The sequence below is a fragment of the Oryx dammah genome, unplaced genomic scaffold (genome assembly GCF_014754425.2).
Source record: "Oryx dammah isolate SB20612 unplaced genomic scaffold, SCBI_Odam_1.1 HiC_scaffold_27, whole genome shotgun sequence".
In the NCBI taxonomy this organism is placed as follows: Eukaryota; Metazoa; Chordata; class Mammalia; order Artiodactyla; family Bovidae; genus Oryx; species Oryx dammah.
In genome coordinates this window covers 74,351,490-74,412,437 of record NW_024070211.1, presented here as the reverse complement: position 1 = coordinate 74,412,437, position 60,948 = coordinate 74,351,490, and the positions used below count along the sequence as shown (strand labels likewise).

Below are 60,948 nucleotides of genomic sequence, written 5' to 3'. Positions count from 1 at the left end.
ACCCCACCCCCGAACAAAGACCTTATTTTTTAACCTCCAGCAGCCAAATTTCCCTGGACACGACCAACTGCGCAGGCGCAGAGGCAGACCACCCAGCTTTCTCAGGTCTTTGCATTTGGCGCGAAATCTCCGCTCCGTGGGCGGGGCTGAGAGAGAAACCGCGCTCATTGGACAGGTTTGGCGCGAACACCGGGGCTCCTGAGCTTCGATTGGCTCCGGCCTTCCAGCGAAGGGGCGGGGACGGAGGCGGCGCGCGCAGAGTGGCAGCGTCGGAGGAGAAGCAACTGTAGTGTGGCGCCAGCTGCCCTTCAGCGTTAAGCAGATATGGACCTCGCTGCTGCGGCGGAGCCGGGCGCCGGCAGCCAGCATCTGGAAGTCCGCGACGAGGTGGCCGAGAAGTGCCAGAAACTGTTCCTGGACTTCTTGGAGGAGTAAGTCGGCGGTCGCCCTACAATCGCGGAACTTCCCCTCCTGGCTTCCGGAGTCTGGGGCCGCCTAGGGCCTCGCGCGTGTTTGGGTACTGAGGGGTCGCGCGCCTCGGAGAGCGGGCCGCGGCGGGGAGCCTGGGCCGGGCTGGGCTGGTCTCCAGGGTTGGTGAAATTCATCTGGAGCCCTTCCTCGGGCTCCTGCCGTGTGCGGTGTCCTGGGCCGAACGCTTAGGCCTGTTGTTCAGTCCTCACTGCCCGAAAGGCTGGTGGTCGCGTAGCCCCCGGTTCCCTGTGCGGACGCCGAAGCTGGGTGGGAATGAGTAACTCGTCCAGTTAGGCCGCACGTCTGACTCGTGCGGGGAGGCCGAACTGGCGTGGGAATCCTGGCGGGGGCCTCATGGGGTCCACCGAGGGCCAGGCAGCCCTGGAGCCTGTGGAGGTGAATGTGCGGGAATGAACCCGGTGCTTGACAGATGCTCGGGCTAGGGACCGCCTGCGTTGCTTACGGCATTGGACCCACTCCCTCCATCTCTTCCTTCCTTCCCTTCCAGCGCCCCAAATCCTTCTTTTCTTTCTTTTTTTTTTTTCCTGTTGCTTTTTTTTAAGGCTGCAGGCATCTCAACCCCCCCACCCCCACCCCGCCTCTGGCTTGCAGCCACTGCCACCAGTTACTTTTCTTAGATCGCGCAGAATATCGCTGCTCTCCCTGAGTCCATACTCTACTGCTTCCAGGAAGAAGTGGAAGCATTTTGGAATGAGTTAGGAAAAAAATTTTTTATAAGAGCTCAGCTTTTTATTTTGATCATTTCTTGCATTTGAAGTACTCTTCGATGACATCCTTGACCTGAGACTGCAAGAGTCCTAAAAAAATTATATACGATTTTACTAATATGTAGAAACTCTTAAGTTGTTAGCATTAGTTATACTGAAGCTTTAAAAAAATTAGCACGTGTCTTATGAAAATACTTCCATCATTAAAGTTTCTTGTGGCTATCTTTAGGGACCTTAATGACTTAAGTATCTTTAAGCATAACATGACAGGAAATTCTTTTGTTGTTGTTGTTGTGGTAAAAACTCGTTTTAACCTTTTTTAAACGTAGAGTTCACTGATGTTAAGTACATTTGCCTTGTAATATAACCATCACTAACATCCATCTCCAGAAGCTTTTCTTCTTTCCAAACTGAAACTCTGCACTCACTAAACAATAGTTCACTATTCCCCCCACCCTCCAGCACCTGGCAGCCACCATTCTGTCTGTGAATTGGGCTACTCTAGGTACCTCAGATTTGGTATTATACAATATTTGTCCTTTTGTGACCAGCTTACTTCACTTAGCATAGTCTTTGAGGTTTATCCATGTTGTAGCATGTGCCAGAAATTTCTTTTTAAGGGTGAATGGTACTCATTACGTCTGTTCTACGTTTCATTTGTTTATTCATCCATCCATGGACATATGGGATGTTTCCTCACTTTTACTGTTGATAGTTCTGCTGTCTAAATGAAATTCTGATATACTTAATACCACAGTTTATATTTCCCTACTTTTCATAATGTTATTCTCTGCCTGATAACTATTCATCCTTCGAAGCCTAGCTAAAGATTCATGTTTGTTAAACCCTATGAACCTTTCAGGCAGCCCCAATCCTTTCTTCCCCTATGTTCCCAGGCTGCCATTTTCCATTACCAGTAGTGTATCTACTGCCAGCTATTTCATCTGAATGTGAATCCTATGCTTAACCCCACCTAGCCACCATACCACTTTACAAAGGTTCTCAACTATGTTTGATATTAACAAATAATATAGTTACCTTCACTTCCTTGTAGTTTGCCTTGCAGCTAACTGCTGGGCACAATGATGAACAAGACAAATAATCCTTGTTGTTGAGAAAAAAATGTTAACTCCCTCTCAAAATACCAACTTTGATTTGCCATTGCTTATGAAATAAAGTCCAAATTCTTCACAGCTGCCCTTTCTAGTTTCATCTTTCACAACCATACTGTCATCACCCACAGTCCTCCCATGCCTTTCCTGACTGTCACATACTTGGAAACATCTGTAGCCAGTCTATCTATCACTCATTTTTCCTTTCAGATTTTGTCTTCCAGGCCAAATTCCAGTGCCACCTGTATTATATGCATAAAGCCTTTCTAGGTGTTCCTGTTAGGCAAAATTAGTTTATATTCACCTGTCACATTTCTTTCACCTTCTTTTTTTTTTTTTTATTGCGGAAAGAACACTTAACATGAGATCTACCCTCTTAACAAAATTTTAACTGTACAGTGTATTGTTGTTCAGTAGATTCTGTTAGAACTTATCCATCTTGCTTCACTGAAACTTTTTTAACTTTCATAATTTTTGTTTTATCTTTAATATTGTGTTAATTTCTGCTATACATCAACATGAATCAGCCATAAGTACACATATGTCCCCTCTCTCTTGAACCTCCCTCTTACCTCCTACCCCATCCCACCCCTCCAGGTTGTCACAGAGGACCAAGTTTGAGCTCCCTGCATCATACAGTAAATTCCCACTGTTATCTATTTTACATATGGTAATATATATGTTTCAGTGTTAACTCTTTCAGTTTGTCCCTCCCTCTCCTTCCCACACTGTGTCCACAAGTTGTTGTCTTTGTGTCTCCATCGCTGCCCTGCCAATAGATTCATCAGTACCATCTTTCTAGATTCTGTATATATGCGTTAATAAACAATTTGTTTTTCTGATTTAACTTTGTTTAATAGGCTGTAGGTTCATCCATCTCATTAGTATCGACTCAGATGCATTTCTTTTTATTGACTGAATAATTTTTATTTTTTATTGCCTATAATACCTCCACATTTTCCTTTTCCTCCAACCAACATTCCACTCTTTGATTCTATGAATTTTACCTTTTTTGGGGGGGCTTCACCCCATGACTTGTGTGATATTAATTTCCTGACCAGGAATTAAACCCCAGGCCCACAGCAGTGAAAGCACAGAGTCCTAACCACTGAACTGCCAGGAAATTCCCAAATTTGACTCTCTTAGATACCTCATATAAGTAGAATCATGCAGTATTTGTCTTTGTGTAATTGGATATTCATTGGAAGGACTGATGCTGAAGCTGAAACTCCAGTACTTTGGCCAACTAATGCGAACAGCTGTCTCATTTGAAAGGACCCTGATGCTGGGAAAGATTGAAGACAGGAAGAGAAGGGGATGACAGAGGATGAGATGGTTGGATGGCATCACTGACTCAATGGGCATGGGTTTGAGTAAACTCTGGGAGTTGGTGATGGACAGGAAGGCCTGGCGTGCTGCAGTCCATGGGGTCGCAAAGAGACACGACTGAGCGACTGAACTGGACTGGACTGAATTGGTTCATTTCACATAGCACCATGTCCTCAAGATTCATCCACATTGAGACACTGCAGAATATCCTGTTTTAAGATTGAGTAAACATACAAAGAGAGTAACATGGAAACTTACATTACCATGTATAAAATAGATAGCCAATGGGAATTTGCTGTATGATTCAGGAAACTCATACTGGGACTCTGTAACAACCTAGAGGGGCAGGATGGAGAGGGAGATAAAAGGGAGGAGACACATGTATACCTATGGCTGATTTCAAGTAGATGTTTGGCAGAAACCAACAAAATTCTCTAAAGCAATTATCCTTCAATTTAAAAATAAATTTTAAAAAAAGATCGAATAAACATTTTGTTTATTCCTTTGTCTTAGACATTTAGATGTCTTATCCCTCTCTTTAATAGAAATGTCTCCTATGAGAGTGTCAACCCTAGGAGAAGAGCAACACTGTTATTTCCAACTTACGGTACCCCTGGCATAGTGCTTTCCAGAGAGATGTTCATAATGTATTAAACAGAACATGCTGTATTTGAAGGAGGAATTTAGTTTTCCTCAAAACTATCTGCATGGTTATGTTAAAAGAATAAAAAGTAAATATGTTAGTATGATACTTGTTAGGAAAAAACACCCCAGCTTTACTTTGTGTGTATGTACATTTTCATTTCCCTGAGGTCTTGACCCTGAAGCACCTCGTCCGTGTATTTATTTATATTCTTGTTCTTAAATCAGCAATTAATCTGTCAGTTTTCCCTTTAGAAATTAAATCTTTGGATTATAACCTGAGTTTTTTTATTTAATATTTTCTAATCAACAAATGCTATCTGTTCTTTTATTGTTGTTATGTACAATTAAGATTGGGAAATGTTAGATCAAGAAATTCAGATTTGGGACTTCCCTGGTGGTCCAGTGGTTAAGAATCCACCTTGCAATGCAAGGGATGTGGGTTTGATCCCTGGTCAGGGAACTAAGATCCCACATACCATGGAACTAAGCCTGCGAGCCTCAACTACTGAGCCAGCTGGCACACCACAACTAGAGAGTATGCACTGCAATGAAAGGTCCCAAACACAGTGAAGATCCCACATGCTACAACTAAGCCCCGATGCAGCTAAATCAATAAATATTGGGGGGTGTTCAGATTTAAATCTGAAGACCTAGTTTTTCTTTGTTCCCAACTTTGTACAAAAGATTTCATAGGCATTCTCTCATTTAATCTTCACAGTTAACCTTACAGGATCATATTCTAATCTTTTTCATTATTATTATATTCAAAAAGAAGACGGATATGTTTAGAGAAGACAGGTAACTAGCCTTAAGGTATACAACTACTAAAATGGGCCTCTCTGGCCCTAAAGCTGATGATCTTTAACCTGTACACCAAATTATCAGGCATTCAGATTCTTCTTTTTACTGCCTAATTTCAGTTTAATCTGATTTGTATGTATCTGCAGGTTCCAGAACAGCGATGGAGAAATTAAGTACTTGCAGTTAGCTGAGGAGTTAATTCGTCCTGAGAGAAACACGTTGGTTGTGAGTTTTGTGGACCTGGAGCAATTTAACCAGCAACTTTCTACCACCATTCAAGAGGAGTTCTATAGGTATGGTATATTAATCTTTAAGTAGACATGGAACCTGGGAAGCCAGCTCTTGTTGGAATGGAATTGTTAATTTGTGAGGATAAAGGGAGGGCAGGTGTCACAGAAGCCCTTTTTTACAGCCAGTGGTTATTTTAGTGCTGCTCTGAACTAATGTAGGCCTTTGTGGGGTTGACTATTTTTCATATGCAGATATTGAAAATCTCTGCTTTCTATTGATAGTTTTTCCAAGTGTTAAGAGAATTGCTTACTTTGTGTCAGGCATTCGGTACTATTGCTCTGTCATTCATTTAATCCATTCCCCATCCTGTATTAAATAAAATCCCTTGAAACATTTTAAAAGCTGAATGATATTTTGGGGGCAGAAGCTAGACATTAGGCTTTTAATTGCTATGTGAAGCAAGAAACCTCTTTCTACACAAAATTCTGTCTGCATTTGGATTAAATAAATGTGACAATCTGTATAAATCAGGTTAAAATAAACCCTGTGGACAGTTATGAAGGAGAAATGAAGACCCAGGAATAAGGAGTCACAGTCCTGTTTTTTCACCTGGTGGACTGGGAGATGGATTTGTCTCAGTGTTTCTAGTCTTATCTGACTATCAAGAATGACTAGAAGGATAAGCAGCAGAGTTTATTGTGAAAGTATGTAGTAGGAAAAGTTGTCCTGACAAGTGAGAGGGAGGTAGAAAATTGGGCTGATGGGAGAAACACCAATGTCCATACTGCATGCACAGACTGTGCCACACAGTTCTGTCTCCTGAGAGTAGCTGATCTTTCAGAGGACTTCCAGATCCTACTGCTTAAACCAAGCCACTGCAGCTGTTTAAAACTTAAATCAAGGGAACGTGCACACACCCACCTAACCAGCCAGGTGAAACATTTCTGCCAACTTGTTCTCACATCAGTACACAGATTCCTTCCCTACCCGTATCCATTTCCTGTCAATCAAGAATTAAAACCTGGAAGAATATACTAGGCCTTGACACCAATGGGAGGCTGCTTTGCTATTAAGAGGTAGTATACTGCCCAGGTTCAGGAAGAGTAATCTTGGACAGAGGAGTGGTCTGTGGTGTGCATGCTAAATGATTACTTAAAAATAATAGATATCAAGGAATAGCACTTTATATTTGGTGTTTGTGTTGTCTTAGATGTGTCTGTGGTATAATAGAACAGGATTGAAGAGGTTCCTAGACCAGATGATAGAAGGGTCCTGCATAGTTAGATTCTAAAGCTTGGTTGTAATCAGGTGAAATCCTTAGTTTCAGCTATTGGGAAGCATGAAAGGGAAAAGAGGGCTTGGTAAGCCTCTTAAAGTTATAAATTGGTTTTCTTTTTGTTTGCTTTTCAGAGTTTATCCTTACCTATGTCGAGCCTTGAAAACCTTTGTCAAAGACCGTAAAGAGATCCCTCTTGCCAAGGATTTTTATGTTGCATTTCAAGACCTACCTACCAGACACAAGTAAGAAACTCTTTGAAAGGAAAAAGAATTCATTGAATAGTACACCTATCACTTGTCAGAAAGCTCAGAAGGTTGTAGTCTTACATCTGTAAAGAGTTATACCCAGTTATTCAGAACATTTAGTTGCAGGAAAATCTATATTTCCAGGGAAATAGAAAGGGAAATAAGTTAGGTGAAGTAATTTCTAGGGATTATAATACTTTAGGACACCTTTTAAGGGATGTTTAGATGAAAGCTTAGTTTAGAGAGAAAATATGAAAATTGAGAGCAGTCACAAATTAATGAATTGTCAAGAGCTTAAATAGCATAACTTTTAAACTGTTTTCCTCTTTAGCAATTATTTAAAGAATAAATTTATTGGAGGAAATTAAAGTGCTATTTTGAAAACTTTAACTACTAAAATTACCTATAAAGTTACCGAGTTATTTAATATAAAGTGAGTTTCTGAAATAAAGTGTTTTCTAAGCCTTCAAGTTCAAACAAACAAGTTTTCCCCCATGACAACTGTACTATGAAAATACTTATTTAGAAATGTAGGTCAGCAGAAAATATTTTTGTGTGTGTGCTCAGTCACACCGTCATGTCCAACTCTTTGCGGTGTCATGGACTATGGCCCACCAGGCTCCTCTGTCCGTGAGCTTTTTCCCAGCAAAAATACTGGAGCCGGTTGCCATTTCCTCCTCCAAAGGATCTTCCCAGTCCAGAGATCAAACACACATCCCCTGCATTGACTGCATACAGTCTTTACCACTGCACCATCTGGGAGGCCCCTGTTTTATAACTGTAATTGCATTTCTTTCATGTCCTTTGCTTAGGTGTTTTGTTTGTTTGTTTTCATTTATGTATTTTGTTGTGGATGCATGTACATTATACTTCAGGAATAGGCATGTTGACTAAATCACTCTTTCAGGAGAGTCTAAAAAATACCTTGTCTCTTATTATTTTAAGCATAAATTATCTTTGAATATCCTCTCATTAAAACTGAAAATTTTTAGTTTAGAAATGAACATTTACTAATGCAGTATCTTTCTTTAAACAGAATTCGAGAGCTCACCTCATCCAGAATTGGTTTGCTTACTCGCATCAGTGGGCAGGTGGTACGGACTCACCCAGTTCACCCAGAGCTTGTGAGCGGAACTTTCCTGTGCCTGGACTGTCAGACAGTGATCAAGGATGTGGAACAGCAGTTCAAATACACACAGCCAAACATCTGTCGAAATCCAGTTTGTGCCAACAGACGGAGATTCCTGCTGGATACAAATAAATCAAGATTTGTTGATTTTCAAAAGGTATTAATTCTGTTTAGATCAGATTCAGCCTGTGCTAATAATTCACTTCTAGGCACTTGTAATTATTATTATAAGCTTAACTTAGGCAATGTTGTAATTGCTTAAAGATCCGTGACTTACATAAAAACTGACTACAAGTTTAACCTAAAAATTTGTCAGGCAAATTTCAATTATCAGTGTATAAAAGTGTTCTAACTTTTAATAACTTGGATTGGAAGCTCCTTCAGACAAATAAAACATTTGTCAAAGAATAAATAGTAATTAGTTATCACTGTAACTTAGAGTTATAGAAACTTTGAAGAAGTAGAAAGATTTGCAGATGGCGGTTAAGAAGGAGGAAGGCATAAGTAAAAGGACAGGTGAAAATGGACACATTTGTCAACAGCTATGGGGATTATCATGATTAAAGTAGAGGAACCAAATTGGAGATCGTCTGAGAGATGATTTGATGTGCGGCATGAAAGTGCTTGGATCCTCAAATTGAGAAGTTTGGACCTGTTTTGAAAAGCAAGAGGAACACATTTTCAGAGGGCATGTATTTTTCTTTGTTTCAGGAAGATTAATGGGACGACAGTGGTAGTATTTAACAAAGAGACTAACAGGCAGTTGTGGTTACCTGGGCAAGAGATAGATGGTAGCAGTTAAGAATGGAGGGGCTAAGTCTCTTTAGGACTGAGTAACTCTGGAATATGCAAGGAGGAAAGAAAAGTTGCAGCAGCTCAAGCACTAGGAGAATGAGAACCAGACTAAAATAAATAATATTAAATTCAACTTTTAGTCTTTACTTAGTTTTCTTGTATTATTTTGATACTTGGTTAGTAAGAAGCCTGTACTCTACCTACAACTTTGGGAAAGAGATGCTTTGTATCTGATAAAGAACTTGATATAAAAACCAAATATCAAAGATGAATTTAGGTTGGCAGGGGGGAAACAGCTGTAATAAAGGATGTGCTTGACAATTGGGGAAATACGAAAGTAGACTGGGTAATAGAAGGCATGGAATTAAATACTTAAATCCTTGATGTGATTGATGGCATTGTGGCTCCATAGGAGATTGTCTTTACTCTTAGTAAATGAGTGCTTTAATATTTAGGGGTAAAATATCTTGATTTTTGCAACTTCTTTCAAATAATTTAGTAAAAATATGTGTATCTTAAGTAATGTTAACAGTTGCATTGAGGTAGAGGGTGTACTAGATGTGAAAATTTTTATAAAATTTCCCTGACAATTGAGAATGGGACCCAAAACACATAATTAAAGTAAATTTCAACAAAGAGAACAAAATATGTATTGTTTAATGAGATAGCATATTCAAAAGCAGAGACATTACTTTGCCAACTAAGGTCCGTCAAGGCTATGGTTTTTCCTGTGGTCATGTATGGATGTGAGAGTAGGACTGTGAAGAAGGCTGAGCACCGAAGAATTGATGCTTTTGAACTGTGGTGTTGGAGAAGACTCTTGAGTGTCCCTTGGACTGCAAGGAGATCCAACCAGTCCATTCTGAAGGAGGTCAGCCCTGGGATTTCTTTGGAAGGAATGATGCTAAGGCTGAAACTGCAGTACTTTGGCCACCTCATGCGAAGAGTTGACTCATTGGAAAAGACTTTGATGCTGGGAGGGATTGAGGGCAGGAGAAGAAGGGGACGACCGAGGATGAGATGGCTGAATGGCATCACTGACTCGATGAACGTGAATCTGAGTGAACTCCGGGAGTTGGTGATGGACAGGGAGGCCTGGCGTGCTGTGATTCATGGGGTTGCAAGGAGTTGGACACGACTGAGCAACTGAACTGAACTGAATGAGAATAAAAGTGAAGTTGCAGTTTTTAAGTAGACATAATCTCTTACCAAATGGAAAAGAGTTTTTTAAGATGAATGTTGGCACATGTCAAAAGTCTGCCAACTGGTAAGATAATTTAGGATATATCAATGTTTGTGCATTTTATTTAGGATCACATGGCACTTGAAAGAGATCTCCTCTCATCCTTGGCCATTTGTTTGTCTCTGTTGTAGGTTCGTATTCAAGAGACTCAAGCTGAGCTTCCTCGAGGGAGTATCCCCCGCAGTTTAGAAGTGATCTTGAGGGCTGAAGCGGTAGAGTCAGCTCAAGCTGGTGACAAATGTGACTTTACAGGGACGCTGATTGTTGTGCCTGACGTGTCTAAGCTTAGCACACCAGGTCAGTAATCTGTGGCTCACGTTTAACAAATTCTCAGTTATTGCAGAACATCTAGCTTCTTGCCTCTTCCTTGTCTTATTTTTGGCTACCAATCAGAGTGAGCAAGGAACTATAATGATAAAAAGACTAACTGGTTTTGCTACAGAAGGTACTGTTCTGAAAATTTCAAAGCCTAAATGAAATTTTAGATTTTTTGGTTTTATTTGTCTGAGCTGTTTTGATTATCAGTACCTACAGTATCTAGCTATGAAACAACCTGTCATTCAATGTTTTAGGAGCACGCGCAGAAACTGATTCCCGAGTCAGTGGTGTTGATGGATATGAGACAGAAGGTGTTCGAGGTCTCCGGGCCCTTGGTGTTAGAGACCTTTCATACAGGCTGGTCTTTCTTGCCTGCTGTGTTGCACCAACCAACCCAAGGGTGAGTGTCTTAGTAGAATGGCAAAGCTTAAGAAAGACATTACCTGAGGCTGCCACAAATTGATAAAGGTTTGGGTTGAGATTTGCTCTTTAGCTCTAAAACCAGACTTTTTCATGCCTTGTTTTCCTGACCTTAAGGAAAAGTCTTATTTTTATGTGTTAAAGTTCAGTGCTTTAAGCGTACTGGTGCTATTATTATTAATGGTGGTTTTTCTGGAGGTGGGGGTGGTCTTGTTTGTTTTTTAGTTGTTACAGTTCCTCTGTCACACTCCTTGAGAAAGTACAAATAGAAAAATTTCGTAATCTGGGCAATAGCTTATAAATTACTCTTTCTGAGAGTGATTGACCCCCTGGTATTGTAGTGGTTGAGAACTTAACTTTGTTTGCAGGATGGGAAAGCAGTGAGAAAAAGTTTGGAAAGTAGTCCAGTGTTGGGAAATGAGGAGTGAACATAATATTCTGTTCATTCTCATCTTCATAACAATGATTACCATTTTATTATGGCTCATCTCTTGAGCATCTGGATTCATTTAGATAGCAATGCAAAACAATGGTGGTAGCTTTTTTTGTTATTTGTAAATCACTGGACAGATGACAAGCTCTTTGGTATTTTGGCTAACTTAGGCCTTTCTGGTTAGAAGATTTTTTTAAAAAAGACCTTTACAGGCAACAGATTTTGATCTCCCAGGATGTATTTTGTTTGTGGTGATGTTTCTTCTTTTCACATTATTTTGACTTACTTCTATACTACTATTTTTTTTCTTTTCTTCTCCCCCTCAGTTTGGAGGAAAAGAGCTCCGAGATGAGGAACAGACAGCTGAGAGCATTAAGAACCAAATGACTGTGAAGGAGTGGGAGAAAGTGTTTGAAATGAGTCAAGATAAAAATCTGTACCACAATCTTTGTACAAGCCTGTTCCCTACTATACATGGTAAGAATCTATCTGTGAAATAAGCTTGAAGTCAAAGTAATGTTTGTAAAACAGCAACATGTGACTTCTTAAAATACACAAATCAGATGTTAAAAGGTTTTTAGTGGGTTTAGAAGGGGTTTTTTAAAGTCATTTATAAAAGGACAGATATTACATTATTCCAGTTGAAATGAGATACTTAAAATAGGTAAATTCATAGAGAAAGTAGAAAAAGATTACCTGCTGAGGAGAGAAATAGGGAATTGTTTATGGATAGAATTTGTGTTTGGTGTTATGAAAAGTCCTAGAAGTGAATGGGTGATGGTTGTAAAAGATAGTGAATGAATGTACTTAAACCCCTTGTGAACCCCTTAAAAATGGTTGCAGTGGTTAATTTTATGTTGTGTGTATTTTGCCAGTTTTCTTTTGAAAAAAGAAAAAAATCATTTAGTCTTTTTCTGGCTTTAGGACAGAACTGCACTTAAGTATATTCTTAATATGCCAGATTAACATCCTGATCTCTTTTTCTTGTTAGTTTTCACAATGGGAAGAGATTTTGTATTGTTTTTTTGATTATATGTACTGTGCCTAATCCTGGCGTGCTGCAGTTCATAGGGTCACAAAGAGTTAGATACGGCTTAGCAACTGAACAACAACTGTGCCTATACCTTGTGGTTTTTGCTTTCACACTTTCTTAGCTCTTGGTTACTAGCTGCTCACTGTCATTAAATCCCTTGCACATTGAAGGATATGACTACTTTTCAGATCTTCATGCTTTGTTTTTTTTCCATCCCTCCATATTCAGTTGAAGTAAAGGCAAGAGTTCATAAGATTATGGTTATTTGTCTTAGGTATATATTTTTAATCATTGAAAATTAACCTTTTTTTCTGCTTAAATATTTGGTCAGTGAAATTGAACTGAAATCCTTAATATTAATAATCCTTTGTGGGTTTTAGAGTATGCTCCCTTAGAATGCTGCTGCTGCTAAGTCACATCAGTCGTGTCCGACTCTGTGCGACCCCATAGATGGCAGCCCACCAGGCTCCCCCGTTCCTGGGATTCTCCAGGCAAGAACACTGGAGTGGGTTGCCATTTCCTTCTCCAGTGCAGGAAAGTGAAAAGTGAAAGTGAAGTTGCTCAGTCGTGTCCAACTCTTCGAGAAGCCATGGACTGTAGCCTACCAGGCTCCTCCATCCATGGGATTTCCCAGGCAAGAGTACTGGAGTGGGTTGCCATTGCCTTCTCCTCCCTTAGAATGAGTAGGTATCAAATTTTTATACTCTTCCATTCCCCCACCATAAATTAATCTATTGCTACATAACAAATTATCCCAAACTTAATGACTTAAAACAACAAGCAATATTTCATACAGTCTGTAGGTCAGGAATTTGAGGGAAACGTAGCTCTGTGGTCTTGGTCAGTCTTTGTAGATTTTGTAGCCAAGGTGTCACCTAGGGCTGTAGTCATCTGAAGGCTTGACTTGAGCTGGAGGATCCACTTAACAAGGATGCACTCACTGCTTATATGTCAGTGCTTGTTGTTAGCTGGAAACCTCAATTCCTTACCATATGAATCTCTTCACTGGACTTTTTCAGTGTCCTCGTAGCACAACAGCTGGCTTCCTTCAGAGCATGCAGCCCAGTAGAGCAGAGCCAGGAGGAAGCAAAATGCTTCTCGAGACCTAGTGCTAGAAGTTATACACCTTCTCTTCCACCATATGCTGTTTGTGAGAACCAAGTTACTAAGCCCAGCCACACTGAAGGAGAGGAGAATTAAGCTGTCATCTAGAAATGAGGATTATCAAAGAATTTGTGGGCTATTTTAAACTATCACACCTCCAACGCATTTGTTTCATACAGGTTATAAGTCAGAGAAATTTTGTTTTTGGAATGGATTTTAAATTTTCTGCCTCTTAAGGAGTGCTTTGTGTACCTGTGCCAGCATTTGGTTGATGGCATTCACAGAAGGTCGTAATAATTAAGACAGAAGAATGTTTCTTCCAATGTCACATTTCTAAAATTTGGTGTTGTCTTTTTTTTTTTTTTTTTCAATTGTTCATTTCCTTCTTGTATTTAAAAACAGTTTTTAGAAGCAGCTGTAGATCACATTCAGCGTCTTGCCTAATCCATATCAGTTCAATTAGCTTGTATTTATATTTAGCTTTGGGTCACTATTCCTGATACAAAAGAGGTACGTTTTGGATCATTTCCTGAAACTCTTGATAGAACTATATAACCTGCAGTTGGAAAGAACTAGCGAATATGGTAGGCTGTATTGGACATAGTTTATTTTTGGGGAGAGATATTTGAGGACCATGACATAGGGAAAGACTTTGTTTAGGAAGCAGGACTTATAGACAAGGAAAGACTCCTAGAATGGTGAGCATCAGCATCTGTTTCAGGTGAAGGTATTAGTACAGTGATTAGGTGACTGTAGATTCATAGTATGAGAACCAAGATCAAGATGAGAAACCAGAAAGGTATTTTAACTTTGGTCTTAGCTTTGCTTCAGCTGCCTCTGCTCTTTTGGTTGGTAAACATGCCTTTGTAGTGTCCTGTGAAATTGTTTAAACTCGTGTTGAAAAACACTTTGGGTTTTTATTTCAGGTAATGATGAAGTAAAACGGGGTGTCTTGCTGATGCTCTTTGGTGGTGTCCCAAAGACAACAGGGGAAGGGACCTCTCTTCGAGGGGATATAAATGTTTGCATTGTTGGTGACCCAAGTACAGCTAAGAGCCAGTTTCTCAAGTAAGTGCCTGAGATAGTACAACAAAGAAAACAATACGCATAGTTGCAGGCTTTCAGAAACTCTTAGGTTAAAGTACACCCTAGTTTGTTAAGGAGAATGTAACAGCATTTTACAGATTTTGGAATAGGTAAAAATTGTAGTTACAATCCCACATAGAATTCTTTTAATCTTTGTATAAAACTCTTTGAATGTATGAATATATGTATATCTCCATGGTTATAAGTCACAGCATTCATATTTTTAATTTTAATTAATACCTTAAATACTTTTCGATGTTTCTCTATTTTCACAATTGTTTTTTGTTGGCATATTGTAGCTTAAAAGATAATTCCTCTACCCTGATATTAGACAGTTTAACAGATCTTATTTTAATGATGAAATACAGTGAACATCACAATGTGTATAAGTTTTTATTTTATTATTTTCCTTTGGGTAAATTCCTAGGCATAGGATTGCTGAGATTAAGAATACAAATGTCTTCACGGTTCTTATACAGGATACAGTTTCCAAAAACAGTGTGATAAAGATGAGGCATTTTGTGCTGAACTTACCAATATGAATTTAGCAGTTTCTGCTTACTTTTAAAAGGTATAAGTACTTGCTTACTTTCAGACTTAAGAAACTTAGAGGTTAAGATAATGGCAACCAGTTTTTGAGCACCTCTTGTGTTCTTGGTGCTGTGTGTGTCTGTATATGTGTATTATGTCATATCCTACCAACATTCAGACAGGCATATAATATTGTCTTTTTTTTTCAGGGAGGCAAACAAAACTCTAAGTCTCAGTAAATTGTCTAATTCCTTAGAGCTGACAGGTGGCTCTAAGCCAAGAATATTAGAATTCAGCCTTTGCAAAGCATGTGTTCTTCATACTGTATCAAGCTGCCTTTCCTTTCTTTGGGAAATTTTTAACATGGCAGTGTTCTAGAACATAAAGTTTTTAGCTGGAGTTTTATAATTAAATATTATTTTCTTCAAGTGTATCATGGACTGAGTTCTCTTAGATTCATTTTTGGATTGTTGCAAGTGTTTAGAAATACAACTATTGAACTTTTATCTTGCAACATGCACAAACTGATTTATTCTAACTGTTTCAGTGAACTTACTAGTTGTGTTTTAGTGGCTCTAACTTGTCTGCAAGATCATGTCAAATGCAAATAGTGATAGTTCTTTCTTCTTTCAAATCTGGGTGCCTTTTTCTTTTTCTTGCCTAATTGCCCTTGCTAAATCTTTCAATGTAATGTTGAATAGAAGTGGCAGGAATAGACCCCTAAGTCTTATTCCTGTTCTTAAGGGAAAAGCATTCAGTCTTTTACTAGTAAGTATGATGTTAGCTGTGGGTTTTCATAGATGCCCTTTAGCAGGTTGAGGGAAAGCCTCTTCTAGTTAGTTGAGTTTTTATCATGAAAGGGTATTAGATTTTTTCACATTTTTTTACATCTATTATAATGCTTCTTATCTTTTTTAATATGGCATATTATTGTTTCTTAGTTATTAAGCCAACCTTCCCTTTTTTGGAATAAATTTCACATCTATTTTTGTTGTTGTTTGTTTTTTGTTTGTTTTCATTTTTTAAATGCAAGGTCTTCTAATAGGTTACTGGTGCCAAACTATTAATTGATGTTTTTGTTGTGTATGAATTTCATCTTCCTTTGACAGGAATGGGTTTAGCCTATTCAGAAGACCAAAGGAGAAAAGACTTTCTATTTGATCTATGGCATATATCTTTATTAACTGCGTTTTCTTAATGCCTTTTCCAAATGTTCTCTTAAATTCTTACTTGATGTAAACTGTATCAAGCTGATAATCCTAAAAAGGATGCTTTATAATCATATATTAATGAATATGATAACCTTGAACAGGCACGTAGAGGAATTCAGTCCCAGAGCTGTCTACACCAGTGGCAAAGCGTCCAGTGCTGCTGGCTTAACAGCTGCTGTTGTGAGAGATGAAGAATCTCATGAGTTTGTCATTGAGGCTGGAGCCTTGATGCTGGCTGATAATGTAAGAACATTTTACCTGGTTAGATAGAAAGAAATCAGAATATCCCCTACCCTATCAATAAAGACCTATAAGTTCCTAGTAAGGTGTTCTTTTTCAAGAAAAAATAAAATACTTTAAGTAAATAATTTATGGTTTTATTAATCTAGAAATTGGGATTATCATCATTAGTCAATACTTTCTAAACTTCTGTAGAATATATTGCCTTCCCTGAGCTTGTTGTTTGCTATGACTAGTATGTCTCAGCACTTTTTCCTTTCTAGATTGTGATACATCTATGAGTATATCTATTGCATTTTGCATGTATTTGTCATAGATCTATTGTTAGACCTGTGAAGGCATGTAAATTGTAGCTGTAGATACAGACATTATGTTCCAACTTCATCCTTCACTTTGAGCCTAAAATCAACACTGAAGTGATCAAGAATGTTTTGACCCTGAGATTTACACGTTTTGATGTTGAATAGAAGTGCAATAAGTAACTGCCTGTTTTTTTGCCCTTAGTTTAAAGGGCAAACTAGAGTTTAAAATGAGTTGAAAGTTGTATGGTTCCCTTGGGGATCATGTACTGTCTTACTCTAGTAGAGGGAATTGGGATTGCTTACTTACCTTAGTTGTTTAAAGTCACTATGGTAGCAAACTTTGAGTTTCTTTGCCATTTTGACATCTGAAAGGAAGTTTCTTATGCCAGGCTTATTTGATTACAGGGTGTATGTTGTATTGATGAATTTGATAAGATGGATGTGCGGGATCAAGTTGCTATTCATGAAGCTATGGAACAGCAAACCATCTCTATCACCAAAGCAGGAGTGAAGGTATGTGTGTCCACTTCTGTTCCACTGCATCTTGCTTTAGCCTTTTAAACTAGTGTAGCTCTGGAGATGATCACTTGGATAAAATGCATTACTTCAACATGAAATGCTGTTTATTGAAATGGAAAACACAGTCCTGAGGCTTATTAATCCAAATTACAGGTGTTGGGGGCAAAGCTCAGGGGTAGAGCACTTGACTACAAATTACAGGTGCTGTTAAAGGTACTATGAAAATTAATTTGTTATGAAACAAAGTAGAGAAAGTACTGGTGAAATTTTTAGCTCTTTCAAAATTTCCACAAAGCTTCTCTGTAGTCTTTGCTAAAATGTGCTTCCAGTTGTAACAGAAATAAAGTTGACAAATCATTTAAATGAAAATAATAAGTACAATATTATGATTAGCATTAGAGAGAAATAAAGCTTTAAAAATAATACATTCAAATAGTTAAGAAAAATGTAACAGGTAAATATAAATTAAGAAGAGAAATCTCCTCCTCCTAGCACCAGTAGATTCTCAGAAGTGTCTGCTGAGTTTATGTCCTTTTAGGAATATTTTATCATAAATAAGCATGATGCACATAAAGTTTTACTCCTTGCTCATTTAACTTTATAATTTTATTTTGGTAATCTTTCTATACCAGTATATATTAGATCCACTTTGGTTTTTTATTACTCCATGATTTTCACTTGTGTATACCCCAGTTTGACTCATTAGGCTCCTATAAAAAAGAATGATGTTTAGGTCATTTCCAGCCTTCTTTATTACAAACAACATTGTAAGCATTGTACGCCTCTTCCTATATCTAGCTGCAAGATGAATTCTTAGTAAGAAATTGCTGGCTTAAAGGGCATACACATCATACTAGCAACATCGTATGAGGATACCTGTTGCTATATCAGACTTTGATTTCAATGATTCAGTAGGTGAAAGATGATATCTTATTATTTTGGTTTTTGTTAATTATGAATGATGTTGAGGTTTGTCCTATGCCATTCCATTTGTCTTTAAACCTGTCACGATTTTTTTCTTTTTGTGGTCAGGCTACTCTGAATGCCAGGACATCCATTTTGGCAGCAGCAAACCCCATCAGTGGACACTATGACAGATCAAAATCGTTGAAACAGAATATAAATTTGTCAGCTCCTATCATGTCCCGATTTGATCTCTTCTTTATACTTGTGGATGAATGTAATGAGGTAACTACATGAGCCGTCCCTTTGAGCTTCCTTTATTATTTCCAGTTTGAGTAATTGATCGAGACAAGCCTGGAAGATGTACTCGTGAAGAATTGGTGCATGTGTTGGCACTGACCTTTCGTATCTCTGAGTGGTACAGGATTAGATGGGTTTATTAAGCAACTCGGAATCACTTTAATTGATGGTTCTGTTTTATTGTGTTAAGGAATATCAAGCTTTTTGTTTTTGTTGTTGCTTTTTAATTCTAAAAAAACCCCACACAGTTCTCAACCATACCGTTTAAGATTTTTATTAGACTTTTGTTTTTTTCATTAAGGTTGAAAAGAATTCGGATACCAAACAACTTTCCTTTTTTTCTGCAAATTATGAGTCATTTGTCTCCCTATATCTTCTTTTCAAATTATTGCGTGTGTCACATTTTTTTCTAATTATGTAGCAGTTTTAAGACTGAATGTAAAATTGTGGGTTTACTTACATTCTAACATGTTAGTATTAGAGTTGAAAGAAAGTGAAAGTCACTCAGTCGTGTCCAGCTCTTTGCGACCCATGGACTATACAGTCCATGGAATTCTCTAGGCCAGAATACTGGAGTGAGTAGCTTTTCCCTTCTCCAGGGGATCTTCCCAACCCAGGAATTGAACTAAGGTCTCCTTCATTGCAGGCCAATTCTTTACCAGCTGAGCCACAAGGGAAGCCCAGTATTAGAGTTACTTAGACTTAAATATTTAACAACGTTGCATATCTCAGATGTATGCAGAACTGCAAAATGACCTTAGAAGGTAATATTGTACTGTACTTGTAATTACAGAGCATGGTGAGCCTACATTACATTAGGCAGAATACATAACTCTTGCTTACAGTAAAGTTTTAAATTTGTCTAAATAAAATTTGCCTTCCATTAATGTGACTATTAGAGGGTTTTCATGTTTTATCTTTGGGTTTGGTTCTTTTCCTTCACAAATCTATATAAAACGTTTAACGCAGTCCCCACTCCCCATTGTTGGGCATTGACTGATTTTCATATATTTATGTCTCTACATAATTTATTTATTTTTAACTTTTTAATTAGAAATAATTTCAAACTTACAGAAAAGTTGCGGGAAATACAATAATGCATATAGTACCCATATACCCTTTATTCAGTTCACATAAGTTTTTGCCCTATTTGCTTTACCATTTGCTCTGTGTATCTCTACATTTTTTTCTATACCATTTGAGAGTAAATTGCATATTTTTAGTATGATTTTATTCAATGTTAGTAACAGTTTTATGATGATTATCCTCATTTATTCATAGGTGGCAGCATGATATAGTGGCTAGGAGGACATATTCTGAAGCTAGACTCTTCAAATCCTTGCTCAGTTACTGTGATGTTGGACAAGTTATATAATTTTTTCAGGCCTCAATTTACTTATCTGTAAAACGGAGTAGTGTTATCTACCTAATAAGGTTTTTGTGAGGATTGTATGAATTAATGCTTCCCGACAACACTTAAGGCAATAGATCCTGGCATTTACTGAGGGCACTAGAACTCTTATTTCTGTCAGATTAATTAAGTTGGTTAATTTCTTCAGGAATAGTCTTAATTAGAGTAAGGCACAGCTGTGCATTTAAGCGTTTGATTTCAGATGAAACCGGTATTAAACTTTCCTCAGAAACTTGAACCCATTAATACATCTTCTTGTGGCATTCTAAAGCTTGAGGTTATCATGCTACAGATAATTTCTTAATGCCTGGGATAGTCTGGAATGGATGTTATTATAACTGATAAAAGTGATTTTCTTGTTTGGAATTAGGTTACAGATTATGCTATTGCCAGGCGAATAGTAGACTTGCATTCAAGAATTGAGGATTCCATTGATCGTGTGTATTCCCTTGATGATATCAGGAGGTATCTTCTTTTTGCAAGACAGTTTAAACCCAAGGTAACCTGCCCTTTTGTACTGTATTCAGGCATGATGAGTATGTGGCATTTAAACAGATGCGTTACTTGGAAATTAACTGAACCTGATTTGAGGATTTTTTATGGTTGGTTGATTGGCTTGATCTGGGGGTTTGTTTGGGCTGTTTTTGGAGGGGTGGATAACAGTTTATTTCTTCAAAAAAGTCTTGAGAAAAAGTGTTTTAAAAGTCTGAAGAATTCCATCTCTTGTACCAATTAGGTGCTAATAAAAAGGTTTTTATGAGTGAAGAGTTTTGAATAACCACACAAACTAGATTTTATTTCAATCATTATTCCTAAGAATCTTAAAACTGTGTATGCTTAAATCAGTAGCCTGCAGATGCTCTTGAATCTTTCTCTGAGGAAAAACTTGGGTTCCTCTAGTTCATTGTAATGAACATAAATAACTACCTTACAGTAATTGATGTAGATCTTTGGCTTAAACCTGCACTGGATTCAGGGTGCTCACTTAGACGTTTATTTTTGTTTGTTTGTTGTTATTATTTTTTTATTTTATTTATTTCAATTAGAGGCTAATTACTGCAATATTGTAGTGTTTTTTGCCATACATTGGCATGAATCAGCCATGAGTATACATGTGTCCCTCATCCTGAACCCCTCTCCCACCTACATTAAAAAAAAAAAAAAACCTCCATAATGCATATGTTGTTTGGCATTTTCCTAAAATAGCATATATAAAAAATTTTCATTTGATTCTTGTTGAAATGTCTACACTATTTCTGACCTGACTTTTGGGAATTACGCTTAGATTTTAATCATCTAACACCTTCACTTGATAATCCTTATCAGAATTGAGTCTCACTGTCCCAAGGAAAGGGTAGAATATCACTTTTGTTTGCAGAAGCATTTGTTCTCCATGACTAACCTGTTCTCTCTATAACTTTGGCTTGCTTCCTTAACATACTTAGTTCCTTGCTCTGAAAAACTGAGTATCCTTTAGTTTGCCTTACTTTGTTGTTATTATTGAACAAATGATAAGGTTTACTGAAATAGCTGATATGTATATCCCAGTGGATACCTGAAATCACAGATAGTACCAAACCCTGTATATACTATGGTTTTTCCTATAAGTTAGCGCAATAAGAGAATATCTGAATTGCTGGCATCACTACTCCTGTGCTTGGGAAGCGTTAGTAAGTTAAAGAAGGGTTACTTGAACATAAACACTGTGTTACCGTAACAGTTGATCTGACAACTGAGTTTGCTACTGACTGACTAATAAGCAAGTGCCATATACACTGTGGATACTCTGGATAAAGGGATGATTCACATCTTGGGTGAGACATTAGACAGCTACTAAGATTTCACGACACTACTCAGAACAGCACACAATTTAAAACATTAATTGTTTCTGTCTGAAATTTTCTATTCAGTATTTTTAGACTACAGTTGCCTATAGGTTAACTGAAACAACAGAATGTGGAGAAGCCACAGAGTGGCTATTACATACATATTGAAATACTAACTCTACTGTCTTCCTATTTGTAAAATTAGTGCATGGAATTCATAGTCCTTCGTATCAGTTTCTATTGAAAGGTATTTCAGTACTAATTGCTTGTCATTGGTTTCAAAGTCTGGACCCTCTCAGTTCCCCCAGAGTATCTCCATCTGGGAACCTTTTAACCTTCATGTTTAATGCAGCTTCCATTAAGTAGAAATGCTCTGACTTCATCAATATTCTGAAACAGATTTCTAAAGAGTCAGAGGACTTCATTGTGGAACAGTATAAACGCCTCCGCCAGAGGGATGGTTCTGGGGTAACCAAGTCTTCATGGAGGATTACAGTGCGACAGCTTGAGAGCATGATCCGTCTCTCTGAAGCAATGGCTCGGATGCACTGCTGTGATGAGGTATCAAAGTCACTTTAACATAATGGGAAAGAGAAATTGATGTTTGGCTTTAAGTGTGTTTTTATCTTCGGTATAGAACATACTAGCATTCACTGCAGATTTACTTTTATATAACTGTTGAGTTCTCATAGAATACATGACTCCTGACCCTGGGGGCTTTCCCTTAAAGAACGTTGCTGTCAAGCATTTATTGAATGTAGTAGTTAGATTAATGAGATAATCATGACATAGATTATAGAGTACAAATAGAGGTGAGTTCAAGATTAGTGCCATTTGTTCAAGAAAGATTTAAACCTTACAATGTTTAATCCTTACCATTTAAACCTTAACAGTATACTAGGCTTCTAGGCATCGGATACAAATGTGATAATGTTGCCCCCAGTCACCTAAGAAGGGAATTTACCTCCTTAGTTTTGTATAATGCGTGGATATTAAATTGTTCTTTGAGCCCTGGGTTTTACAGGTACGTCAGTGGGTATTTAGGGAGTAAATGGGGAACAGTATGGAAGGATATTCATACCTTTATCTCTGCTTCATGCAAACCAGCCCTGCTTTATATAACTATATTTTTAAACAGTGTAAGATTTTGTTTGAGGAAAGAGTTTGGCTATTTTTCTTAAAATAGTATGATTGAGGTATAATTCACAGAAGAGACTGTACAGCTCTGACTTTTTACATACACCCTTGTGGCCACCCAGCTCAGAATAGAGATTTACAACATCTTAGGAAGTTCACGTACACCCTTTCCCAGAAGTAAGCACTGTAGTGACTTCATTCACATTTTTGTCCCATGGATTTCATTTCTCAGGTGTTAGTTTGTTTAATTTTTCAAATTCTCTGCTATAGCGCTTTACTGTTACAAAATACTTTGACACTGTCTTACTTGTTGTTCTTTGAGTCTTCTGACATTTAATGGACATCTTTATAGGTTAAGAGATGAATAAAAGAGCCTGTGTTTTCCATTGCTGATAATTTGGTGGGAGAAGACATGTTTAATTAAATATGTGAAATATGAGAGAGGTTATTATGGTAGAGTGTCATCAGCAGAGAGTATAGAGATCAATGAATTCTTTCCTAAGGAAGGTGGAGGGTTTGGGGAGATGTCAACATTTGAACTGGATCACTGAAGGGCATATGGAATTTTGATATGCATTTCTAGAGTGAAAGGAAGAAAGTTTAGCAAGAATGTAGTAGAATCTGCAGAGAAAGAATAGGTCATGGTGGAGGGGAATTCTTAAAAACTATGCTAACATTTGTACCTTTTTTTTTTTTTCCATTGTAATGTTTCCTAAAATGAGTGTCATAGAACTGATGAGTCTTGGAGAATTTCTGTTAGATTTTTCTTTCCCCCCCCCTTTTTTTTTTTTTTTTTGGTTTTTAGTAGATAGCAAATTCACATGATATGAAAATAAATACGCATATATACACAAATACATTTCCTGAATAAAATTGAGTGTTTGTGCATATATTTAAAAGCCATTTCTACTTCCTTTTATTTTATGATCCTATTCTTTATTTTTACTTACTTTATTATAAGGGCCTCCCCTAGTCTAAGATTATAAAAGAATTCTCAGGATTTCCTCAAGCACTTAGATGGTTTCATTGTATTTAAATCATTCGAATATTTGGTATTTATTCTGCTGTAGGATGTAAGCTATGAATCAGTTGATTCTTTTTGAGCTACTTTTCTAGTTGCAAAACCACTTACTGAACAACCTATCTTTTCCACACTGGTTTGGTATACTTTTATATTAAATTCTTGTGCCTATTAAAGTCTCCTGAATTTTTTTTTCTGTTCCTTTGGTCTTTCAACCTTCTTTTGCATTAGTGCCACAATATTTTACTCAGTGGGGCTTTTTATTTTAAACGTACAGCTAGTTCCGCTGCATTGGTGGTGTTCTTTTTTGGCTGTTGTGAACTTAATGACCAGTTGGCTTAGGTTTTTTTTTTTTTTTTTAATTACTGATATTCACTAAGAGGAAAGCATCCTAGGAACTTGTTTGAAAAACTTGGGAATTTCCCCTTCTCTGCCCCTCCTTTGCCCTCCCCGCCATTGGCTATCTGTTTTACATATGGTAATATAAGTTTCCTTGTCACTCTTTCCATGCATCTCACCCTCTCCTTCCTCCCCTGCCCTCCGTGTCCATAGTCTCTGTTCTCTATGCTGCACTCCATTGCTGCACTGCAAATAACTGTCTCCATTGCTGCACTGCAAATAACTTCTCAGTACCGTCTTTCTAGATTCTATATATATGCTTTAGTATAGGAGGTGTATCTTTCTCTTTCTGTATAATAGGCTCTAGGTTCATCCGCCTCATTAGAACTGACTCGAATGCTTTCCTTTTTATGTCTGAGTTATGGTCCGTTGTATGTATGGAATACACAGCTTCTTTAAAACCTGGGAACTTTTGAAGAAAGCACCTCTCTGTTCAGTCCTGAAATGGGTTTTTCCTCCAGTTGCATGGCTTGTTCCTATACTTATGCTACTAAATATGAAGCTATGTAATTATACCACCCCCTAGATTTTCTCTAACTGTTGAATATATTGTGTAGTAAGGAAATGCATTATACCCTTAAAGCTGTCTATTCATTTATCTTTGTTTAAAAAGTCTGAACATAGGGCCAACATATACTTGAGCTCAGTGTTTGATACTCAGTTTTTAGTATTTTTATACTAAAATAAAAATAGTATATTACCAAATTATAGATATTGAGAGCATGTTACATTTGTTAATAAGAAAAGCTGACATCTCAATGATTTTTCCTAAGAAAACAGGATAGCAATTAGAATCTAGTTTATGCCACTAAAAATTGCAGCTGTTTAAAACAAAAAGTTATTTTTTTTGCTCATGCTGCATGTTCATTTATGTTAGCCAGAGGCTCTCTTCTTCACATTGCTCAGAAATTCATGCTGACAGAAGTCTCTTTGTTGACACGACACTTCCATGATCATAGTAGAAGAAAAGGTGAATCATACACCGCTTCTTAACCTTCTATCTAGAAGTGACGTGGCACTGCCACTCAGATTTCATTGGTCAGAGGAATTAACATGGCCATGCCTAAGTTCAAGTGGTTAAAGTGCTTTCCTATCAAGTGGCTAGAATGAGAAAAGCAAATGTTTGTGAACAGTTCTGGTGATTCATTCATTATCTTTCCACTTAAGTCTTTTGTTGTTTTATTTAATGGCTTTTAAAGTTTTCTTCCTATGATTTTTGCATGATCCTTGTTGAATTTATTTCTTGATATTTTGTTTTTTTTTTTCTTGGTATTGAAGATAGACTTTTTTCCATTTTATATTTTGACTGATGGTTGCTTGTATATATCAACTATTGGTTTCTGTATGATAGTTTTATACCATATGAAACCTTTAGTTTCTTTTTCAGTCAAGTCTATTGATTTTCCAGATTTTCATTCTTTTTTCAAATGATAAATGGTTCTAGTCTTACTGAAAAAAGTAAACTTAATCTTTTCCCATAGTCTCTACTAATTTACTTTTGCTTTTGCTATTGTAATATAATGTCTAATAATTATGAAATCGAACATTTTTTTCTTGTTCTTAGTTGGCTCTGTGGCTGAGATCTGTTTTTATCAATAAGAACTATATATTTATTATTCATATCTTGAATATTGCTGTCAGGAAGATTGTTTTGTTTTTTGCCTAGTGTCTTTTTAGTGTTGTGTGTGTGCTTAGTCATTCAGTCCAACTCTTTGCAACCCCATGAACTGTCACCCACCAGGCTCCTCTGTCCATGGGGATTCTCCAGGCAAGAATACTGGAGTGGGTTGCCATGCCCTCCTCCAGGGGATCTTCCCAACCCAGGGATCGAAATCAGGTTCCCCACATTGCAGGTGGATTCTTTACTGTCTGAGCCACCAAGATAGCCCTTTAGTGGCTAGAATGAGAAAAGCAAACGTTTGTGAGTTAATCTTGACTTTTTTTTTTCCTGGATCTGTTAAAATGAAAATAAATTAACTAATATCAAGGCTTCCTGGAATAAATCCCACTCTTTTAATGCATTTGGCATTTGCTTGCTGTTATTTAGAATTTTTAAACAGTACTCACAAAAAACTATGGTTGTTATTTCATTTAAATTTTTGGAAAATTTCGCCATTTTTCCTCTATGCTAGAATGGTTTTCCATTGTACAATGATCTGCCCGGGAATGCACTGGCAGTGCAGTGGTTAGGATGCCGCTGCACCTCCGCTGCAAGGCACACAGGTTCAGTCCCTGGTCGGGCAGCTAAGGTCCTGCGCACTGTGTGATGCTGCCGTGAATAAAGTGAAATAAAAATCTGCTTTTACTGATAAGGAATTCTCAACTAAAACTCCTGAGTCTGGCATATAAAATTTCTTGTTTAGATTTTCTCTCTCTTCTTAGGTCAGTTTTGGGTGAGCTATATTTTCCTGAAAAAAGTACCCATTTCTAAGAGTTGGCAGAGTTTAGTAATATCCGGTTAGAATGTATTTGTTTGGTTGCTTGTTTTAATACTACATTGTGATTAGACAATTTCTCTTTTAGTTTCTAGGATGCTTTCTTTGTAGCCCAATGTCCTTGTTTGTTTGTTGTTTTCTTTGGGGCTGGTGGGTCCTGCTTTCTCTAGTTGCAGCATGTGGGGGCTACTCTTCATTGTGGTGCACAGGCTTCCCATTGCTGAGGCTTCTCCTGCCGCGGAACACAGGCTCCTTGCACGCGGGCTTCAGGCCATTGCAGCATGCTGTCTTCAGTGGTTGTGGCATGTGGGTTTAGTTGCCCGACAGCATGTGGAGTCTTCCCAGACCAGTGATTGAACCCATGTCCCCTGCATTGCTAGGCAGGTTCTTGACCACTGGACCACCAGTGAAGTCCCCAGTGCCAGTTTCCATAAATGTTCCGGGAGCACTTTGAAGGGAGGCCTAGTTCCCTGTTTGCGTGCTTACCTGTGTGCTCAGTTGTATTCAAACTCTGCGACCTTGTGGACGCCAGACTCCACGGTCCATGGAATTTTCCAGGCAGGAATAATACTGAAGCGGGTTGCCATTTCCTACTCCAGGGGATCTTACATCTGTGAAGGGGGAAGTTAACTTATTATATTACATAGGTCTTCTGTGTTTTTTTGTGGGGTTTGTGGTCTACCATATCTTCTCTAAAGTGCAAGTTTAAAGTATCTTATGAATACTTTTTATTTCTCTACCAGTAATATAGTTTTGTCTCTTTGTATTTATCCTTCTACCTTCTATAGTTTCGGCTTTACTAATATTGTTCTCTTAACTGATACATATCTCTTCATTTTGATGTGTAACCTCTAACTTTCTTGGTCTCATTTGTGCTTTTTGGCCTGAACTCTACCTTGCTTTCTTTTTCTGATATTCCTTTGCATCACTTTTTATTATTTTTAGTCATTTTTGAGTAAGTTAAGTGTGTATACACACACACATAGCACAGAGTTAGGTTTTATTTTGTGATCCAAGTTAATATTATTTTAATGTATGTTAAACCCAATTACATTTATTGATATGAGAGAGAAGGTTTTTTGTTTTCTTTTTATAGTTGAAATGATTTTTCATTATGTGGTAACTTTACTTTTGCTTGTATGTGCAGTTCTGATATTCAGAAAGTTTACGTTTTATTTTAATGGTTACTTTTGTTATTATAATTTTATCTTATATCCTCCATTCTCTATTGGTTCCCTACCAGGAAGAGTGTTAAAACTAGCGTGTTTCATCTTCCTTTCTCTTCCCTTCCCTCTCAACGGCGTGATTTTAGTAAATAATATTTTACAGCTTTCCTTTGCACAGTCAAATGTAGTTATCCATCACTGATTGATCATCTTCTGACTTTCATTTGTTACGGGTGGGAGGCAGTCAGCATATTCACTTTGGATCTGCCTTTACGTAAACCCTCTGCCTTCAGGTCATACCATATACATTGTATTCTGTCACTCTTAATTCCCATGCTTGTTTTTTAAGTCATAGCTTTTTAGATAAATACGTGCATAGCTCATTGAAGATAAATTTGTTATGATTTCCTAATTTATCTCTTGGCTGATTGAAATTTGGTCCTTTTTCAAGGGTTTGGTGAAAGAGATGAGTTCATGGGACTAATTTTCCCTGAGTGTATGTGCAACAGGGTTATTTGTAGTCTTTACCTGAATGACAGATTGGCTTGATCTACAACCTATGGCTCATACTTTGTTTTTGTACGAATTTTTCTACTGTATCCTGACATTAGTTGTTCCTTTGGGGAAATCTGAGGCCAGCCCTTGATTATTATTTCTCCCCCATAAGTAACTGGATATTTTTCTCTTCCTAAGCTATTTTTATAGACCAGTAAGTTTACTAGGATATGTCTTGATATTGACTGCTCTAAAATGACTTAAAAGTTTACATGCAGGCAGTAGTGTATTTTTTTAAAAAAGGGCTCTGCTGGATTTATCTGTTGTTATGGGCTTCAGCTAGTTAGGAAGGGAGTATATTTAGAGAGACTTGGTTATTTGTATAAAGACTTAAAGCAATGCCCCCTGCCCCCAAAATAGACTTGTAAGTTTTCTAAGTAAACTTTTTTGTTGAGGCAAAACATAAGTACAGAGAGTGCACAAATCACAAGTGTACAGTTCAGTTAGCTTTCAGTGAAATACCTGTGTAATCTACACCCAGATCAGGAAGTCGAACATTCCTTATTAGCATTTCCAAGAGCTACCCTTTGAGCTTTTTCTTTACAGTCACTGCTACCCGCTTCTCTGAGGATAACCTTTTTCTTTTCTTTATTGCTGTATAGTACTCTAACCATACTTTTCTTGATAGTTAAGTTGTTTTCAGTCTTTTTCCCACTCCCAGTTGTGGTTAAAAACACATTAACTATCAGTAAGTGTGTCATAGTGGTTGGCTCATTCTTCTATTAAAATGGACGTTTGGATAGTCTCCAGTTTGGGTATTATGAGGTGTACATGTCTTTTAGTTCATCTGATGTATATATGTGTGCATTTCTGTTCAGTGTATACCTGCGAGTGGAGTTATTGAATTATTGGGTCATAGATTGTATGCATACACAATTTAGTAAAGACTGAAAAATGGTTTCCCATAATGGTTGTAATGGTTTATATTCCCAAGAGCAGTGAATGAAAGCAGTGTACACCCTCAGCACTCAATATTGCTGGTCATTTTAGCCATTCTGGTAAATTTATGATTTGCCATAAATATCTCTCATATTTTTATGTCGTGTGAGAAAACAAAAATGCCACTGAAATTTCATGCGGAGAAAATCTGTTTGGTATATCAAAAAGACTGGCTTACTGGCTTACCTCATTATCTTGATTGGTTTAGGTTCAGCCTAAACATGTGAAGGAAGCTTTCAGATTACTGAATAAATCAATCATCCGTGTGGAAACACCTGATGTCAATCTCGATCAAGAAGAAGATGCTCAGATGGAGGTTGATGAGGGCCCAGATGGCATCAATGGTGAGGTGTCTGTTCATGACTGTTCTAGAGTTAGGGGCCAAAATGTTCTCTAAGGTATTGTGATGAAAGTGCACTTACTGATGGTTATGAAGTCTGTGTAGCAAAAAGGGGAAAAATAGATAATGAATTTTATTAACTGTTTATAAGTTAAAATATAATCAAATAGTTGATATAAAATATATATGCTTGAAAGACTTGAGAGAAAATACACCAAAATGGAGATAGTGGACTTAATATTGCAAGTGCACTTTTAGATCATGAAATCTTTTTTATCTCCCATTCTTCCCATTTCTTCCAAATGGGTTTTTGTCTTCACTAGTAGTGTTTATAAAATTGCTTCTAATTTATTTGTACAGTTACTGAATACTGGGTATAATTATATGGTTGTTTTAAAATTAGTATTAAAATATGAATAGTATATTTATAAAAGCACCTGGTAGGGGGGTATTAGCACAGGAAGAAGATTTAAACGGTTAATATTTCACTTAGGTCATGCTGATAGCCCTGCTCCTGTGAGTGGAATTAACGGCCACAGTGAAGACATGAACCAAGATTCTGTTCCAAAAGCCTCCTTAAGGCTGGGCTTCTCCGAATACTGCCGAATCTCTAACCTTATTGTGCTTCACCTCAGAAAGATGGAAGAAGGTGAGGCCATACCTAGTGCTGTTCTTATGCTGAGTCATTTACATAAGCTGTATTCACATAAACTGCTTGTGGTTGACTAAAGATTGTGTTGTTTTGTCAGAAGAGATGATAAATTTTTTAAGACAAGCTCACTCTGGCAAACATAATCTATGAGGGAATGTCAGCATATCTACCAACCTGGATGTTTTCCCTACAAGTTCATTGTCAGAGGTTTATGACTCATTTTTACTAATGTCCTTGGCCTATTCTAATATTTGTTAAGCCAGATTTGGGATCTGATAATATATAAAGAAGCACTTAACAAACTTTTTGCAGATGTAAAATCTTCCTTCTTTATAATGGCTTTGTTTAAAATGGATGGAATCCTTCATTCCCAATTCATGCTTTCAGTTACTGTTGACAAACATTGTCTGGGTGGTGAAGCGTAAGAAAGTGAAGGAAACACCTTCATAATTTGAAATCATAATAGCTTTAAGAAAATTGTTTATCATCTCTCTTTTTTTTTTAATTTTTCTTTTCAGGATAAAGTAAGGATACTTTAACTGAAATAATATGGCAGGTTATTTCAGGCTTAAGCTGGAACGGTGCAAACCTTATTTTAGCAGATATGTTTTCTGACAGATTGGTTATCTAATCTATACATTATTTTGTCTGTTGTGTATGCAAACTCTAAGAATTGGCAAAATAGCTTGCTATCAAGATAATTTAATCCTTTTTAAATGAATTCTTTTGTTGCAGAAGAGGATGAGTCTGCATTAAAGAGGAGTGAACTTGTTAACTGGTACTTGAAGGAAATTGAATCAGAAATAGATTCTGAAGAGGAACTGATAAATAAAAAGAGAATCATTGAGAAAGTTATTTATCGACTCACCCACTATGTACGTATGTAATTAAGTTTGCTAGGGTATTACTGAGGGAAGGTTTTCATGTTTCATATCTTCATAGGTTCCTTAGATATTCATTTATTTTGAATCCTGAGGGTCTAGTCAGAATTAAAAATTGTTTAAAATAAGAGACTTACTAATTAATTGACTTATTTCTTCTGCCAAAATAAGCAGAATTTATGTTAAAGCTGGGAAAGTGAATTTAGGGTCTTAGCATTTGAGTGTTTTTAACCTTTGTTTTTTACTCTACCATAAACCTTCAAGCAGCCTGACCACTCTCATCTAAATTCTGCATTTTATCCTTCCTCCCGTTCTTATCCCCCTGTTACCCAGGTTACAGTCTGTACGATATATTTTTTCTTATACTTTGCAATTCATTCATTCTCCTTTTATAATACTTGCTTGGCAAAACTCCAACTTTGGTTAAAACTAGTTTGTTTACTGTACCTATATCTAAGAAGTTAAAAGTATCTGGAGAAAAGCATACAATCACGTACTCACTCTTACTTTACATTAATGACCACAGATCTCAAACGGACAATTCTTAACTTCTGTCTTATCTACTTCACAGTAGCACTGACCTCACAGTAGCAATTCTTGCTGCCATTACTTTTCCCTCATCTGTTCATTCTTCCACTTTCTTAAAGGACCATTACATACATACCATCTCACTGCTCCAGTCACTTGGCTGTTTTTGGTATTCAGCCTGTCGGCAGCATCTGTCACAGTTGATCACTCCTAGAAATACTTTGTTTGCTTGGCTTCTGAGTCACCATATTCTCCTGGGTCTTCTCACTGTTATTTCCTCCTCTTCTCTCTCGTTTCTTTTTTTTTTTTTTTTTTTTTTAATTTTGAGCTGTGTGATTCTGTTTTATTTTCTCTTTTGGCCACATAACATGGCATGTGGGATCTTAGTTTCCCAGCCAGGGATCAGACCTGTGCCCCCTGCAGTGTAAGCACTGAGTCTAAACCACTGGACCACCAGGGAAGTCCCTCCTTTTTTATTTTTTGACTCTTTCTCCTGTCACTTTTTAAATGAAGTACTATATGTAATCCTCAAACCTCTTTTTCTGTTTACATTCATTGCCTAAGTGAACTCATTTGGTTCCATGAATTGAGAACCATTTGTGAACCCATATTTATATCTCCAGCTCTCACCTGTCCTCTAAATTCCTTATCTATATAGCTAGCTGCTTACTCACAAATTAATAGGCATCTCACACTCAATGTGTTCAAAACAGTGACTTCCCTGTAGTTTCACTTACTCATTTGCTTTAGGCCAGACATCTTAGAATTAACTTTGATTCCTTTCCCCTCACAACTTTCTTTTATCAGCAAATCTCATGAGCCTGTCTTCAGTATTCTCTGTTCTCTTCACCACCATCACAGCTACCCAAGCCACCATGCCTGGAGTTCCACAGGTGCCTCCTAACTGTCCACCCTTGCAGTGGCTCTCCGCCCAGCAGCCAAACAGATCTTTTAACAAATGAAATTGTTTTAGTGCCCTGCCTTTCTTCCCTCATGTCTAGAATAAAATCAGTCTCTGTACCATGGCCCACAGAACCTTCTGCACAAGCAGGCCCCTGCCCACCTCATTGTCTTCATTTCATAGCCTCTTTCCTTTCCCATTCTGCACAATGACACTGGCCTTGTCACTGTTCCTTAGACACACCAGGCATGAAGGCTTTTACACTTGCCCTTTGTTTCTTTCCCCATATTCCCTTCTCCATTCTAATGGCTCAAATGTTGCCTTCTCAAAGTAGTTCTTCTTGCTTAGTCTGTTGAAATAGCAGCCTTCCTCCTTGCTGTCACCCCCTTACCCTGCTTGTTTCTTCACAGTGTTTATCACTGCCTGGCAGTATAGTCTTTGTTTAGGTGTTTAATAATGTGCAGCCACCATGAGGGCAGGGACTTTATTTTGTCAATCCCCTGTATCTGCAGTGGTGCCTAGCTCGGAGAGGGTTCAAATACTTGTTAAATGATTAAATTTTTCTGTTCAAATGGCAGAGATTGCATTTAACTTCACAGTGCTCAGTTTATAAATATTATAGGTGTCACACATCAGAGTTTATCATCTGATGAACTATTTCCCTGTAGAACTAAATGAGTCTGTGATTACAGTTGGGGGGATTTGAAGAACTATTCCATTCAAAATTTAATAAATAATATGTATAAAAATAGAGCTGAAGTGGGGGTAGTATTGTACTCAGAGTTGTCTGTCTAGTGGACAATATGTTTGCATCAGGCCAGCCCTTGCCTTCCTAGTGGCCCTGGAATCAGTGTTAAGATAAAAAAATTCATGCAAAAAATCCACATTGGGACACATTGTAAAACTAACTGATCTAAATTGGACTTACGTTTTTAAGTTTGATTCACCTCCTGAGCCAATTTGGTACAAAAGACTAAGGAACTTGTACTGTGCTGATCAAGTGTGCTTTCTATGAAGATGTGTTAGTACATAGAATACTTGAAAGTGTCTAATCCGTCTTAGTGGTGTTAGTGCTCATACTGTTGGAGTTTTCCATTTTTAGAATCAAATCACTTATTTCCTGAGTTCCTCTATATGGGCCTTAGGTAGAAGTCTTTGTTTGTGGACATATTAGACTGACTTATAATATCATGGCTTCAAATCTGTCATCAAGTTTATTAAGCCACATGGCATGTTCTACTTTTTTTTTTTTTTTACTAGTTAATAGATCAAAGTGAAAATTTTTACGTTAATTATCTTTAGATTCTACTTCTAACTGAGTTATGAATGGGTGGTATATGAAAGAGTTCAGTGGCCGGTAATTAAAAATTAACATAATATTAATATTTGAATGATAAATAGAATGGTAAACATATTTATCAGGGTTTATTCAATTACATGATCATAAAATTATATTTTTTGAAGTTATTTTTAAGTACATGATGTGATATGCTAAGGAACCTGGTTAAAATCAGACATTTAGAAGGAGGATCAAGTCCTGTGTATCTTATCATTCTTATAATATTGCTAAAGAACTGAGGACAACCATTTGTATTTCATAGGATCATGTTCTAATTGAGCTCACCCAAGCTGGATTGAAAGGCTCCACAGAAGGAAGTGAGAGCTATGAAGAAGATCCCTACTTAGTAGTTAACCCTAACTACTTGCTTGAAGATTGAGCTATTGAAAGAAACTGGAGAAACTATGGCCCTCCACCTCGGGCCTGGAGTCTGGATGGAGTTCTGCTAGCCAGAGAAATGCTTCTGGGAGCGATGATTCAGGAAGATTTACTTTGAGGAATAAGAACCAAGTTGATTGTCCTATCTTATATTGTCACATTCCTTTTATACCAACACAGGTTTTATCCCTTTGTTTAGTGTGCTGGTCTAAAAAAAGTTGGATTGCAATAATGTGTTGTTTCTATAACTAAGACCTTGTGTTTTCATGTGTAGAAAAAGGTCTGCTGCTTATATGTTATGTGATATCGTATTGGAGAAATAACTTTTTTCAAGTATCAATTACTGCTTTTTTTCACCAGAAAAAACTTTTTCAGCAGTTGTCTATTAGATTTATTTCTAGTCTACTCAAATTATTGCTTCCATTTATTCATGAATATAGAAAAGGGATGGAAATATGACATTATGGTGAACATTTAAGCATAACTTCTTGTGAGGAGGGTCCTTATTAGAATTTGCTAGTATGAAAGCTAAGAGGCCTTGGAGATGATTTTAAAAGTTAAATCAAGTTCTGTTTGTTTTTTTAAGAGAGTTTATGAAAATAAAACATTTATTATACTTTTCCACTCCTCTTTAATAACTTTAAAAATTTCTATGTTCTAAGAGTAAGGTCTCAGAATTATTTTCTGACTGCTTTTTTAACGGAACTTTATCATTTTCTATATTATAACCATCCTTAAATTTTTTCAAAGAAAATTATTGCTGTTTACGATACTAACAGTCTCTGAGGCTTTAGCTTTGATCAGTATGTTCATGATGTACCTGTTCCTATTGTTGCAGCTTTTGGCAACAAATGGGAAATGTCATTTTTCTATATATACAACCACCCTTATATTTTACAGCATTTTTCTAGGAAAAGAATTACTGCAGTTAATGATACTAACAGTCTCTGAGGCTTAGCTTTGATCATAGGTTCATGGTGTAGAAGTTACTGTTGTTGCAGCTTTTGACAATAGATGGTATTTGGGGGTGGTCTGTGGGGCTAGTCAGGGAATGTTTATACATGTTACTCAAGTTCACTAATAGAAACTTCACTCACCACTAAAGGTAAGGGAGATTGGAAACAGAGAGGTTGCACAGTTAGCAGATATAGGGTATAAACTTGTGTGAAAACTATGTTACTAATTAATGGGAGTAGGCAAGCCTTTTGACACAAGGAAACTTCAGTGTACAGGATCTCAGACTTATTGTTGAGCAGGAGCTGCTGGAGTAAGGCATGGACTAAGACAGAAGGTTCCAGTAATAGGTGATAGGAAGAAAAACTAGTAAAAACTCAGAAAACAGCAAGAAAGAGTTCCTTCCCTGCACTAGTTCCCAACTTGATAAAGATGGGGTAAGGCGTTTCTGAATAGAGAAACACCCTGACAGGAATTTGAACTTCAGTTTGATCAAAGGAAAGTGTGATGGCCAGGAAAGATGAGTTCCTTAATGGTGAATCTGTCTTCTCCCCCAATTTTGCTATTAGTGAAAGTGGGGACTCTAAAGCAAAGTGAGACAGTTAATACAACTAAAATAAGTTTTTATACATCTGAGTAAGTGTGCTTCCATTTTCACACATCCCCTCTATCTACATGTTACTTGTCAGAGAAGTGAAGTGGCTAATGGGTGATGGATTATGTATAAGGTCTTTATGAGGAAAATTAGACAAGTATTTAGTAAGTGGATAGATGTAAATTGTTTCTGAAAAGGACATCTTGAATATTGTAAATTGTCAGCCATCAATTTAATCTATTTTCAACCACATCACAACAGATGTCCATCAGAAAGGAAATGACTACATAAATTATGATAACAGCTATGCTCTCCGCATTATACAAACTAAAATGAGGGAAATGAAGATGTTTGAAATGGAAATATCTCTAGGGCATATGGAAAAGATGTACAAATAAAGCCATGGAACACCTGAATATATGACACAAATATTAACAAACCTAAGGGAAAATAGACAGCAAAACAATAATAGTAGACTTAAGTATCCCACTTTCATCAGTGGACATTATCAGTAAGGAAGCGTAGACTTCAAGTAGTATGTTTAGACCAGATGAGCTTAACAGGCACAGACCATTCTGTGCAAAAGCAACAGAATACACATTCTTCTTAAGCATAAATGGAACATTTTTTAGGATAGATCATATGTTAGGCCACAAAACAAGTCTTACTACGTTAAAGATGACTGAAATAGGCATCTCTTCTGACTATAATATAAAACAAAACTGCAGGCAGAAACCTGAAGTTTTCAAAAATATATAGGAATTAAGCAACATCCTACTTAACCAATCAGTCAAAGAAATCAAAAGAGGAATTTAAAAATGAAACATGAGGACTTCCCTGGTGGCACAGTGGATAAGAATCCATCTGCCAATGCAGGGGACATAGGTTCAATCCCTGGTCCAGGAAGATTCCACATGTCTTGGAGCTAGAGCCAGAGGTCTAGAACCCCAGAACTGCAACTACGGAAACCTATGCACCTCAAGCCTTTGCAAGAGAAGCCAAGCAATAAGACCATGCACCCCACGGAAGAGTAGCTCCCACTCACCGCAACTAGAGGAAGCCCGAATGCAGCAACGAAGACCCAGTGCAACCAAAGAATTAAAAAATAATAAAATTCTTTAAAAAAAAAAAAAAAGAAACACGAAAATGGAAAAATGACATAGCAAAACTTGATGGGAGGCAGCAAAAGCAATCCAAGAGGGAAGTTCATAGGGATAAATGCCTTTATCAAGAAACAAAGATCTCAGCCTAACTTTATATCTTGGGTGGGGTGGGAAATAGAGCCCAAAGTTGGTAGGAAAGAGCAATAAAACTAAGCTTTTTTTTTTCTTTTTAAGGTAAAATTGACAAAAATTTTAACTAGACTCACAAAAAAATACAAATGGAAGATAAGTTATACCACAGAAGTATATAAAGAATCATAAGATGTTGATATTCACCAGCAAATTGGACAACCTAGTAGATAAATTGCCACTGCTGCTAAGTTGCTTCAGTCGTATCCAACGCTGTGTGACCCCAGAGACGGCAAGCCCACCAGGCTCCCCTGTCCCTGGGATTCTCCAGGCAAGAACACTGGAGTGGGTTTGCCATTCCCCTCTCCAATGCGTGAAAGTGAAATTGCTCAGTCGTGTCCGACTCTTAGCGACCCCATGGACTGCAGCCTAACAGGCTCCTCCATCCGTGGGAGTTGCCAGGCAAGAGTACTGGAGTGGGTGCCATTGCCTTCTCCAGATAAACTGCTAGAAAAACACTATCAATCATGACAAAAATGGAAAATCTAGTTAGTCTGCTTAGTAATGAGATTGAATAAAAAATCAGAAACCTCCCAACAAAGTCCAGGACCATATGGCTTCACTGATGACTTCCACCAAACATTTAAAGATGAATTAATACCAGTCCTTATCAAACATTTTCCAAAAATGGAAGAGGAGGTACTACTTCCAAATATATTTCATGAAGCCAGCATTACCTTGATACCAAAATGAGACAAGGACCTAAAGAAGAGAAAATTACAGACCAATATCCTTGATGTACAAAATAAATGCAAAAATCCTCAACTAAACATTAGCAAAGTTAATAATATGTTAAAATGATCAAGTGGGATTATTCCAGGTATGCAAGGATGATTGAATATCTGGAGGTCAAGCAATGTATTATACAGCTTAACAAAATGGATAAAAATCCTTGTCATCCCCATAGATAAGGGAAAAAGGCATTTGATAAAATTCAACATCGAATTATGATTTTAAAAAACATCAACGTGAGTATAGAGGGAAAGTATCTCAACATAATAAAGACTAAATGGCAAGCCCACAGCTAATCATACTCTTGGGGACAAGACAAGAATGCCCATTCTCAGTATTTTTATTCAATAAATGGAATCTTAGCCAGAACTAGGAAAGAAAGGCATCCAAAGAAGTAAAACTCACTATTATTTGCAGATGATATGATCTTGCATATAGAAATCCCTAAAGACACCACCAAAAAAAAAAAGTTGGGTTCTTACTGATGGTCAAGTGGTTAAGCATCTGCCTGCCAGTGTAGGAGATACAGGTTCAGTTCCTGATCAGAGAACTAAAATCCCACATGCAACTATTGAAGCCCATGTGCTCTGGAGCCTGCGTGCCACGAGCAGAAAGTCAGTGTACCAGAACAAGAGCTCTGCGTGGCACTGAATATCCCGCTTACTACAACCAAGACCTGATGCAGCCAAGTATTTATCTTTTTATGTATCAGAAAAAGGAGATAATCCCATTTACAGTTGTATAATTTAAAAATACCTAGGAATAAATTTAACCAAGGAGGTAAAAAACCTGTATACTGAAAAATATGACAGTAGTGAGAGAAATTGAAGAAGACAATGATAAACAGAAAGATATTCCATGCATACAGATTGGAAGAATTAATAGTTAACATGCCCCTTCATTTTAAAATCCTTCATTACACATTCAGTGCAGTCTCAAAATACCAATGGCATTTTTCATAGATCAGACAATCATACGATTGTATGGGATCACAAAAGATCCTGAATAGCCAAAGCAATATTGAGAAAAAGCTACAGGCATTATGTGTCCTTATTTCAAGCTATATTACATAGGTATAGTAAAACTATGGTATTGGTACAGTAAAGGAAAGACATTCTCTTAAATGTTGTTGGGAAAACTAGATCACTACGTTACACTATTCACAGAAGTTAAAAATGGATTTAAAAGCATAAAACCTGAAATCATAAACTTGTAGAAGAAAACACAGATGGTAGTCTCCTTGACATCAGTCTTAGCAATGGCTTTTTGGATTTGACACTAAAGCAAGAGCAACAAAAGCAAAAATAGGACTATATCAAACCAAAAATTACTGCACAGCAAGGAAAGCCATCAGTCAAATGAAAAGAAAACCTTTGCAAATAATATCTGATAGGGGTTAATATCCAAAATATATAAAAACATAATAACAGCAATCTAAAATAGGCCAATGAGCAGAATAGGCATTTTTCCGAAGAAGATATTCACATTGCCAACAGGCACATGAAGAGGTGCTCAATATTACTAATCATCATCAAAATGAAAAAGCCACAATGAGATATCAATTACACCTGTTATTAGAAAGGTTATGAAGAAAAAGAATAAGTGTTAGCAAGGAAGTGAAGAAAATAGAACCCTCGTGTACTATTGGTGAGAACCTCTGTATGGAAAACATAGAAGTTTCCCCAAAAAAACTAAAAATAGAACTACCATGTAATCCAGCAATTCCACTTCTAGGTATTTATCTGAAGAAAATGAAAACGCTAATTCAAAAAGATATATGCACCCTCATGTTATTGCCACAATATTTATGATAGCCCAGACATGGAGGCAACTTGTGTTCACTGATGGATAAATGGATAAAGAAACTGTGTATAATCAAATATTACTCCGTTCTGGAAAGAAATCTTGTCATTTGTGACATGGGTGAACCTGGAGGGCATTATGCTATATGAAATGTCAGGCAGAGAAGGACAAATAGTGAGGAATCTAAAAAAAAATGTTTCCATAAAAACTGAACTCATAGGTACAAAGAACAGACTGATGATTGCCAGAGGTGAAGGTGGTCAAAAGGCACAAACTTCCAGTTACAGAGTAAATGTCGTGGGGCTATAATGTGCATCGTGGTGGTTATAGTTACTGCTGTCTATCTGAAAGTTGCTGAGAGTAGACTGTAAACATTCTTACCACATACAAGAAAAAAATTTGTATATTAATGATGGATATGTTGACTAGCCTTACTGTGGTGGTTTTGTGCAATGTATATGATTGTGTTGTACACCTGAAACAAATACAATGTTATATGTCAGTTGTGTCTTTAAAAATTAACTTTAAAAAGGGGAAAATATGAGCATTTCTTATAACTTTGCAGTAGAAGAGGCTTTTAAAAACTATATCCAGAGAGCAATAAAGAAATTAATGAATTTGACTACACCAAAATTGAATACATTAAAAATTAAAAACCAAAGCTACAGATTTGGAGAATGTTTTGTCAACCTATAATACTAGAGAAAGGATTAATGTCCAGAATAAATAAGCTGCAGATGAGAATATGCTATATATAATTACTATATATGTATATAATTATATATAATTTCAGTAGCTATATATTTTCTCAATTTACAATGGTAATAAAGTTTATTTCCCAAAATAGATACAGGGCTGATACAAATAAAGTTTTTAAATCATTCAAAATTATAAAAACACTAATAGTTTAGTTTGATAGTATTATAATAGCATTGGTAGGTTTGCTAGGAATTTAATGTTGTAATACACTACTGATTGGACTGTAAATTGGGACACTGCTTTCAAGGGAAAATTTGTTAGTACCATTAGAAGTTAAAATATGGCTGACTACCCTATTACCCAGCAAGTGTACTCCAGTATTTTTCCTGAAGAAATACCTATCTGTGTATAGAAAAAGGCATAGATGATGACACCCAATCAACAAAATAATGATGGTGGAGCATCACACAATACAGCCCTTGAAAATAATCAGATATATCAGTATTTACCCAAGGGAAAAGAGCTCCAAGTGTGCTGTATGGTACAAATGCTAGTTGTACATCAATACATTATAGTACCTCTTATTTTGTAAACCTGTAGGGAAAACTAAATTATTTATGTACATACAGATGTAATAAATGATGGATATTTCATAGGAAGTACCTGGGATTAGGTATAAGACAAGTGGAAATATTTTATCTAAATTTCAGGGATATTTATGATAATGCATTTATTTACTATTTCTATCAGTTCAGTTCAGTCGCTCAGTCGTGTCCGACTCTTTGTGACCTCATGAATCGCAGCACGCTAGGCCTCCCTGTCCATCACCATCTCCTGGAGTTCACTCAGACTCACATCCATCGAGTCCGTGATGCCATCCAGCCATCTCATCCTCGGTCGTCCCCTTCTCCTCCTGCCCCCAATCCCTCCCAGCATCAGAGTCTTTTCCAATGAGTCAACTCTTCGCATGAGGTGGCCAAAGTACTGGAGCTTCAGCTTTAGCATCATTCCTTCCAAAGAAATCCCAGGGCTGATCTCCTTCAGAATGGACTGGTTGGATCTCCTTGCAGTCCAAGGGACTCTCAAGAGTCTTCTCCAACACCACAGTTCAAAAGCATCAATTCTGCGGCGCTCAGCCTTCTTCACAGTCCAACTCTCACATCCATACATGACCACTGGAAAAACCATAGCCTTGACTAGACAGACCTTAGTCGGCAAAGTAATGTCTCTGCTTTTGAATATACTATCTTGTATTTAGAGAGAGAAAGATGATTATAAACAGATGAATTTGAAAATGGTATATTGACATGGGGCTCAGGGTCACCTTGAAAATTCCACTAAATGAAATAAAACTATTTCTATTTATATATATATATCACATATTTCTAAGACAGTTCCAAGGAAAAAATGATAGGAGAGGCCATGTCCTTTCATTAAGTGAATAGATAGACAAGGACTAAAAAGTCTAGAAACACATCCAGATAAATGTTTCATCTCATTTTTTTTACTCTGCTGGGTCTTTTTTGCTTTGTGTGGGCTTTCTCCAGTCGAGGTGAGTGGGCTTCTCACTGCAGCCTCTTGTGGAGTACAGGCTTTAGGCATGCAGGCTTCGGTAGCTGCAGCTTGCAGGCTCAGCAGCTGTTATGTGCAGCCTCTAGGGCACACAGGCTTGGCAGTGGAAGCTTGTGGGCTCCACAGCACCGGCTCAGTAGTTGTGGCACATGTGCTTAGTTGCTCCGTGGCATGTGGAATCTTCCTGGACCAAGGATCGAACCCATGTTCCCTGCATTGGCAGGCAGATTCTTATCTACTGTGCCATCAGGGAAGTCCCAAATACTTGGCTTCTGATAAATGGCATTTCAAATAGTGGGGAAGGAATAGCCTATGCAACAACAACCCATTAGAAGTTTAGAAACTCTGGTAACATGCAACATAAAGATGGAATAAAGATATAAAGATTAGAAACAAGAATATTAAATAATACATTTGACACAAGCTTTCAAAAATATGGTACTAAGTAGTGTATTTTGAAGGATACACTTCAAATAAGCCAAATTTTAAAACTGGGGGACTTTTTTTTTCTATCACATTTTAATACATGATATCCAAACTATTGAGTTCCTATGTCATAATAAGTTAAATAATAAAATTGTACAAAGGATATGAACCTAAATCTCAGAAGAAAAACAGGTAGCCATTTAACATGAAAAACTACCCCTCCAAACCAAAAATGTGTCCAAATGTGAATTTATAACAGGTGTGAGCAAACTAGAGAGATTTAGACACACTTAACTATAAGCAGGATTTAAGTTTGAAGAAACCTGTTTTGGATTGCAATCAAAATTCCAAATGCGCACACCATTGAGTTAGCAACTTAATTTCTAAAACTCTTATCTTAAATGTGGACAAAGATGTATAGCTAAAAATATTAATTTGCAACATATTAAAATTAAGAATCAACCAATATTCAATATGCAAGAGGTTAAATTGAAGTGCAGAAAAAAAAAGCTAAGAAACACTGCATTAAACATAGTTCCATGTATCTTTTATATATTTGAAATGTTATACACATATTTGCATTTGTATATTTAATAATAATAGCTATCATTGAGTTGCAAGGTTCTAAATATGCTAATGAATGACCTCATTTAATTCTCACAACCCTGTATATCCCCATTCTACACCTGAGAAAACAGAGACAGAAATTAAGTAACTTCCACCAGATGAGACTTAAACTCCTGGCACTCTTGACTCCTGAATACCATTAATATATGCAGAGAAAGAAAATTGGAAGGAAGCACAGTATTGAAAATGATTATCCTAGGAAGGGAAACAAAGAGGGAAATTAGTAAATTTTTATACATATTTCTATACTGTTTGAATCTTTTATAAGATGTATTCATCATGTATATACTTATGTATATTTAAAGGAGGAAAAAAGTTTGGGGAGGAACTCACTTTTGTTCTGCTATGTAAATAAATTTTAAGATAATTTGTAAGTAAGAAAAACATATTAGTACACTCCAGGAGTTGGTGATGGACAGGGAGGCCTGGCGTGCTGCAGTCCATGAGGTTGCAGAGTCAGACATGACTGAGTGACTGAACTGAAGTAAGAAAAAATGTGAAGGACTTTTTTCTTCACTTTCCAGTTTCCTTGGCTTAAATTGTATGAGAAGTTTGAGGTTATTGTGCCATCTCTTATGGCTTTAAAATTTTTTGATATCACATTGATGAATCATACTGTTCATGGGGTTCTCAAGGCAGGAATACTGAATTGGTTTACCATTCCCTTCTCCAGTGGGCCACATTTTGTCAGAACTCTCCACCATGACCCGTCCATCTTGGGAGGCCCTACATGGCATGGCTCATAGTTTCATGGAATTAGACAAGGCTGTTCCATGTGATCAGACTGGTTAGTTTTTTGTGACTGTGGTTTTCAGTTCTCTGCCCTCTGATGGAGAAGGGCAAGAGGCTTATGAAATCTTCCTGATCGGATAGACTGACTGAGGGAGATACTGGGTCTTGTTCTGATGGGTGGAGCCATGCTCAGTAAATCTTTAATCCGATTTTCTGTTGATGGGTGGAGCTGTGCTCCCTCCCTGCCATCTATCTCCGGCCAAACCATGGTGGAGGTAATGAAGACAATGGTGCCTCCCTTAAAAGATCCCATGCACGCACTGCTACAGTCCATGCCCCCAACCCTGCAGCAGGCCACCACTGACCCACGCCTTCGCCAGAGACTCCCAGACACCCACAGGCAAGTCTCCTGTGCGGTCACTGTTCCTTTCTCCTGGGTCCTGGTGCACAAGGTTCTGTTGTGCCCTCCAATAGTCTATTTCTCAGTCCTGTGCAAGTTCTGGTGGGGTTAATGGTGACCTCCTCAAAGAAGAATTATGCCATAACCACACCCAGAGCCCCTGTCCCTGCGGCAGACGACTGCCGACCAGTACCTCCACAAGAGTCGCTCAGACACAGTTCTGTCTCAGTCTCGGTGGGGTCCCAGGTCCTGGTGCACACAAGGTTTGTTTGAGCGTCTCTGGCGGAAATGGAGTTTGATTCTAAAGGTGAATTCGCCCCTCCTACCTTCTTGCTGGGGCTTCTCCTTTGCCCTTGGACATGGGGTATCTCCTCACAGCCACTCCAGTGAAGTGCAGGCGCCACTCCTGATCTTGGACGTGAGGTATCTCCTCTCCTCTGGCTGCTTACCGCTCCAGCGGGGCCACTGGATTCCTTATATTGACAAAGAAGGCAAGAATATACAATAGGGCAAAGACAGCCTCTTCAATAAATGGTGCTGGTTCCAAATAGGAAAAGGAGTACGTCAAGGCTATATATTGTCACTGTGCTTGTACATCATGAGAAACGCTGGGCTGGAGGATGCACAAGCTGGAATCAAGATTGCCGGGAGAAATATCAATAACCTCAGATATGCAGATGACACCACCTTTATGGCAGAAAGCGAAGAAGAACTAAAGAGCCTCTTGATGAAAGTGAAAGAAGAGAGTGAAAAAATTGGCTTAAAGCTCAACATTCAGAAAACAAAGATCATGGCATCCAGTCCCATCACTTCATGGCAAACAGATGAAGAAACAGTGGAAACAGTGGCAGACTTTATTTGGGGGGGCTCCAAAATCACTGCAGATGGTGACTGCAGCCATGAAATAAAAAGACTCTTACTCCTTGGAAGAAAAGCTATGACCAACCTAGACAGCATATTAAAAAGCAGAGACATTACTTTGTCAACAAATGTCCGTTTAGTCAAGGCTATGGCTTTTCCAGTAGTCATGCATGGTTGTGAGAGCTGGTTAATAAAGAAGGCTGAGCACCAAAGAATTGATGCTTTTGAACTGTGGTGTTGGAGAAGACTCTTGAGATTCCCTTGGACTGCAAGGAGATCCAACCAGTCCATCCTAAAGGAAATCAGTCCTGAATGTTCATTGGAAGGACTGATGTTGAAGCTGAAACTCCAATACTTTAGCCACATGAGGCAAAGAGCTGATTCCTTTGAAAAGACCCAGATGCTGGGAAAGATCGAAGGCAGGAGGAGAAGGGGCTGTCAGAGGATGAGATGGGTGGATGACATCACTGACTCAGTGGACATGAGTCTGGGTAAGCTGATGACCGGAAGGCCTGGCGTGCTGCTGTCCATGGGGTCGCAAAGAGTCGGACACGACTGAGCGACTGAGCTGAACTGCACTGATGAATCATGTACTGATTTCATTATTGTAGATAATCCAGTTACATATTAAGTGTTAATAGTTGCTTGGTATTTTACAACCTCAACTGAAGTTATAAAGTAAGTATTCCACAAACCTCCTGACAGTTCCTTGAAGATGGAGCTGGCCTGGCATTTAGTCCTTATTGTCCTTTTAAGTTTTTCTTGCTGGGGTTTAGACTGGGACTCTGATAAAAATTTCATCTCAGCTGCTGGTCCTCTAACCAACAACTTGCTACGCAACCTGAGGGATCCCCTGGGAAACCAGGACCCACCCTTTGTAGCAGAAGATGAAGAAATTTACGTTTGTCGCCAGCCACTGCCTGCATTCCTGCCAGAGTACTTTAGAAGTGTCCGTGCCAGTATGATCACCCATTACAAAGTATTTCTGCCATGGGCACAACTTCTCCCAGAAGGAATCTCGGAGAACCCAGACAAGGGAACAGTGCTGTGCTATCGGCAACTGCTTGAGGCCCTCAAGACTGCTCAGCTTCAGCCCCTGGTGGTTCTACACCACCAGACCCTCCCTGCCAGCACTCGCCAGAGAACTGAGGCCTTTGCTGATCTCTTTGCTGCCTATGCCTCCTTCGCCTTCCGCTCCTTTGGGGACCTAGTTGAGATCTGGTTCACTTTTAGTGACTTGGAGCGAGTGATCACGAAGCTTCCCCACCAGGAATCAAGATCTTCACGTCTGCAGATCCTCACTGATGCCCACAGAAAAGCCTATGAGATTTACCATGAAAAATATGCTTCTCAAGGTGAGTTCACAACCCTGATGGCTGACCCACCACAGCCTTCATCATCCGCCTTCATCCACCCTTCTTAAAGCAGGACTCAGCATTTCTTTCCACTTCCTTTCAACAGTCCCCTCATAGCTATTTATAAGTGAGAAATTAATACCATCCTGAGGATTTCTTGGTGGAAGTAGGTAGGGGTGGCTTGCATTGTACCATGCCCAATATCCCCTTTGAAAAATGTCTTTAAACCCTCCTTACCCAGTCTTGAGTCTACACTATTATCAATTATCTTTCTGTCTTTCCTTCTTCAGTCTTGCCTCCCTGACTCTCCCTAGGATTTCAAGATTTGCCCATTCTCTTTCAGCCTCCCTGCTTTCTTTTTTACGTTTTAATTTTTTATATTTTTGACCATGCTTCATGGCTTGGGAGACCTTAGTTCCCCAACGAGGGGTCAAAACCATGCCCAGTATAGTGGAAGCTCAGAGTCCTAACCACTGGACCACCAGAGAAACCTTGAGCCTCCCTGTTTTTCTTATGTAAAGCGAATTAGATGTTCTAGTTGAAGCTTATATTCCAGCAGGGGAGACAAATACAAGATAAATAATGATATGCTGATGGATAGTGAGAAGGGCATGATTACAATTGTCCATATTCCTGCTTCATAGCTAATGTAAGCTTCCCATTCAGTAGGTCTGGACAGATTCAGGACATTGATTCTAATATATTCCCTAGATGAATCTGAGGTATACCAATTTTGAGAACCAATTAGATTAGATTAATTAGATTAATTGGATTAGATATGCTTTCTAGTTTTTTATTATATACTGTATATTTGTATACATACTATATATCTGTATACTTGTATATTCTACTTTTTAAATTTATTTTTAATTGGAAGATAATTACTTTACAATTTTGTGCTGGTTTCTGCCGTACAATAACATGAATCCCATAAGTATACATATTCCCCCTCCCTCTTAAACTTCCCTCCCATACCATATTCTACTTTTGAAACTTAACACATTTAATTAATATATTCTCATTTTAATAAAAAATCTTTGAAAATATGATTTTCAGTGTTCTTACATGTTCACATTATATTAATGGCTCGTTTAAAATATTTCATTTTTACATACTAGTTTAATTTCCACAGTTAAAAATTACGTTGCAATGAACATATGGATAAATGCTTGCCTTCAGATAAATTCTGACAGACTCTTTTTTTTTTTTTTTAATTATTTATGTAATTTATGGCTGTGCTGTCTTCATTGCTGCACATGGGCTTTCTCTAGCTGCACAGTGAGACGTGCAGGCTTCTCGTCGCGGTGCCGTCTCTTGTGCTCCCGGGCTCTATGCTTGAGGGCTTCAGTAGCTGCAGTGCCTGGACTTAGTTCCCCCATGGCACGTGGGACCTTCCTGGACCAGAGATCAAACCTGTGTCCCCTGTTTCGGCAGGCAGATTGTTTAGCACTGAGGCACCAGGGAAGCCCTCTGAGATTCTTGAAACTGAAATTACTGGGTCAGAAAATGCCTTTCTTTAAGACTTCAAAGGATGTTGCTAAATTATTTTCCAGAAAAGTTGTAACTATACTAACAATTACAAAATTGTTCTTCTGACCCCACTCAGCCTGTTTTCAGTGATGTAATTGTTTTATCATTGGTGTAGACAGAAACAGTTGATTTTATTGAACAGTTGGTTTTATTCAAGTCAAATGAGGACTATATCTTTGGAGAGAGCCTCTCAGAAAGCTCTGAGGAACTCCTCAAGGAAAGCATGGTTTTAAGCACAGTTTTATATTTCGTCAGAAAAAAGAACATCAACCATGACAGGGGTACATTCCTGCAAAGGTTTGAAAAAAGACAGATTAGCATGTGCACAGAGAGTGTGTGTGGCTTGCCACCCGGGAAGGAAGCCTTATTATCAAAGGTGTACTATCTCTGACGTCCCAGGAAAAGAGGCTTGCATTTCTATCTTCACAACAGACATTCTTTACTTCTGGACAATGCATCTTCTTCTTTAATGGTTAAAGCACATGGACAATGTATGTTTAATAGACTACAAAACGGGATGTTCTAGTTAGCAAAAAGTTTACGTTAAATCATGCATGAGCCAGAATGACTTCCCCATATCTCAGTACATGAAAATTTTCTTCCATCTTTGGTAATTGATGACTGAAAACTATTATCGCCTTATTCTTTATTTGCATGTGTTCAATCATAGAGAGGTTAAACATTTTTTCTGTGTTTAAAATAAAATCAGGGCAGGGGAAAAAAGAGTGGGAATGTGGATAGGGCTAATTTAGATATGATTGTCAAAAAGGCTGTCCTTGGACCACCTTTTTAGCCAAGTGGAAGGAGGGAGAGAGCAACCACAGGATCTGGAGGATTACACGCCACCGGGTGAGAAAACAACCCTGCCGAGGGAACCACAAAAGCCCAGCTGTCGGTTTCATAAACTGTAGAGCAAGGGAGAGGAGGAGATGCCGGATTTGAAACCGGTTTCTTTAAAAGCCTATCATGGGATGAGTGAGAAAATAAATAAATGTTTATTGACTGTAATTCTACTGAAGAAGCTTTGAGTAAAATGAACTTTGAAAGAAGGCGAAGCTAGACATGGATCATCTGAAGCTGAAGAAAATCTGTCTTATTTTGAGGACTAATTCCATAGAATTACTTTAAATTATAAAGCTAGATATACATGTTTGTTAAAATGTTTTACATATTTCACCAGGCTTTCATATTTCTATCTTCATCCAGTTACTAAAGACTATTTCTTTCTTAAGCTCATATTTGCCTTCTTTTCTTCTGCTGCTCATTCCTCCCAGCCCACATTTCATGTTTTATCAACATCACTAAATTGTCTGTCCCTGATATAATACAGGACACTAAGTAAATTATCTTCTCAGTCTCTTTACTATTCCAAAAGGCAGTTTTCCTTCTTTCTTTCTCTCTCTCATTCATCCCCCGCTTTTTAATCCAATTCCATAGCTTTGTTGTTCTTTGTAAAATACATTTTTAATATACCCAAATAAGTTACATATGTTGATTAAAAGCAAAATATAACTTTTCAAAAGCAGGGATATTGACTAGTATCCCCTGAACTGAAAAGAAATTTTGAGACCAAAAAGTGAAGCAGGCAACTCCATAAAGTGTAATTATGGGGTTTATTGTGGGTAACTTACATATGGGTTGGATTGGCGATCTGGAAGCATTTGCAGCTGCATTCCCCACTGCTGGGCTTCCCTGATAGCTCAGTTGGTAAGAATCCATCTGCAATGCAGGAGACCCTGATTCAATTCCTGGGTCGGGAAGATCCCCTGGAGAAGAGATAGGTTGTCCACTTCAGTATCGTTGGGCTTCCCTTGTGGCTCAGCTGGTAAAGAATCCGCCTGCAATGCGGGAGACCTGGGTTCCATCCCTGGGTTGGGAAGATCCCCTGGAGAAGGGAAAGGCTACCCACTTCAGTATTCTGGCCTGGAGAATTCCATGAACTGTATAGCCCATGGACACGACAAAATGTCAGACTCGACTGAGCGACTTTCATTTCCCCGCTGCCAAAAGGGGTACAAGGAATATAAAGGGGCCAAAGCTAAAAATACATTCTGACTACTAAGGGAGTAGCACATTTGCACCAATGGGAGCCAGGGGTCTCTCCTCCCCGCTGGGGTCTCATGACCATTTTTCCTTGTGGACCATTAACTATCTGTGTTAGCTGTAGAGCATTCTTCCAGTTCTTGCATCACATGAAGACAGGGGTAAAAGTTGATAGGAAACTTATCTGGCTTGGGTGCATTTCTTGTGAGTACACTAGAGCTCAGTCACGCAGGAAGGGAAGTGGGTAGGACTGCAGGCCTAAGGAGGAGCTGACAAAATGCAGTCAGTATAATTCAGCCACATAATAGTTAACATCCACGAAGTGACCACACAGTCCAGCAATTAAGCTAAAACAATACTGTGATGGTTTTGTAACATATAGAAATATTGAATTACTATTTATACACATGGACTAACAATGTTGTAGGTCAATTATGCTTCAATTTGTTTTAAAGCAAGTAAACAGCAAAAAATGAAATTATACCTACAACATAATATCTGCTAGGTAGAGAACCAAGAGAAATAAAAGCAAATGTCAAGGCAAAAATATTTGCATCACAAATATTCATAGCAGTATTATTCATAATAACCAAAAGTGGAAACAACCCTAATGGCCATCAATTGATGGATAAACAAAAAGTGGCGTATTAGTAAAATGCAATAGTACTCAGCACTTGAAAGGAGTGATTGATTCATGCTACAATATGATAATTCTTGAAGACATTATGCTAAGTGAAAGCAGCCAGCCCCAAAAGACCACATATTATATAATTTCATTGATATTAAATGTCCACAGTAGAAAAATCTACTGTAAAGAAATTAAAGTAAAGTAGTGATGTCTGGGGCTAGAAGAGAGAATGGGAACTGACTGCTAATCGGTATGTAGTATCTTTCTGGGTGACTAAAGTGTTCCAGAATTAGTGCAGAGAGTTGCACAGCTTTGTAAATGTACTAAAGATAACAAATTTTTATAGTTTAAAAGGATGTATTTTATAGTATACGAATTATACCTCAATTTTAATGTAAAAATTAGTTAGAAAATTGAGGGTTTATAAGACAAAACAAACCATATCACAACTTTTGTCTACTTGTATATTTTTCCCTATCTCATCTCCCATTCTCCCCACTCCATCCCAGGTTAGCACTGTGCTAAATATTCCATCCATCTTGTATTAGACTATGGCTTTGCCCCTCCAACATTTGGTGTCATAATGGATGTACAAGTTCAAGCATTTCAAATAAAATAATTAATTACAGGAAAAGTGGCATTTTACTAAATACATTTTAGCCAAAAAAAAATCACCATGTTTAAAAAATATGTTTAAAAATTAAATTCCCATTTACTGATGATTAGAAAATAAACAATCTGAAATGAAGTTCTGATGTTTTTCCAAGGAATTTTTTATCAGCATGAGTTACCTACAGTGAAATGCATGGATCTTAATTTTACAGTCAGATCTATAAAATTGAACCCATACTCATATCACGATATAAAATTAAAACCATCCCCTCATCATGATATAAAACATTACTCAACACCTCCGAAAACCCCATGTCTTATCATTGTATCCCTACCTAATCCTTACCCCAGAAACAAACGTTGGTCTGGCTCCTATAGTATAGATATGAATGGAACCATACAGTGTATACTATTTTGTGTCTGTCTTTTTCCATCAGCATGTTTGTGAGATTCATGTATTTTGTTGCTGTTAGTAATTTGCTGCTTGTTTCTTCTAAGTGGTGTTCTATTATGGATGTATCACAATTGAAGGGCACTTGGGCAATTTCCAGTTTTTATCTCTTATATAAATAAGTTGCTATGATTTACATGGACGTATGTTTTCATTTCTCTTGGATAATATCTAGGAGTGGAAATGCTTACAGGGGAGAGATGTATTTGACTTTCTAAGAAACTGCCAATTTCCCAAAGCAGTTGTTCCATTTTATACTCCCACTAGCTATGTGTGAGAATTTAAGTAGCCTCATAATCCATACTAACATTTGGCATTTTCATCCTTTTCTATTTTAGCCATTCTGATGTTATCTCATTTAGATTGCATTACTTTTTTAATATAAATTTATTTTTTTAATTGGAGGCTAATTACTTTACAATATTGTATTATTGGTTTTGCCATAAAGTTTCTATCCCAACTGTGTATGCATTTAAACAATTTAGTGTCCAATTTTGCTTGGTTTGGAATTTAGCATGATGAAAGAGTATTCTACTTTTTGTAGTCCTCTAGGACTTTTTTGTTCAAACAAAATTGTTTCCAAGGCTTATTGATATTTTTGAATAGAGCTATATCATCTTCTTTTCACTGCTAAATGATATTCCACTGTGGGACTAAGCCAAGTTTTATTAATCCATTTTCCTGCTTATGGATATTCTAGTTTTCAAATTTTGCTATTATGGACATAGCTGTTATGGACATTCTTGCACATGCTTCTTTCTGCATATGTCTAAGAGTTTCACTTGTGTTTATACTCAAGTGATTGCTACTTGGGGGGATGTAAATATTTAGCTGTGAGAGATAAGTTGTTTTCCATTGTGGTTATACCAACTTACATTTCCTTGAGCAGTGTATAAGTTCCTGTTGACCTCTTCCAACACGTGTAATTACCAGAATTATAAATTTTTGCCTATCTCACAGATGTAAAAATATTTCTTCATCATCCTTTATCATCTTCTTTACCTGATTCCTATTCAGATTGAGCAGGTCTTCATGTGTTTATTAGCCATATTTATTTCTTTGGTATAATTTCTGTTTTGCCTTTTATCCATTTATGTTTTGACTTGTTGAAATACTTTATATATTCTTTAATCTGCATTGGGTATATAGGATGATGGTATTTTTCCACTTCTTATCTTTTCAGTTTTTTCATGGAGACTTTGAGGAACAGAATTTCTTACTTTATACAAAATTATCAATCTTTCCTTTTGGTAGATTTTTTAATAAGTTCATGTGTATCATTTCTTAAGATAATGTTGTTTACTTATTTGTTTTCGGCTGTGCTGGGTCTTCGTTGCTGCGCGGGCTTTTTCTCTGGCTGCAGTGAGTGGGGCTGCTCTCTAGCTGCAGTGAGTGGGGCTGCTCTCTAGCTGCAGTGAGTGGGGCTGCTCTCTAGCTGCAGTGTGCAGGCTTCTCACTATGGTGGCTTTTCTTGTTGCAAGCATGAGCTCTCAGGCACTCAGACTTCAGAAACCATGGCTTCTTGGCTCAGTAGTTGCGGACACTGGGCTCCAGAGCACAGGCTCAATAGTTGTGGCACACAGGCTCAGGTGCCCCGAGTCATGCGAGATCTTCCCGGATCAGAAATCAAAACTGAATCTTCTGCACTGGCAGGCTAATTCTTTACCACTGAGCCGCCAGGGAAGCCCCCAATCCCTTTCCCATCTACTGTGAATCTCAGATATTAGGTAATTGTACATCTTTCCAAGCACATTGTTTAGTCATTTTCTGTCATTGTGTCATTGTTGATATTTCTTAATAATTAAGGGGTAATCATTTAAAAGTCAGAGATAACCTGAAAAATTAAAAGCTATAGGTGGTTAAGAGTTTTTTTCCTTTCTAATCAAGACGTTTAAAAAGTTAATATTACTTTTTTGTTTGTTTTGATTTGTAGTTGTTTTGCATATCCAGGGCCAAGGAAATAATTTGTTCAGCATGTTGGTAATATATCCATAGGAAAGTAGTCTATCAATGCAGGCAAACCTTTAAAGCATTTTTACTTTTTATTATTTTAATTCTTTATTTACATGTTTATTGAGTTAGAGGTACATGAGAAAATGTTAAACCAAACAACTACTTTGAAAACAGATTGAGTTGGTGATTTGAATTTATTTGGCTATTTTAAAAAGTACTTTGCTTTACTTAAATTCACTTGAATCCAAAATTTGAAGTATCCCAGTAACTCACTGAAATAACTGAGGTAGTGATTTGTTTGTTACAAGATTGCATACATCCTACAATAATATTACTTTTTAAAACAGTTTCAGATTTATAGAAAATTTGAGCAGATAGTACAGAGTTTCCATATGTCCCTGTCCCTGAAACCGGTTTCCCCTAACATAAACATCTTACATTATTATGGGACATTTGTTGCAATTAAAGAACCAATGTTGATATCCTATTACTAACTAAAGTCCATGTTTTATTTGGATTTCCTTAATTTCTCCTGCATGTCCTTTTTCTACTCTAGGAACTCATCCAAGATACCATGTTATATTTAGCTGTCATATCTCTGTAGGCTCCTCTGAGCTGTGAGAGGAGTTACAGCCCTGTGCATTGGCGGCCAGGATGTAAATGGTGTAGCCACTATGGAAAACTGTGTGGCAGTTCCTCAAGAAATTGAGCATGCAATTACCATATGATCTAGCACTTGTGGGTATACACCCAAAAGAGCTGAAAGCAGGAACTTGAACAGATATTTGCACACCTATTTTCATGGCGTTATTCAAAACAATCAAAAGATGAAAATAATCCCTATGCCCATACAAGGATGAACGGATAAATAAAACATGCTAGATACATACAATTGAATGTTATTCAGCCTTAAAAGGAAATGAAATTCTAACATATGCTACAGCAAGGATGGACTTTGAGTACACTACACTAAGTGAAATAAGCCAGACACAAAAGGACAAATACTCTATGACTCCACCTCTGTGAAGGACCTAGAATGATCAAACTCGCAGAGACAGAAAGTAGAGCAATGATTACCAGAGTCCGGGTGGAGGGGGAGTTGGGAGGTACTCATGGGCCCGGAGTTTCCGTTTGAAACGATGGAAATTTGGGGAGGTGGATGGTGGTGGCAGCTGCAGAACAAAGCCACTTTTACAAAACTTAACGGTGAATTTTACATTGTGTATTTTTACCGCAATTTTGATAAGTTCTTTTCTAATGACTGTGGGTTGTTATAAACCTCCTGCTCATGTTTTCACCGTCCTACCGTGGGAAGGATATGAAAAGATTTTTGGCACACCAGCAGGAGCGTGAACACATCTCTCACAAGAAGAGTCGAGTTGCACACCCCGCCTCCCACTGCCAACAACGGAACGCAATCAACACTGGGGACTCCCACCCTCCTCCTGAGGCACTGATACTGGCGGTTCTATACTGGCCTGATAGATTGCTTTTATTTAAACACTTGGGGCAAACGGGTGAGGAGTAAACAAAAAGGGGCTGTTTTGTATGAACAATAGCGATTAGAGGAATGTCATACTTTTGTGATGGAAACAGAACTGAGCTTATCCTTAAACAAAATCTAGTAATACCTGTGAGGGACATAAACTCACACATTGCCATGCAGTAATTTTCTACATGGGCTTGAAACAGTTAATACTCAGCCCCCAGCAAATACTGATTTTTGAGTTCTGTAGACAAGAACACTGACCTTTAACCATATCCAGCAAAACTTACAAGATAAATTATCTTAAGCCAGTGCAATTACCCCCCACTTCAGTCCCAAAGAAATATGAACTGCCAACTTAGAATGAGGTTCCAGTTTTGAGTAACCTGCATTTTATGTTATTTTAAGAAGTATAGTTTGTGTTTGCACTAGGAACCAGTTAGGAATAATATCAGAAAGTTTATTTTGTATGATATGAGAATTTCTGGAACTCCAGGTACATTTGTTCACTCTGAGTCTAAAAACAGCTTGTAAAGTCAAATAAGAGTGATGTGTGAGTCAATTGCACTTAGGAATTAACTGTCCTCCTGTGTCATGTCATTAATCCAGAGATAATACTAAATTGGACATTTTAAAATGTTCAGCACAGGCTGAAAACATACGTTCTACGTGTGCTGATGTGATGATAGACCGAAGTGTGGAAAATCTGTGGAAGGTGAAATGGCTCCATGGGGCACAATCACTGAATAACTGGAAAATAGCATTATCTTATCAGAAGGAAAACCAAATGTCTCGGAGTGATAGTCCCTGCTCAGAGGATTTCAAAGTTCCATTATGCTTATCAAAGTAAGCACTTTGGTAGTTGGCACCAGTCGGTTATTAATAATGGTTTCATTGACTGGGGAGATCTTTCTCCTGTACAGAATTTGAATGTAGGAGAGAGGTCAGGCATATAAGCTTGTCATTTAAATCTCAAACTCTGGCTTTAGGCCATTTTGTTTACTGTTTCCAAAGCACAGGTCTGAGCACTTGCCTATGCACCCATCCTAAGCTCGCTATTTGGAGAGACTCAAGAAATGTCGAAGCTTGCTCCTCAGGGAGCACACAATCTCAGCAGGAGATAAAGACTTTTGTGCATCAAGGAGTTGGATGGTGCTTCTGACAACTGAAGCACCCCAAGTCCACCACGTGAATGGGTGCATTCTCAGTCATGTCCGACTCTTTGCAACACCTTGGACTGTAGCCTGCCAGGCTCCTCTGTCCATGGGATTTTCCAGGAAACAATACTGGAGTGGGTTGCCATCTCCTCTTCCAGGGGATCTTCCCCACCCAGGGATGAAACCCGCATCCCCTGCATCTCCTGCTTTGACAGGTGGATTCTTTGCCACTAAGCCACCTGAGATGCCCACAGCAGCGTGTTTCAAACCAGTCTGAGCACCACTGGATCTGAAGCACCCCGGAAACTTGTTAAAAGGCTCTCATTCTTGGGTCCACCTCAGTTGGCTGACAATAAAGGTGATTCTGATGTACGTAAGCTTCAACACCACTGTTAGGCGATCAAATGTCAAAGCGAGAGGGTACAAGCTGCACAGGTCTATATTTCCTTCATATTCTCCTCAATGCACAGTAAGGGTTGGACGGACATTTGCGCAGTGAATAAGGACAGGTAACAGCAGTCCCCTGAGAACACCTTATCTTTCCAAAGTCTCCCACTTGGAAGTCTAAACTGTTGTTTAGACCAACAGTTCCCAAGCTTTAGTGTGTGTCAGAATCACCTGGAGAGCTGTAGAGCACGCAGAGGCCAGGGTTTATTAGGAACTGAAACGCAGTTCTCTCCATTCTGCCTTTTACATTGTGCGGGGTTAGAGAAAGGAACTGTTTTTATTCTTGCAAAAGACTTTACAAGTATCCTGCACGTCACTGTTCTGATTTATATGAAACAGTCTCTAAAGGGACATTTCTTAAAAAGCTACCTTGTTTTCTAAAATCCTTCAGCTAGAGTAAAATCATGTGAGTGATTTCTGCAGAAATCTTTTTTTAAAGTTGGTGAATGTGGACTAGAAAGGCCAACAGGAAACGAGTTCACCAGTGGCTTCTGGGGTCACAGCCTCCTTCCTCTCTCACCTACATCCCCTCGTCTGGTTGGTTTCAGGCGGAAAACTCTCTGTGGTCCTGCAAGCTGAGACGGTCTCCAAACTCCTGCTAGAACCATCTACATCTGCGCTTGTCAAGGTAATGACAGCCCAAAGAAATAGAATCTATAACTTCTGAGAAAAGTTGCAAGTTTAATTTAATTTAATTTAATTTAATTTTTTTGCAAGTTTAATTTTAAAAAAACAATAGAAATTTTTGTCGGCTTGACATTCTTTCTTTTTAAATTTATTTTATTGAAGTGTACTTGACCTACAATGCTGTGTTAATTTCTACTGTACAGCAAAATGATTCTTTGTCACATTCTTTTCCATCATGGTTTATCACAGGATATTAAATATAGTTCCCTATGCTATACAGAAGGACCTTGTTGTTTATCCATCCTACATATAATGGTTTGCTTGACATTCTTACAAATGCCTCTTCTGAGTGTTATGCATTCTCTAGATTTATAATTACTTTAAAACAAAATCTTATTTGTTGTAGCCCCAGCTCTCACTTGGTTAAGTGTCAGCTTTTGCCTACACAAAGACGTCAAATGCCTCTGGTCTTGCTCCTTCTTAAAAAGAGCTTATCAGAAGAGAGGTCAGTTTTGTATTTTTTGTTTGTTTTTCAATAAAACAGATACTAGGGTAAGAGGTTTTTTTTTAAAATAACATTAATAATGTGGTCCCTAGAGTGCCCATCCTGCTTTCTACCTCCTCTAAAGACAACTTTTAACTATAATTTTAATAAGAAACGTTAAAACATTTGAGAATTTAACAGCTTTGGCCCTTGTGATGTTGCCTGCTGGGCGGCGTGGAAAACCCTCTGAGAAAACAACTGATTCCTGTGGTTGTGCAGCACTGTGTCTGTGCTGCGATGGAGGCCCCATGTGCCAAGGTCCAACTTCAGATTTACAAGCTCAGGGATTTAAAATCCAGACATGATAAGGTTCTGAAACGACCAGGTCCAAGACTAATAGTATGACCAGAATACCAGAATATCTCAATTCTTTTACAAGGGGCGATAACTGCTATCAATTATGAGCTCAGGAGGCCAGAGTCCCAATCAGAAAATGCTTGTCAAGCAGTAGTCTTTGAACTGGTCTCTCTGCCCCCAGCTCCCACCATGCAATACATCTTTTGCTGAACTCCCTGCTGAGAAGCTACATTCCCCTGAAACGGTGAAATTCCTCAGAGCCTCCAATGCGGCTCACCAAGGCCCTCTTGCCGGCTCGCTGGCCTCGCCTTTTCCCCAGTGTGTATGCTGTCGCTCCACCAGCCCTGCAGCATTCGCTACCTGAAGCCCTATCCTCCTTCCTTTCCTCAAATCTCTTCCAATAAAATTCTACCCATTTTTAACATCCATATCAATGTGCCCAACATAAAGAGGCTTCAGTTAATAATACTTCCCCACTAAACCAGATGTGGTCTCTCCCTGCTTGGAACATTTTAGCCATTTGTTAGATCAGCAGTTCTCAAATTTTTGTATCAGAATCACCTGGAGAGCTGCTGCTGTTGCTACTGCTGATGCTAAGTCGCTTCAGTCATGTCCGACTCTGTGCGACCCCATAGACGGCAGCCCAGGAGGATCCCCCATCTCTGGGATTCTCCAGGCAAGAACACTGGAGTGGGTTGCCATTTCCTTCTCCAATGCATGAAAGTGAAAAGTGAAATTGAAGTTGCTCAGTCATGTCCGGCTCTTTGCGACCCCATGGACTGCAGCCCACCAGGCTCCTCCGTCCATGGGATTTTCCAGGCAAGAGTACTGGAGTGGGGTGCCATTGCCTTCTCCGACCTGGAGAGCTAATAAAGTACAAAACCTAATGTGGAGGGTTGCCCTGGGCTTTCATAGCCTTCCCACATTCCCAGGTGAGTCTAATCCCCACCAAGATTTGAGGTGTGGACTTTTCTTATATCACTTAGAACTTTCTGCCTGTTCTTTATGTGGTCAGCACATTTACTAACTCTCTCTATCAAGTTGTAAGTTTCTGTGGCTCCTTCTCATCTTTAAACCCAGCACAGTGACTTTCAAGAGTATGAAGTCGATGATCACGTGCTGCCTGGAGCTGATAGACAAAGCAAGGGCCAAGAGGGCCAAGGAGAATGTTCCAGTGGAGCTTGCCAGCGGGGAGCAAGCCTGTGGACTGTTGAACAAACGTGGCAATAACTTGATTGGAAAAGCCACAGGGAGCAGTGGAGAGTCAGTTATCTAAGGCCACAGTGCACTGGACTATTCCCAGATGCCATCACCCACGGTCTCTGTCCCAAGGGAAGAGAAGGGGGGAGCGCAGGCAACAATCTGGTCGTGGCCAGGAGAGAAATGGCTCGCTGAAAAGGGTGGAGACTCTGAGTCTGTAGTTCTTAAAGTATATGCAGACAGAGACAGGGTGGAGAGGTATGTCCTTAACTGGAGCACAGATAGGAGTGTCCACAGACCACGAGAGCTCTGTTCCTGGATTACAGTATGGCGCAGGCTAGGGCCAACGGGAGTGGACTTCAAGCTGTGGTTTGAAAGTAGCCAGTGACTACAGCCTACAATTAAAACTCCAAGCTCCGGTAGGGTCTGCAGAGATCACTAAGTGGACTGTGGGTGGCTGAAGCTCCACTGCCTCTGTCCTGCAGAGTGGAAGGGCCATGAGAAGGGTGCCACCCAGGGCAGCTCTGGCCTCTGACCCCTTTCCTTAGAGTTCACTCACTCGCTGGAAACCCACCCTTTCTGGCCCACAGTACTTCTTTCACTCGCTCACTCACTCATTCCGTCGTACGCATTTATTGAGCCCTTCCTGTGTGCCAGGCACTTTGCTGAGTGCATACATGATGCACTCCTCACAACACAGAGGCAAACCCCATACACATTCTCACCTTGTCCCAGCTTTTCCTCATCCTGCTTTTTCCTTGGAAAATCCTGCTTTGGAGTATTCCATTTAGTAACAAAAATTGCTTATGTTCTAAAGATTCTATTTGCTTATTTCCAGGATGCAGTTGACTTCGTCTCTCTTGATTTATCTTATGAATGCCACAATGAGGCAGATTTACCACAGAAGTTGAGTGAACTGCAGGTAACTTAAGCTATTTTCCATACTGATGATGAATGGCAAAGGTTCCTGAGAGCATACTAGTCATTTAATGCTTCAGCTGATGCATAAACTGATGGTCCAGTGGTTAGGACTCCATGCTTTCATCACTGCCAAAGGCCTGAGTTCAATCCCTAGTTAAGGAACAAAGTTCCCACAAGCCTTGCAGCACAGCCAAAAAAAAAAAAAAAGAATCCATATATGTGCAGACTTCCCTGGTGGCTCAGATGGTAAAGAGTCTACCTACAATGTGGGAGACCCAGGTTCAGTCCCTGGGTTGGGAAGATCCTCTGGAGAAGGAAGTGGCAACCCGCTCCAGTACTCTTGCCTGGAAAATCCCATGGTCGGAGGAGTGTGGTAGGCTACAGTCCATGGGGTCGAAAAGAGTCAGACATGACTGAGCGACTTCACTTTCACTTTCTTTCATACATGCAGTTTTGTCTGTGGAAATTTCCATAGAGAGCCTCTGAAGGTTAGATAGTCTTCCCTGGAAAGGATAAAGAGAGTTGGCTTGTTAAAGTAAATATTTACATGAATCCTCTGCTCTCTCATGTAGAAAGTTATTGAGAATCAGAATTCCATTGTTCATTCTGAGATTGAAAAAGACATTTTGTAGATGTGGTCATGGAAATATTTGCCTTAACAAGCCAACCCTCACTCTCCACTCACCCC

The 60,948-nt window shown here is 38.3% G+C and overlaps 2 protein-coding genes across 2 annotated transcripts in view; both read left to right on the top strand.

The window, feature by feature from the left end:
• Positions 1-225: 225 nt before the first annotated feature.
• Positions 226-34,942, top strand: MCM6 (minichromosome maintenance complex component 6). Its single transcript, XM_040228518.1, has 17 exons — positions 226-431; positions 5,233-5,379; positions 6,728-6,838; positions 7,878-8,127; positions 10,140-10,305; positions 10,581-10,726; positions 11,506-11,656; positions 14,243-14,384; positions 16,246-16,387; positions 17,092-17,199; positions 18,238-18,393; positions 20,190-20,318; positions 22,045-22,206; positions 29,506-29,641; positions 30,131-30,286; positions 31,025-31,164; positions 34,201-34,942. The coding sequence occupies exons 1-17, from the start codon at positions 325-327 to the stop codon at positions 34,315-34,317; spliced, it is 2,466 nt and encodes an 821-aa protein (XP_040084452.1). The 5' UTR covers positions 226-324; the 3' UTR covers positions 34,318-34,942.
• Positions 34,943-45,724: 10,782 nt separating this feature from the next.
• The window catches only part of LCT (lactase), a 49,207-nt gene continuing 33,983 nt past the window's right edge, over positions 45,725-60,948 (top strand). Inside the window, exons 1-3 of the mRNA XM_040228515.1 lie at positions 45,725-46,364; positions 57,220-57,299; positions 60,178-60,261. Coding sequence (XP_040084449.1) covers positions 45,725-46,364; positions 57,220-57,299; positions 60,178-60,261 — 804 coding nt within the window. The remainder of the gene's footprint in view (positions 46,365-57,219; positions 57,300-60,177; positions 60,262-60,948) is intronic.

Bases quoted from the DNA above. Each gene is read 5' to 3' on its own strand.
- MCM6 (XM_040228518.1), top strand. From the start codon at position 325: ATGGACCTCGCTGCTGCGGCGGAGCCGGGCGCCGGCAGCCAGCATCTG. The intron at 432-5,232 runs GTAAGTCGGCGG...ATGTATCTGCAG, and splicing joins TTCCTGGACTTCTTGGAGGA to GTTCCAGAACAGCGATGGAG. The intron at 22,207-29,505 runs GTATCAAAGTCA...TGATTGGTTTAG, and splicing joins GGATGCACTGCTGTGATGAG to GTTCAGCCTAAACATGTGAA.